This window comes from Plecotus auritus, assembly GCF_963455305.1.
Source record: "Plecotus auritus genome assembly, chromosome: X".
Taxonomy (NCBI): Eukaryota; Metazoa; Chordata; class Mammalia; order Chiroptera; family Vespertilionidae; genus Plecotus; species Plecotus auritus.
In genome coordinates, this window is record NC_137784.1 from 139,977,842 (window position 1) to 140,049,930 (window position 72,089).

General features: G+C 42.7%; 1 protein-coding gene across 1 annotated transcript; it reads right to left on the minus strand.

The window, feature by feature from the left end:
- Positions 1-1,242: 1,242 nt before the first annotated feature.
- JADE3 (jade family PHD finger 3) lies at positions 1,243-49,396 on the minus strand (the record flags this gene model as incomplete). Its single annotated transcript, XM_080652765.1, has 10 exons — positions 1,243-2,156; positions 4,127-4,244; positions 5,770-6,240; positions 9,009-9,125; positions 11,579-11,746; positions 17,361-17,572; positions 20,778-20,968; positions 33,050-33,207; positions 48,484-48,560; positions 49,351-49,396. The coding sequence occupies 10 exons, from the start codon at positions 49,394-49,396 to the stop codon at positions 1,243-1,245; spliced, it is 2,472 nt and encodes an 823-aa protein (XP_080508891.1).
- Between the last annotated feature and the right edge of the window lie 22,693 nt (positions 49,397-72,089).

A 72,089-nucleotide genomic window follows, 5' to 3' on the forward strand; every position in this document is an offset into this window, starting at 1 on the left:
AAGGCTAAGAAGAAAAGAGAGCAGAGAATTATAGTTGGCTTCACATTTTAAAAATTGTAATGTTTTCCCTTTCTTCAGATGGGAAGCAGACATGCTTATCCCTCCCCCAAATGTAATTATTCTCTTTCTCCCAGAAATTAATCAAGGCTGATAGTTTGGGAACACGATATAAGCAACTTCTGAAAAATGGCTCCAGCCTTTTTGTTTAGAAAACGGATTCCGATTCAAAGTTGGTACAAAGCTAAATTATATCCATGTGTTAAACACATGCTTTCAAATTGTTTGACAATAAAAAATCTGTTTCAAAATTAAAGCAGGTAAGAATACTCAACCTCTGTGCGTTTTATTATATTTTAATTATACCTCAATAAAATTTTTATAAACATTAAAGCAGGTATACAAAAACTATCAGCCAAACTTATTTAAGTCAGATTCACTTGAAAACGGTAACACAAAACCCCTGACCTGGTACAAATCCCCCAGAAATGGTCTCACTTTGGGAAAGGCTCTGGGATCTTTCGCACTGAGAGAATCAGAGCACTTTCCTCGGAAGTAGTACTTTTGTAAACACTAGCCACAAGTTAGCTTTTTCTGCTTGTTAGCTGGGTGAGATAGTTACAAGTGTGTCCCCGACAAGGAAGTCTCGGGACAGGCACTGGACACGTAGACGCGTTAGTAGTATTGAACTGGTAAATTAAGGTCCTCTGAAAGGAACTCAACCTTGTGCAGAGCAAAGGAAGAGGGCAGTGGGTTTGACAGTATCTGAGATGTTGGTCCCTGGTCTTTCCCTGAGGGTTTTCAGATGCCAGTCGAGTTAGAAACTTCCTACAGACAGGAGCTCTAGGAGTCCCGTGCTGTAGCTTCAAAGGATAAGTAGTTTTAGTGTCTGATAATCGCGGCCTCTTGCAAACTTATTAACAATGCAAGAATTCTCAATACGTATGCACATCAACATGTTGGTATAACTGGAAAGCCGCCTTGAAGTATTTACTGAATAAATACTCTGGGCCCAGCTGTTCTCAATAGTCTCTACAAAAAAAAACTCTGGGGCAATCTGCAATTCTCATAATGTGCTTATGAAAACTAGACTTGAAACTGGTTCAGAAACAATTAACTGTGGAAACGTTTTTATTCTTTTCACCAAAATGCCTCCCCAACACATGCCAGAATCTTTTTGGTGTATGGGGTTTCTACAACACACAAGGCAAAGGCAGAGACTGAGCTGTTCTCGGAAGTTGTTAATCACCTTTGCGTTGAACTGCGGGAGAGGGGATAGGTCCTCTTTCTTTTACCACGGCGATCCCGTTTAGAGTCACGGGGAGGCCTCTCCCTGCCTGAGCCCTCTCTCTTTACCCTGACTTTCTCTTTATTCCCATCACTTTCTGCTTCTGAATCACTCAGCTCCAAATCTGGGCAATACCCATCGTTTTCCTGATATGGAGCTTTCCCTGCAGAACGCCTGGCAAGCTGCTTGCCCCAGAGCTGCTCCCTGGGGCTAACCTTCTTGGCTGGCTTCCCATAGCACTGGAGGCCTTCTGTGGTCCTCACCCACCTGGTGGTGGACTCCTTAAAGGACCGGCTGAAGTGTTCCACGGTAGGTTTTCTAAAGCTGCCCTGACTGGCCAGGTGGGAGCTGAGCATGGAATCCTGGCCACATGACATTTCACTGGAGCTGTCTTTTGGGGTGCTATCCCCAGACCAGCTGCCCTCCAGGCCATTGGATTTGGCAAACTTGGAGTGAGAATGTTTTTTCCCATTTCCAATTAAGGACTGTCCATGCAGGGCAGCTTGGAGGACCAGAGGTTTCCCCAGTGACTGCCCTTGATAGGACTCCGGAGATGGAGTCATCCAAGCCGGACTAGGATCCTTTGATTCACTCCTAGAAAGGCCCAGACCGGTCAGGAAACAGTGATTGTTGCTCTCTAATGGATGCCTCGGGTGGGATTTCACTCTCATTTCTAGTGATTCCTGAGGCACTTGTGCGCTCCCCATACTGTGAACAGGGGAGTTGCTGCCAGGAGAGAGGGGTCCATGATCAGTCTCTGCGGAGCTGTTTCGGCAGTCTTCCGGGGCTGATCTGGGCATTTTTAACTTTAAGGTAATTCTCGGTGGTGGGTAAAACAATGAGTTTTCTAGTGCACTTGTCAAAGGAAGTCCTGAGATCAAAAAGAAAGATTCATTTTAACAACTGATTCAAATAACGACGTACATGCTGATGGCAGAGTGCATTCACATATGCATTTTCCAAAGGTCGAACAAGCACCTGACTTTGACATGGATGTACATCATGGCATGGCAGCGGGAGGGAGCTGACCTAGAGCTTGGGGCAGGGGCAACTCAGCAACCTCACCTCCGCTCTTGGCGTCTGTAAAATGATCACAAGGACTAGTGTGCTGCCTCCGACATCCCATCTGTGCCCTTCCCATGTCTGAAAAGAATGGCGCTAGCAATGACACACAAACAGGGCCTCCCTATTTGTCTATCTGTACGTGTGTGCCTGTGTGTGGGTACAGCACGGAACTTAGCATGTGCCCTAAACTGAAACATTTCAGATCCCATCCTCCAATCTCCCCTGGCCGTTTTGAAGCAGGTCAGACGTCAACCCTTGGGAACACAGCTCAGGCTTTGGTGGGTGAAGAATACGTGAGTGTAGGTTTTAACATGGCATCAATGGAAATGGTAATGGGTGGGTCCCATGTATTTTATGTCCTGGCGGGAAAGAATCACGACATGCCTGCCAATGGCTTGCAGTAAGTTTAGTCTGGGGAGCGCTGGCAGTCAGTCACCAGGTTATGCAATGTACAGTCATTGAGGACCGGTGTTCCTCTCTCTGATTCTGAGTGCTCTGAAATGCAGAGTACTACCAGACAACCCCTTCTTGCATAGGGACTTGACCTTTGCCTATTACCATCTTAATGTAGCCTCGCAAAAATGTCAGACAGAGAGGACAGCTATTAGGTGCCCCAATGGATAGAATTTGTCCCCTAAGGGTCCATGTTGAACACTTGCAGCCCGCTTCTCTACCAGGGGCTGATGCCACGAGCAGTTATGGGGCTGGCTCCCACCGATCAGAAGCCACATGGTCTAGGGACCAACAGCATGTAGCATGCAGGGGCTCCTCCCTGCTGTCTTTTGGTTCTTCTTGTCTTGTCTGTCATGGTGCTCTCGTGGCTAAGAAGCCCTGTTGCTTCCTGCTACACCATTCTGTTGGGACCCATGATACTAAAAAATACCCCGAGCCCTTGATGCCTACGTAATACCTAATTTCTGGGTGTTTCTCTTGCTCTACGGCTGGCCCTCGGCAGGAGCTGGATTCTGCACACTCTGCTCAGTGACCCCTGCTTGCCCAAGCTCTGCCACCAACTTCTGTGTTACATGAGGTCAGGGAGGCTACACACACGTCACTGAACATGACTCATCATTCCAGCCAAGCTCCCAGGTCTAGGGCACTGTCATGTTCACCAATCTCTCTCATTCATGGGCAGCGTACCCTGCAGGCAGGGATTCTGTCTCGCTGATTATCTTCTAGCTCAGTTTTTAGTCCATTGTAGGTGCTCAACAGCTACAGGGGTTGGCAAAAGTAGGTTTACCGTTGTGAGTATGCGAAACCGAATTTATTCTTATATTATTTATTAATTACTGTATTATTTATTATTAACCTACTTTTGCCTACCCCTGTGTCAGCGAATAAATAAAGAGATAGGGACCCAGATCTCCTAACTTCTAGCTACGGATTTGTTTTAACAGACTATTGTTATGATGGCTAACACTGGAACGAAATGTTTTCTGGAAACTAGGATTAGATACTGTCTTCTTGATTTCTAAATAAATCCAATAATTACAAAATAATGTCATGGCTCCATCTAATCGCTCCGAACATCTGCCTGGGGCCTAGATCACCTGCCTCAGACATGCAACTCCTTGAACCCCACCCTGGGATTTCCTGTCATGAGGCGACAGCTAAACGGGCCATGTTATATCAGGGTTGGACTAGAACAAATGAGATACTGGACAAGAATTTTAAAAGATTTTTTAAGTGAAACAATTGACATACAGTTTAAACTGTTGAACTGGGATGCAACCAGAATCTGTGCATTTTCTAGAATATCTTTGATTTAGACGTTACCTTCGGCCGCTTCCTGGTTAAGCAGCTGGACTTGCAAGCCAAAGATCTGTTCTTGTGCTTTGTTGTATGACAGCTTCAGCTTCTCTCGTCTGGTTATCATGTAGCACAGATTTCGGACCTGAAAGCCCAACCCCCAGCGAGAAGAGATTTTTGTTATGCTATGCAAATCTGACAATTCAAGTTGCTTCGCTAAAATTTAGACAACTAAAGCCAGATGGGCTGGCAGCGAGGGGGGGCGGGGGAGGAGCTGGCGAGGAGAGAAGCCGCAATCCAAAAGCTGCACGAGAGTCACTCCAGAGCAATGCACACAGCACCGACAGTCATGGGATCACGGCTCCCATGTCAAGCAGCAGCACAAGCACAACGTTTCAGAGCCGCCTCCGGAAACCTCCTCTCCCTGCCGTGTCCTGGGCTCCATGTTCATCTGCACACTCGGGTGGGAAGACTGAATGATGATTTCACATTTCAGCCTTCCCTTTAGGTGCCTGGGTAAACAGTGGCAATGCTGGATCCAGTACAATTTCCTAAGGAGCGCTGGGCCAGCGGGAGAGAAGTCTGCTAGGAAACCGGAAGTGACCTTTTGGCTCACAGCTAGAAGGGTGAAATCCTCATTGTGTGATGCGCCCACCTGGACAAAGTACTCAGCCTTTCTGCACCCCAATTTATTCATCAGTAAGTAGGGATAATAATAACACTTTCTTCACAGGCATGTAAGGACTAAATGACTTAATACTTATACACAGTAAGTGCAATATATGTGAGTGAAAATTTAAAGTGAAAATTTAGTTTCCTTCCAAATTCTGGTAGCGGAGAAAAAACCAGGCCATCTCTATAATTATACAGGCCTAGAGGCCCGAGGCAGGAAATTCGTGCAAGAGTGGGCCTTCCTTCCCGCCGCTGCGGGCACCGGCTTCCCTCTGGCACCCGGGGCCCGGGCTTCCCTTGCAGCCCCAGCTTCTTCCAGAAGGATGTCCGGTCTAATTAGCATATTACGCTTTCATTATTATAGATTATAAAATTCTCTAAGGCAAACAACAGAGCCTAGCTTATGTTTGAACCCCTGTAGTACCAATTTAGTAGCTACCCAATATACACACATCACGAGTTAAATGGAATTATGTGGACATGTTTTTGGTTGTCACAGCTGGGTACGGGGGGTTGCTACTAGCATCCAGTGGGCAGAGAGCAGGGATTCTGCCGAGCATCTTACAGTGTCTCCTACAACAAAGGACAGTCTCCTACAACAAAGAATTATCTAGTACAAATGTTAACAGTGCCGAGTTTGAGAAACTCTGATCTAGCGCTTTCCTGACCAAAATTCGTTCTTTCTTAGGAATCTTGCAGTCTTAAGCGTGTCAGTAAAACATAACTGAGCCAATTTAGGCTCAATGGTGAACAAAACGTGAACCAAATGAGAAAGCATTTCAGATTTCACAGAGGATATAAGTTGAGGGCTGTCTAATTCCCTGAATATGCCTGCCAAAATTTAAACAGAGTCCAAGGTTGGGGGCCACAATGAAATCAGAATATCAGGACACAGAAGCCCACACCATAAATGAGGTGACCTTAACAAAACCTGGAAGTGGGACCCCCGCTTCTATGAGGACGGAGGCCTACCCACTAGTCACAGCCGGTCACCTTACCCGCTCCAGGTCCTGCCGTAGATGCATGAACATGCTCATGCGAGTGTGAATACTTTCCGCTTTTGGTTGCGCTAAGCCTTTCTCTTCATCCTCCCTCGGAGGAAACAATGGCTTATTGAAGTTACTCTTCCGCTTCAGTTTCCAGTAGTTGTAGATGAAGTCCACAGTTAGTATGGGCAGCCCCAGCTCTGTGGCCACATCTTGCACCTTGACCAGGTTATAGAATTCCTCCTCCAGCTCCTGCAGTTTCTGCGCCCGCAGGCTGGTCTTCTCGCTCTTGGCCTGGCTCTGCTCTTCAGCCCAGCAGAGCGGGTACTCGGTCTCGCCAAGTTTCTGCCTGCTTTGGCTGTGCTTCAGGCAGAAAGACTTAAATCTCACTTCATCATCCTCGTCGAGGATGGTCTTCATCTCCAGGTTGTGCTCGAAGGCACAGGTGACATGGAAGGCAGTGGTGCAGGTCTTCACTGAGCACTACAGGGAGAGAAGGGGTGTTAAGGCAGAGGGGCTGGGAGGAAAGGGGAAGCCCTGTATCCCTGGGCCTACACTGGGCCCCCATGGGAAGCAAAGGGAAGACAGGGGGAAAGCTGGTCCTAAATTGACCATGACAGAGGCTTTGAATGTACCCCAGGAAATCTGCTGTTATAGAAAACGGCAAAAACAGAGGCAAACAACCAACACCCCCAAATCTCAAACTCCTCTTTAAGGCTTAACGCAGCACCAAGTTTGTCTGAGACGTCTTCCTTGACCCCTGTGAAGAGTCATGCTATACCTAGTCTGTCTCCCACACTACCATATGCTATGCTACTATAATGGTACTTTTGCCTGGCCAGCATGGCTCAGTGGTTGAGCATTTACCTATGAACAAGGAGGTCACGATTCGATTCCCGGTCAGGGCACATGCCTGGGTTGCGGGTGTGGGCTTGATGCCCAGTGTTGGGGCCTGCAGGAGGCAGCCGATCAATGATTCTCTCTTATCGTTGATGTTTCTATCTCTCTCTCCCTCTCTGAAATCAATTAAAGAGTAACATGCTAATTGACCGTACCTTCGTGACTCCCACCAGCCAATCAGGAGTGAGTATGCAAATTAACCCAACAAAGATGGTGGGTTACTTTGCATACACAGGCACCGAGTGGCCAGGGATGGGGCAGGACGCTTGCATTGTCGCCATGGCAACAACGCAGGTGTTCCACACCACCCCAGCTGCTCTGGGCCTCTGGGCAGCATGGGAAGGCAGAAAGGCGGCTCTGGGCCGGAGCGAAAAGGTGGCTCCGGCCAGAGCAAAGGCGGTGCTGGCAGCCAGGGGAACGAAGGCCCATTCTTGCACGAATCTTCATTTGTGCATCGGGCCACTAGTATATTTTATAATGGTACTTCCACACTATACCTATAGTATAATAAACGTCAAATCCCTGGCCATAGCGCTTAAAGACAGAAGCTGTGCCATTCCTTATGCATTGCCATCAACTACTGAACAAGTAGGTGCTCCAAAAATGCGTCTGAGTAAGTGAAAGAAAACCGGAAAACACGTCTGGTTCAACAAAAATGAGCTAATTTGTGGAGGAAGTTAGTGATTTGAACCCCTCAGGTTAGTAATAACTAAACAGAATACATGTGGTTTTTAAATGTCAATGTGCATTAATAATCTCCAAATAATGGTCTACTGTAGGGATATACCACATTTCTTTATTCATTCATGAGATGATGCCTGCCTGGAACACCAAGGGCCTGGTGCACATGTTCTCAGAAATTCTTGCCCTTAATCCCCAATAATCCATGAACAGACAAATGGGTGGCACCAGAGCAATTTTCTCAAAACTTGATCACTAAACTCTAGCTCCAACAGCAGCCACCAGTTCTTCTGAGCGTTGACCTATGAACCAGGAAGGACGTCATGGTTCGATTCCTGGTCAGGACACATGCACAGGCTCTCCTGGGGGAGGGTCTTTAATGCAGCCTGGCACTGACTCAGACTATAAAACTATTTCACACTTCTTTTCTCCTCACACTTCTAGGCCCACCCACATCCTCACTCTCACCTGCCGCTCCTGCTTCCTGCCTGAGGAAGTTAACATAACCAAGAGCACTTCTGCAGACTCCCAGCAGCACATCTACCTACACACTTTGCCTTCAAGGCTGTTACCTGGGAAGAACTACCTGTTCTTGCCTAAAGCCACCACTCCATTATCTCTCAGCAATGGAAAACCTTGCTCCAGCAGTTTTTCCTCTCCACTGGATCACTACCTTTGCATGTATACTGCTATGTTCTATGTTAACAAGTATGCACACACATTTGTTATTTCTTCCATCTCAAAGACCTCCTTCCCTCACTTTTCTGGACTATTCCTAGTGCATTTCTTTGCCCTGACTCACAGCTATGTAGCTTTTGCTCTCACCACTCCACCCAAACTGCTCATCTAGGTTACCAATAGTCACAGTACTAAATTTAGGGGTCAATTTGTAGTCCTCTTCTTACTTTAGCAGCATTTTACACAATGAACTTTTCTTTCTCCTTGAAATGTTTTTTTCTTACCTTAGTCATGCTGCCAGTTACTAATTGTAATAAAAAAACCCATCCTTTAAAACAGCAAAAATAAGGGGAAAATGCAGGTATTGCATTAAGAAAAATAAGTTAATAAATGGATATAAATTCAATGTGCTAGTACAGAAGGACTAACAATTATTAAAACATGAAAAATATTTTATTTTTTTAGTGGGGAGAATTCATGTTACAAACTAATCTATAATACAATATATTTATCCAATAAACTCTAATTGAGCACTGATAACGGGTAGGCACTCTCTTTCATGCTAGGGGAAATTCAAAAAATGATACACAACCTTGGCCCTCAAGGGGCTCACATATGGGGAGCAACCAGGAGAGAACTTAGGAAAACATAAACAGGCAATGTGTTAAGGTAGCAGACCCCGTGGGAATAGTTTTCCTTAAAATTTTATTCCTTTATAGTTGTTAACGTGCTGTAGTTAAAATAAATGTTATCAGTAGGAAAAAAATTGAAAAAAAAAAGCAAGATGAAATAACTAATTCTGCCAGATACAAAAATGAATTTTAAAAATGAAAAGGGCCGTTGGGGTCCACCACTTCCCAGGACAAGACCCAGCATTGCTTGTTGGAGTGGCAGACCCCAGATCTGGAGCAAGTTAACAGGATGCTGTCACGGGGAGGGAGAGCCTGGCGGTTCGGTGTTAGCCTGCTCCACCACTGCTCATAGGGACTTACCTGAATGCACGCTCCTGTCTTCACTTTGCATAAGTAACAGACTAAGGCCCAGCGACTGGGTGGGATGTGGGAGATCTTTGTGATTGGTTCCATCCTTTCGGGACAACCAATGCTGACCTACAAATAAAATACCACCATAAGACAGACACACCCAGGTATTCCCACGGTACCTTTCACAAAGCACAAGTGATGTTACATGAAGCTCAGAACATCAAAACAATGAGGCGAGCCATGTCTCTTGAGGTTATCATGGAACCAAGAATAAATAAAACTTGTCTCTAGTCACTGCTCAGACCTTAAATCATTTCCAGAATGTAAGTGGTTTTTTTTTTTTTTTAATATATTTTATTGATTTTTTACAGAGAGGAAGGGAGAGGGACAGAGAGTTAGAAACATCGATGAGAGAGAAACATCGATCAGCTGCCTCTTGCACGCCCCCTACTGGGGATGTGCCCGCAACCAAGGTACATGCCCTTGACCGGAATCGAACCTGGGACCTTTGAGTCCACAGGCCGATGCTCTATCCACTGAGCCAAACCGGTTTTGGCTGTAAGTGGTTTATATATAGAATGAAAGGGCAGGAGTGAAGGCTTGGTTACCTTAGGGAATCAAAGATGTCTATACTTTACTTAGGAACCAAAGGAAGTTCCTAAGGAAAGGAATATAAATTCACAAAATCCAGCACCTATCCTGTTAGACACGGTGCCACAGGCTTTGCTTTTTTTCCATTCAATCAGCTAAGGATGAAAACCAGAGGCAGCAACAAGCCTTTCAGCTTGGCTTACACAGAAGCACGCCACTGTTGGAAAGCAGCAGTAATGTGTATAACGAAGGGATTGTAGTACAGAAGTAGGAAGGGTAAGGATAATAACATTTGTAGACTGAAGTCTTTAAAATCACGTATCTATCATTAGCTTACTTTACTCCCTCAGCCCAAGTAGCTTCGAAGTGAAATTGGTCTTTGGGAGAGTGCTGAAAATGTTTTAAAAAAGATGGAAAAAAAGGAAAGAAAAATAAGTGAAAAAGATGGAATTCCTCCCCCCTCCATGAAAATCAGAGGCCAAGCAACTTCTGGTAATAAAGTGTTTTCCTTCTTTTTTTTAAAGTTCAAATATGTACATGCGTTTCTAAGGCAGACACAACTTTAAAAAGTGAAAGCCTGTTGAATAAGGATGGTTAAACTGGTACAAACTCTGCCCACATCAAGAAACCAACAGCAGGAAGATCAGAGAGGTCTTTGGCAGCCCCAAAGGCACTAGGAACCATTAAGACAGGGGCCTTCCAAAGCATTAGGGCTGAGTTAATGAAATGTCTGACCAAATACAGCAGGCTAATTGTTAAGCTGATAATTTTAAATGGCCCGAGAATGATGTTATAAATATCCAAATGGCCCTCGGCAGGAAAGAGGTTCCCCACCCCTGCTCTAGGAGAATGTCAATAGGTGAGAAGGCTTCTTTGACTTTTAAAGAACTCTTCCTGAGGGAGCTGCTCTATTAGTTGGGGGATTTGCTGCTGGAAAATAGTCACTCTCAGTCAGAAACCTGAGGGTTCATTTTGTATGTCTTTAAGATGGATGTTCTTAGGAAGAAAAAGGAACCACTAATCAAATATCTTTGAATATACTGACTTCTATAGCCTTAAGAATATTACAATACGTATCTAGAACTTTCAGTTTAGCTCTGTGAGCTCGATTGTTGAATACCTCCGCCTGGAACTGACACAAGAATAAAGCCAGGAAGGTTTTAAAGGAGAATGAACTGCCGATATAGAGTCATCAGCTCCACCATGAACTGAATTCTGCAGTCTATCTTGTCCTACAGTTAAAACTGGCAAGTTTGCTGGCTTGGATAGGGGTTGGGGGAAGAGGATGTGAGTGGGATGTCCAAACGGGTTAATAAAAAGGGCAGCCCTAAGAAGTAAGTTATGTCTAGAAGCCCCTTTTAATCAACTGAGTATGCACACAACCCATCAGGAAATATTAGGAACTAAAAAACAAGATTAAATGAGGGAGGGAGTTCTGAATAAAGAATGTTTTAAGGAAATGTTGAGTCCAAGTTCCCAAAAGAGCTTCAAGAATCAAAGGGCACCCAGCACAATGGTGAAAAGAGCTGTTGCTCACTTAATAGCTTCTAACTGGAAACAACTCAAATGTCTGTGGAAGGGGAATGGATCAAGAAATCACGGCATAGCCGAAACCGGTTTGGCTCAGTGGATAGAGCGTCGGCCTGCGGACTGAAGGGTCCCGGGTTCGATTCCGGTCAAGGGCATGTACCTTGGCTGCGGGCACATCCCCAGTGGGGGGTGTGCAGGAGGCAGCTGATCGATGTTTCTCTCTCATCGATGTTTCTAGCTTTCTATCCCTCTCCCTTCCTCTCTGTAAAAATATCAATAAAATATATTAAAAAAAAAAAAAAGAAATCGCGGCATAGCCATCCAATGGGATACTACTCAGGAATAGACTGGGATGAATGCTGAGGCTACAACACAGTGCTGGGCAGACAGAAAGAGAGCACACTGCATGGTTCTCTATCTCTGGAGCAATGACCTCACGGGCCCGGATGAGTTCTCACCTCTGGAATCCACAGGGCACAGCTGACATGAGCCCATTTAGTCCCGGTCTTGGTGGTCTTCATGGCCCCACCTTTCTTTGGACATAACATACACTGCGCGGGAACGCCCACGACGCAGGAGCGGCACAGCCAGCTGCCTTCGGGCACCTTGAGGATGCCGTAGCAGGCCTGGAGGGAGGAGGAGAAGCGGGGACGTGGTTAGCATCTCCTCACCAGGGTCTGTGTCTGCTCTCTGGCACAGTTGATAAGATCAGCTTGTCTGTGTATGGGAACTGACTTTAAGGACAACAGAATAAGACAAGCTGCTATCTGAGTTTGGGAATTACATATTTCTTTTCTTTTTGCCCCAGTTTTCTAAAGCTTCCTCAGTGATTATTATAGTCAGTCATTTATTTATGGACTAACTCCTACACGCCATGCAGTGTTGTGATCAAGAAAAAAAAAGTATTAAAGATAATTACAGTGAAAGTTCTGAGGAGCAAAAGAGCTGATGTGTAGAGAGCCAACAGTGCCTGGTGCATAAAAACATGCCACAAATTGTAGCAATTATTTGCTTGGGTTGAAGAAAAAGGGCCTTGGGAATAAATCCTGAACTGAATATAATATTAGACTAATCACAATACTCCATAATGAGTTCTGGAAGCTGCTTCAGATCCTGGATGGAATCAAGTCGGACAAATAAATAGATGAATTACTGGGGAGAGGCGGGAGATTAGCTTGGAGATTCTAGATTTCCCTTCCGCTCCCTGCGATCTTGCCCATCCTCCCCCTCTTACTGCTCCACTCTCACCATCAGAGACCAAACCTGGGGCCACCTGGCTTCCCGTGTGGTCTGGCCCAGCCTCCACTACTGACTGCCTCACCATGGCAGCTTCCAATTCTGCGCCCGATCCAGGAGGTTCACCCACAGCTCAGACAGAAGTGAACAATAGTTGCCATTGCGTGCGTCACACTCCCACCAAACTGGCCCTCTTCCAGACTCTCTCTCTCCATATCACCACGCTTCCCACCTTCCAGATCCAAATCCTTGGGCTCATGTTATCCACGTTCCTTCATCTACTGTCCCTGGGGCTTGCTAGGCCGCCCTACCGAGTGACCCCTAGACTCTGACCTTCCTTGCCATCCCCACCATAATTGCGCCATCCAAGTCATCATATCATGCATGTTTAGATTGATTTATTTCTGAATTCTCTTTTTTTTAAAAAAATATATTTTATTGCTTTTTTACAGAGAGGAAGGGAGAGGGATAGAGAGTTAGAAACATCGATGAGAGAGAAACATCCATCAGCTGCCTCTTGCACACCTCCCACTGCAGATCTGCCCGCAACCAAGGTACATGCCCTTGACCGGAATCGAACCCGGGACCCTTCAGTCCACAGGCCGACGCTCTATCCTCTGAGCCATTCCGGTTTCGGCAATTTCTGAATTCTCTTCCTCTCCCTTCACACCTTCAGTCCTTCCTCTATTTGTCTGTCCTATTATTCTTATTAAAACAATGATTTCATACCATTGCATAGCAACAGACCCTCTAGAAATTCCTTCTGCTCTTACCCTCACCCCCTCTAAACCAGAGGTTGGGCAAACTACTCCAGGCCTGTCTTGTAAGGCCAACAAACTGAGAATAGTTTTCATATTTTAAAAGGGATGTTTAAAAAATGTACCAGAAACTGTATGTGGCCCTCAAAGTCTAGAATATTTACGATCTGGCTCTTCCAAGAAAACATTCGCTGGACCCTGCTTTGCAGCCTGCTGCTCCTCGCCTCGCCTCGCCTCTCAGGTCACTTCTTGATCCCCGCCCTCTGCCCTGTAGTGTCCCTCACCAGGTACGTAGTCTGTGTCACGTAGTGTCTTCTCTACTTAGGCTATTATGCTTCATCTCCTCAGTGAGATTTTAAGGTCACTGGAGGTAGGTCCTTTATCGTCAACTTATCTCAAATGCTCTCTCTCTCTCTATGCAAAGCCCGAGCTGGTGGTTCGGTAGAACGAATTAATTTAGCTCAAGAACTGAGGCTGGACTCCAACCCGGCTGCTCTCACCACAGCAGGGCATTTAGGGTTCTTAACTTTTAAATCTTTTCTTTCTCGGAGGCCCGGAAAGATCACCAGGAAAGTAAAGGAAGCTTCTTCCCTGAAGCAGAGCCTCTTCCAGCAGAAGACAGCGCTGGTTCCAGGAACACCTTTATCTGCCGGCCATTCTATTGGGTAGAAAATCATTCACGGAGCCTGTGTACACTTACTCACGGTCACAGGACCACAGAAGCTTCTATTTCACAGCAGCGGTTCTCAACTTTTTCTAGACCACAAATGACGAAAGCTGTGGACTCTCTTGAGAAAATTGCACACGTACATGAACATATGTTTTCCGACATGATTTCAGGGGCATAAACCCTGCCAGACATGATGTACTAGTACATGACAGATATAAAAAACTATGAGCATGTACCTTCAGGCAATTAATTTAGGTCTCAGTCTGAGTATTCAATACCTGGGCTAAGAAGCAGACACTGGAACATATAAAGGGACTTGGAATGATCTCAATTTTCATAGTTTTAATGAAAAAAATTCCAAGTTCCTTGCTAAAATCTGAAGTCTATTGATGCAAATCTCTCTTCTAAAGTACTGACCCTAAGTGTATTATAGGTACAGAGGAACAAACACTTGACATAATATGGTGGCAGTAAAGAGGCAAAATTATGTTTACTAAATATAGATGTTCAAGATTCTGTTGAGTAACCAAAACTTCCAAATCATTTTAAGTCACTTTTCCGTCAACAGAGGGAGCTCTAACCCAAGAAGCTCTTCAGAACTCCAGTGAATCTTCTCCCTATGGAAGAATCTTTTTTATATGAAACTTTATGTGGCGCAACATCCAGCGTCAATACATACCAGCTACACTCTGCTAGGCCGGGTCGGGTGTTACTGTCATCTTTTTCTATGTGATGAAAGGGCATCATTTACAGTCATTACTAGATATGTTTTCAAAACGAACAAAATGCTCTCGAGGAGAATTATTATGCTACATTGCATCGTTCGTCAAAGAACCCAAAAACAATTCCTTAATATTTTATCCCAACTGTGAAGCACAAACTGAAAATATGTAAAGATGGCCTTTGCACTATTCCCTTCAAGCTTACTACAGATCCACAATCATTTATCTGAAAACCCTAAAGTGAGAAAAATTAGGACATGCAGGACTGCTCAGATCTTAGGAAAGTAATAGAGCACATACATGGTACATTACCTAACTCCCCAATGGCACCAGGGGCAGTACCATATAACCAAATACATGAACCTTTCTCTAAAAATATATGGCTACACGAAATAAGTTAAAGACCATGAAAAGCCTCATATTGGGTGACTTCTACTATTGCCCCTACCTAAATTGGTTTTGGTGCCAAACTTAAGCACAAACCTTACGGTTTCAGAGCTTTAAGATTCTGGAAATGCAGAGAAGGGACTGTGAACTTGCATGGTCAGAGTTCATACTTACATGGTAAAGATTTTCTCTCTAAGGGTGTAATATAAATAACAATAACTGGTAGAGTGAAGATAAATTTTAAAATGCAGTATTCAAAGGACACAAGCAAAATGAAGAAAAAGACCCAATTGGTCACAGAATAATTTTGAGTGCCTCCTAACACAGAAGGTTAGATTAGGTGGCCCAGGTAATTAAAATAAAGTCTTAAGCCCTGGTGTTTATCACCCGTTACAGAATCATTTTACACATTTTGTAGCCAGAATGATCTAAAATACGAATCCTATCCTTCAGCGTTGACGGGACAAAACTGAGGCTGCGTAGTTTGTGAGAGAAGGCCCTTCACGTGTCCCTCGTGTCTCTCTCTACCCTCACTCTGTGCTTTCCCTGCCCCACCCGCCACAATGTGCAGTTCTGAACTGCTCAGAGTTGCCTCCAATGTGCTTTGCTCTGTCACTATCCCGTCTGAACACGTCCCCTCTCTGCCTGAACATGTGCTGCTGTTGTATCCGGCATCTCCTTTTGGCCATCAAGATTCAGCTTGGATGCCGGGAAGTTGGCCCTGACTCCCATCCCTCCTATACACTCCCACGGCAGCACAGACTTCTAGCCACAAAACACCTGCCACACTATGCTCGAGGGCATTTTCCCTGTAGTCCCTACACCAGACTCGGATCTTCCTGGGGGTGAAGATCATGTCTGCCTCTTCATCACTGACTGTTTTTTTAAATAATGTTTTTATTGATTTTTCAGAAGGAGAGAGAGAAACATCAATGGAGAGAGAGAAATATTGATCAGTTGCCCCTTTCACGCTTCCTACTGGGGGATCGAGCCCGCAACCCGGGCATGTGCCCTGACCGGGCATCGAACCATAGCCTCCTGGTTCATGGGTCAATGCTCAACCACTGAGCCACACCGGCTGGGCTGATTGTGTCTTCAGTATGCAGCCCAGTCCTGGTACATGGATGGTGCTGCGTACCTATATGCTAGACCAGTGGTCGGCAAACTGCGGAGCCGCTGTTTGCCGCTCTGTTGACTAATGAGTTTGCCGACCACTGGGATAGGGGCTTAATCACAAGGAACAACAGCCTGTAATTATTGGAATCGAGAGTCTAGGTCAGTGGTCGGCAAACTCATTAGTCAACAGAGCGGCAAACCGCGGCTCACGAGCTGCATGTGACTCGCGAGCTGCAGTTTGCCGACCACTGTGCTAGACAAATTAATGAAACACACAAGAATGAAAAATCACTTAGGATAGAGGAGTTCAAGAAAGAATTTGAACTAGATCTTGGAAGATACGTAGATTTCTTTGACAGCTGGAAGTGGGAGAAGGCATTTTAAATTGGGCTGTGGCTGAAACATGGGGACTGGACAGTGTCAGGAATAAGGTGCTCCCCTGAGTCACCTTATTTTGCTGGAGCACAGGGCTTGTAGAGGAAGAAAAGGAAAAAGCTGAAAAGCATGTTAATATCATCATCATCATTAACTGCAAAGGCAGTGTGGTAGAAAGAATGACAAATAACTAGCTGTAAGAGCTTGGGTAAAGTCATTTCCTTCTCCTGGTATCACTTGTGAAATTGAGGAGTGGGACAGTCTTTTACAGCCCTTAGATTCTACGATCTTTAAAAGTGGAGTGGCCCTGACCGGTGTGGCTCAGTGGATAGAGCGTCGGCCTGCGGACGGAAAGGCCCCGGGTTCGATTCCGGTCAAGGGCATGTACCTGGGTTGCGGGTACATCCCCAGTAGGGGGTGTGCAGGAGGCAGCTGATCGATGTTTCTCTCATCGATGTTTCTAACTCTCTGTCCCTCTCCCTTCCTCTCTATAAAATATCAATAACATATATTTAAAAAAAAAAAGTGGAGTGGACCTAGCTTCCTGGGAGTGGCATATCTGGGAGAGGGGGGAGGCCTCTGGGTTCCAGGATAAGGAGTCTGGATTTCCAACTGTAGGAAGTGTAGACCCCCAAGGTTACTGACCATGGGTGTGACCTGGGGATGTAGTAGGGATCTGAAGGCAGAGGAGAGAGTCCATTCCGGGGGGACTGGGAAAGTATCGAACAAGGCAATCTCAATGGCGTGGGCATGAAGCGACATAGTAAAGACCTGGCTTTAAACCCCTGGGGTAAAATTTTAAGTCACCTTGGGACCATAATAAGTATTGCTTCTAAAGGAATTGTTAAGAACGGCGAGGCCAAATTTTCATTTTCCCCCTTAAATGCAAGCTGCTACCCAGACGTGGGTGCCGAGATGATGACTGAGCTCCAGCAAGGCTGGCCGTGGGGAGGTGGTGGCCTCCACTCTCACTGACCTGGTGCACACAGATGTTACACTTATCGCAGAACACCATGTCATTCCCGTCTTCACTGTCTGGAGACCGGCACACATCACAGATCACATCTTCATCATACTCTATGCCTAGCCCTTCCTCTGTCGCAATAGCATGTTTCATATTTTCGTGGCATTGGCGTTCCAGGACTTCTACTGTCTTTTCCATTAGATTTTCATCAACTGGCTCGCAACCTGCACAGAAATACAAGCAATCCATCAACTCGTCAGCCAGCTGTCATTCCCAAATCACCGACTGTGAGCCTGGTACAGGGGTGAGGAGATGTCAAAGAATCATTTATTAGAGCTACTCTAATACTTACCTCTCTTCACATATTAGTGTTTAGCACATGAAGGAGAAATATATTTTCACCGTATTCCTCGTAGGAAATATTACTGACCCTTCTAAATTTTCTATTGAAATCCTAGCCAGTCTCTTCCTAAATCTCTCTGCGTTCTCTCTTATTCCAGTGAGGGAGGACTTTCACTGAGCTTTGTAATTTTGAACACATTAACTTGTAGCGTAAGAAAATAATTAGAATCACATAACTATTTAGATATAAATCAGCACTAGCAAATTAGTCCCAATGAGCACATCTAATGACTAAATAAGGACATTTTCATAAAAAAGGTATTAAGTCATAAAAGAAAATTCTAGGTACTGTACATGTGATTATACTAGAAATAATTCTCAAAATGATCCAAACAGCCCTAGCCGGTTTGGCTCAGTGGATAGAGCGTCGGCCTGCGGACTCAAGGGTCCCAGGTTCGATCCCGGTCAAGGGCATGTACCCTGGTTGCGGGCACATACCCAGTAGGGGGTGTGCAAGAGGCAGCTGATCGATGTTTCTCTTTCATCGATGTTTCTAGCTCTCTGTCCCTCTCCCTTCCTCTCTGTAAAAAAATCAATAAAATATATTAAAAAAAATGATCCAAACAAATTTACCCAAGTATTGTACTTCATCATTTGTAATACAAAATATCCTAAAAACTCTGAAATTCCACATAAACTACCTTTTAATGTTGTAACTACTTATAAAATAAAAACCCTACCCAGGTAGTTCATTTTTTTTGGCCAAGACAAATTACACTTTTATTTTCTAGAGTGGAAGAGTTATAGTGTTTGGTTATAAGAGCACTTGAATTCAAATTCCAACTTGACCTCATACTGGTTATGTAAACTTTGACAAGTTATGTATCCTCTTGAGGGCTTAGTTTTCTTATCTGTAGAATAAAGATTACGCCAAACTCACTGATTTCTTGTGAGGCTGAGATGAGGTAATACTAATACCCTGCTTAGTATAGTGCCTGGTGGTCTGTAGTAAGCACTCAATTTTTAAAATTCCTTAATCTGAGCCCCCAAATGCTTAATTTAATGTTGTTTTCAAAAGTTTGTCTTAAGCTCTTATTAGCCTCACTACATTATCATTCACCCTACAGGAATGCTTGAGATAAGGCCATTCTCCTTTAAAACTCATCCAAGCCTAATTACAGTGTGGTATCCTGGATGGGATGGATCCTGGGACAGAAAAAGGTCGTTAGTAAAAAAAACTGACGGAATCCCAGCAGAGCCTGGAGTTTAGTGAATAGTAATGTACCTGTGTTAGTTTCTCAGCTTTGACAAACGTGCCATGGTAAAGTGAGATGTTAACATTAGGGGAAACGGAAACTGTGTGAGGGGCACACAGGAACTGTATTAAATGCACAACTTTTCTGTAAATCGAAAACTATCCCTAAATAAAAAAGCTTATTTAAACAAACTCATCCAAAGGGAATTAAGTGCAAAATCCCAAAGGGACCTTGTTATAGGGTGATGTCATGGCGAAGGCAGCACTGTAATGGCTGTAATGTACATGGATGTTATGTGGTTCATAAACACCGCACATCGAGCTGTCAATCCAGTTGATTATGCCCTCCACTCTGATTTTCCCTCTGTCTGTCTTTTATTTTCCTCTCTTCATGGTCTCCACCCTAAATTACCCTCCCCTCCTCTCAGAAGGCAGAGTAATAAGAGACATAAAACGAAGAGTTTTAAGAAGCAAGGAGTAAGTATTGGTTACTGGTAGAATAAGTAACACCATTATGCCAAACTGGGTTAATACAATTTTAATTTATTGTTCATATATATTCAGAAGGAAGGAAGGAAGGAAGGAAGGAAGGACGGAAGGAAGGAAGGACGGAAGGAAGGAAGGACGGAAGGAAGGACGGAAGGAAGGAAGGAAGGAAGGAAGGAAGAAAGAAAAAAGGAGGATGGAGGGAAGAAAATGAACAAATGTGATGCAAACAAAAATGAAATCAAATGTATCCTTCGCTGTATCTCACATGGAGGAATGAAAAAGCACCTACAGTTCCGCAGGACCACTTGGACCTTAAACACTGCTTGGATTGAAGACAGGTAAGAAAGGGTAAGAAAGAGTTGTGTGTAAGTATGAAGTGAGTGTCCTTTTAGCCTAGGATTTCCCAGCATTGCTGGTATGGCACAGTATGGTAGACAGCCTCTCTAAAATTATCTTTATGCTTACTCCCAAGTTTTGTTTTTGCTTCATTTTATTTTTGACAATTGCATGAGAACGCCAGAACTCACTGGAGGTAGCTAACGACAGTTTTGGGGATGTTTTGCCTTAGGCCTGTCATTCTTATTCTGAGCAGCAAAATGACAAGATTGTATTAAGGTGCTGTGGTCACATCAAACTGTCAGCTGTGGTGGTGTTCATGCTGAAGCTGGAGCTTCTCTCCATTGGGAGGAGGTGGGAGAGGGGCCACTACCGGAGCCCCGTTCAGTGATTTGAGTGCTTTTCAGGGTTGAGTGAGGGACCAGTCTCAGAATCCTTCTCAACCAGAAATCCAATCACCAGTCAGCCATGATCACTCTCACTCAGAATTGGGAAACAGCCTTGTGAAACCTACATGCCATCCCTGGTCTGCGCTATTCGCCATGAATAAGGGAAGAAAAGGTCCAATTTAGCCAAAACCGGTTTGGCTCGGTGGATAGAGCGTCGGCCTGCGGACTGAAAGGTCCAGGTTCAATTCCGGTCAAGGGCATGTACCTTGGTTGCGGGCACATCCCCAGTAGGAGGTGTGCAGGAGGCAGCTGATGGATGTTTCTCTCTCATCGATGTTTCTAACTCTCTATCCCTCTCCCTTCCTCTCTGTAAAAAATCAATAAAATATATATTTAAAAAAAAAGAAAAGGTCCAATTTAAATGTTATTGCTCGATTTCAATATATTTAAGCATTTCTAGTTATGCCTCATGAAGATAAAAATCAAGGAGAAAATACACAAAAAGGCCAGAAAAGAAAGGAAGCCACAAGATGAAAGCAATTTCAACGGTTCTGACAACTTTAAAAAAAAATCACATGTCGAATCAAGGAACAACTCAGTTGTGAGAAAACAACTTACCCATTTGTGCAAGGTCTTCATTGAGCGACTGGAGCCAGAACATATCCATGTCGTCCAGGTCATATCGGCACACAGACGCCGCCTGCTCCCTGATGTTGACATAGCCAAGCTCCGAGTTCTCTGGCATGGAGCAATGGATATACTTCCGGGGGCGGGTAAACAGAACATCCTTTACCTTATCGGCGATAATCCTAGAAAAGCAAAAGAAAGACACTAATAAAAATCAACAAATGACAGATGGCAGGCACTGACTGATGGGCCCAAAGGGACTCAGGCCATAGAGTGGAGCCCAATGCTCTCCCTTTCTACCCCATGGAGATCTCCTGCTCTGCCCACTGGGAGGAATGGCAGATTCCTTTCTAGAAAGCAAATGGTTCTACAAATTCCGTTTTTGCCATCTCTGAACACTGACTGCGGATGAAATGCTTCATTTATCCTCATGGCTCCCTGGTTCCTAGTACCATTCACTCTGATAAAATGTTGCATTTTGTGTTCTCGGTGCAATGGCCACCAAGTTTATTTACAAGGGGAAACTGAGGAAGTGACATTTGCACGAGGGCACAGCCAGATTCCATACCAAAGATATATTTAAGCTCGTGCTTTTCTGCCATGGAGGCAATACTGGATGGTGGTAAAGAGTGCGGCCTACAGATTCACATAAGCCTGTTTTTTTTTTTTTTTCTGCCACTCACTTATATGGCGATCTTGGGCAACTAATTTCTACACGGTTCAGTTTCCTTAGCTAAAAAATAAGGGTGATAATCATAAATTATGATAAAATAATATCAAACTTTTAGGGCTCTTATGGTGAGTATATGAAATAAAATATATAAAGTGCTTAGTATAGTGTATAGTAAAAAATAAATGTTCAATGTCATTGTTCACCACCCCAAGTCAAGTCTCCTTCCATCATTTATCCCCCCTATATTCTCTTCTACCTCCCCATACTGTTGTCTATGAATTTTTTTATTTCTTTACTTAATCCCTTCACCTTTTCCACCCTTACCCCCTCTGACAGCTGTCAGTCTGCTCTCTGTTTATGAGTCTCAGTCTATTTTGTTCATTAGATTCCACATATGAGAGAAATCATATGGTACTTGTCCTTTTCTGACTGGCTTATTTCAGTTAGCGTAATGCTCTTCAGATGTTATATTATAGAATTGTATACCAGAAACCTAAATAATTTTATTAACTAATGTCACCCCAATAAATTAAATAAAAAACAATGTCATTGTTATTGCTGTTATATTTATTCTCTTCACTATTTGTGTAGATGAGTTAAAGTCAAGAGGCTGTGGACATACACAAACTTAAGGTATTTCTCAGCCATAAATGATAGTGACTAGAAGTCTGAGCCAGGGCTACATGATGGGAGTAAAGATTCCTATTCTTCCATCAACTTCTTCAGTAGCCAGAGCAAATCCATATTTCCCCTTACCCTTTCTAACACTTAAGAGCCCAAGGCAAGTAAATCAAGCAAGGGAACAAATAGAAGTTTCTCATACCAATGACCTATTCTACAACTGATGTCTTAGGTATGCATGAAGCATCAGAAAATATAACCAAGAGGAAATCTGAATGATTATTCTCTGGCAATTTTAAAGAACAGGGTGGGCCATCTAAAACAAAAAAAGAGAAAGAAATAGATATGTATGTCATCATGAAATAATGAAAATTGTTTGTCTGGAGCCAGTTTCTGTATTCTAGAGTTACTATATATGTAGGTAGATTCATAAACATTAATGTATTCATATGAAGACATATAAATATATACAGGCCAAGTCCACTCTGTAAATACAGAGTAAATATTTCCTCCTAAGCATCCTTCCAAAAGCTTATGATTCCAAATAATATATGTTGAATAAAGTTGGTAACTACACACATTTGTATGTGTTAATTTTTCTACCATATAGAGTTCTTAAAGCCAAAGGGAACAAATATTTGAGGAAAAAAGCAGAACCTCAGAATATTAATTGAAGCTAAAAATTTGGAAAGTGCTGTCAGAGGCCTGCTTCCAACTGAAATCAGCCCAACGGGAAAGGACAAGACAAGCCTGTGAACGCTCCAGAGACTGTGAGATTAAATATACTGTGCATTTTTGGCGCATGGCATATGTGCGGTAATTACAGAATTTCTGATTTTTTTTCAAGATCCAGCTTTTTCTAAGAGGCAGAATATTTGATAACTATTCATCTCAATCGTCTCACATTTTACGTGAAATGAGGCAGACTATGTGTTTTAAAGTTAAACTAACATGTTTATTAAGCTTCTGGAAGAAAACGGGAATATCTTTTTAACTTTGGGGTAGGCAACGATACTTTAAATAAGACAAAAGCCACTAACCATAAAGGAAGAAACTGGAAAACCTCTTTTTATCAACTATACAGGGTGAAGCAAATAATACAAGAATAAACTTTGTGTTTTGCGTACTCAAAACTGGAAACCTACTTTTGCCCCATCCTGTATATAACAAACTTCTACAGCTCAATTAGAAAAAGACAGATAGCCCCATTCATTAAAAACTGGGCAAAAAACTTGATTAGATACTTGACAAATAAAGGCTCTCGACCTCATTAGTTATCACAAAACTGCAAGTTGAAATCAATCACTTTTACCTACCAGAATGGCTAGACTTGAAGACTGGCCAAAACCTGACAATACTTTGTGATCGTAAGGAAGTGGAGCAGACAGAACTCTCATACACTCCTGGTGCGAGTGTGAACTGGGACAACACTCTGGTAAACCATTCGGCAGCTGATATAACAGCTGAACATATACATACCCTATGACCTTGCAAACCCATTCCTAGGGATAGACTTCACAAAAAAGGAAACATATGTCTACCAAAAGATGAAGAAAATGTCCACATTAGCATTTTTCATAATAGCCGAAAACTGGGAGCAACCCAAATATCCACCAAGAGCAGAATGGAGAAACAAAATGTGGGATATTCACACAATGGAACATGACACAGAAGTGAAACTTAATGATATATTGCATGCAACAGCATGGATGAATCTCACAAGCACAATGATGACCAATATGAAGTTCAAAAACTGGCAAAATGATCACCTATGTGCGGAGGTCCGTTAGTGGGCAGGAACAGAAGGAGGGCTTCTAGGCTGTTGGTACTGTTCTATTTCTTCATCTAGGTGGCAGTTAAATGAGTGTATTTAATTCACGAAAATTCATTGAGTTATACAGTTATACTTTGGTTACTTTTCTGTGTATATATTATACTTCAATGCAAAATTTATAATAATGATAAATAATGTTATCTCACTCATCTTTTCATATGTGTATTTTCATATGTAACTAATAAGGTCTGACTCTAAGAACTGAGTATATGACAATAAAAAGATTATAGACCAAACCAGTTAACACCAAAGGCAAGGAAATGAGTGGGTAAAAGGTAAAGTTAGTACACAGTCACAAGGAGAAATTCTTGTATTTATAATGATAGAGGGGAAAGTCAATGAGAATTAGTAAAAAAATATTATTTTGGAATTTAAAAAAATGGAACTTTAATATCAAGTACATATAACATTGCTATAGCTGGAAGAAATATCAGGATTATCTCTGGGGGATTTTCTTCTCTGGCTACTATCTACTAGGTACTAGAGGCACGCTTTGAATGGTCACCAAACCACTGACCAAATCAGCAAAAGCTCACAAGCCTAGAGGTCTGAGCAATTTTGTCCGAATGATGTAGCAGGTGCAGTTCTCAATTAGGATGCTTGGGTGTGACTGAACATTTCAGTAACCTTCTTGATAACTGAGCTTTGGTGAACGGACCCACAGCCACACCTGCTGAGCCCCACAGGATGAAGGCCCACCCACCTGCTGCTCCTCAGGACCGGCCAGCTACCTGCCACCTCTGGCCCATATGAACACTGCTATGACACCGAGGAGGTAAGGAAAGGAAGCTGCAATCACTCTAAGCTGACATATGGTCTCTTCTGGTGTCTTACGTATGGTAAGTCCTCAGTGTGGCTTCAGTTGACCTAAGTATTTTGTATTTAGAGACTATGCTTCATTTCCTAATGAGCGAACTGGAGAATCATTTGTCGAACAGCACAGATATCATAATATCATGGTTGTAAAGCCTGGAAATACATGTTTTAAAAGCTAAGTAAACAGGAGCCCCTTGCAGTAATATCTCTAGTAGTTTCCCAAGATGCCCCTGGTTAATCTTGCTGCTCTGGGCTGCCTGCTTCTCTACCAGACTTCATGCCTCATCTATTAAACGGGACAATTAATTACAACCTCTGTGACAGACAGTGTTTTCAAAATCTCACATGCCCTTCTCCAATGTGGTTTTGCCACTTCCGCATCAAGTGGTGAAGTCTGTTCCCTCTCCTGCCCCCTCTGAGTCCGGGAGGGCCTGTGGCTCTTTTCACCAACACAATACGGCCGAAGTGATGCTATGAGAATTGCAAGGCCGGGTCTTAAAAGGGAATACGGTTTTCACCTTGCTTGCTGGAACACGTGTATGTGGAGCCCTGAGCTTGTAAAAAGTCTGCCTATGCTGAGGCTGTCATGGTGTGTGGAAGCCAAACCACATGAAGAGGCCACGTGCCATCTTTCCATCATGCCAACCCAGGTGACGGACATGCTCGTGAATAAGCCTGCAGATGATTCCAGTCCCCAGCTGCTAAGTCACCCTCAAACTTTAAGTCTTCCTAAGATGAGGTCATAGACCAGCTGTGGGCAAACTACGGCCCGCGGGCCGGATCCGGCCCGTTCGGCTGTTCTATCCGGCCCGCGGAGCCGAAAGAGCGGAGGGTTCTCTTGCTCTCCCCTCCGCTCCTTTCCTTTGAATTTATATTAGTTCACACAAACACTCCATCCATGCTTTTGTTCCGGCCCTCCGGTCCAGTTTAAGAACCCATTGTGGCCCTCGAGTCACAAAGTTTGCCCACCCCTGTCATAGACATTGTAGAGCGGAGATAAGCCATCTCTCTGTCCCCTGTCTGAATTCCCAACCCACGGAATCCATGAATATGATAACACAGTTGCTTGATGCTGCTAAGTTTGGGAGCAACAGTGACTGGAAAGACAATTCATACAGCACTAGTACTGGAAAAACTGCCGAAGGACCGCTGTGAACTTGAAGTAAGATAAATGTGTGTATGACAGTGCTCTGTACTCTGCATGGCATTCTCATAATGGAAAGCAAGATGGTAGACTGCTGCTGGAATGAGAAAGGAGCTGTGGGGAGAGGGGGGCAAGGAGAGTGAGGGGAAGAGAGGCAAGATGACGACATACAGCGGTGGGAGGCAGGCTTGTGTTCCTTTTTGACTAGGGGCTGTTCTTCCCTTGACTTACTATATGAAACCTACATTATCTTTTTTAAAAAAATATATATTTTATTGATATTTTACAGAGAGAAAGGGAGAGGGATAGAGAGTTAGAAACATCGATGAGAGAGAAACATAGATCAGCTGCCTCCTGCACACCTCCCACTGGGGATGTGCCCGCAACCAAGGCACATGCCCTTGACCAGAATCGAACCTGGGACCCTTCAGTCCGCAGGCCGACGCTCTATCCACTGAGCCAAACCGGTCAGGGCCCTACATTATCTTTTGAAAGTAAAACAAGAGGATTGTCTTTAATACTGAATATGGGGTATCAGGCAATGAAGAATCAAAGATGACTCTAAGAATTTTAGCTCAAAAGACTAAAAAAGCAGTCTTTCTGAAAGGACGGATCTACCTTCCGTTAAATGTGGAACTAGTTTGGGAAGAAGATCAGTAGTTCAGTTTGGGATATTTAAGTCTGAAATGTCTACTGGACATTGAAGTGGAAATGTTGAACTGGTGGTTATATATTTGAGTTTGGAGTTTTAGTGAAAAAAGTACAGCTGCCCATAGCTCAGTTAGTACAACTTTTACATTCCAGGGAGAAATAGGGGCCTGTCTGAAAAATCTAATAATTCCCTTTTCAGTATCAGTAATGACTCCAAAGTATATGTTGATATATTAAGTGAAAAAAATTGAGAATGTTCCCATTTATTTATATATGCATATGTATGAGTATACCAGTATAAGCATATACTAGTATACTATACAGTTAATGCTTTGTATTCTGATTATTTTTCTTTTGACATTAAGTCAATTATTCATCTACAATTTTAAAAACATACAAACACATATGTGGTAAATACATCAACAGCCACTTGTGTGTCATACAACTTATGATGCATACTTTCTTTCAACCAAACATGAAACACTGTTTTCCTTCTATTGGAACCTTACTGCAATAGAAACTAGTTTAACTATACAAATGAAAACCTAACAGAAACTTCCTGAAGCTTGTCTGTTACTAACTAGCAATGAAATCATCCAGTCTACCTAAAAACATGTAATGGGAGTGAACACCATCTTTATTTGTTGAACTTAGTTTCAAAAGATTCCTCGTGGCTACAGGCTCTATCTCCAGTAGGGGGCCTGCAGTCGATCTATGTCTCTCTCTCATTGATTTTTCTCTCTCTCTATCCCTCTCCTTTCTTCTCTAAAAATCAATAAAAATATATTTTAAAAAAGAAGTCAGGCTCAAAAGGCCACAAATGATTGTACGATTCCATTATATGAGATGTCCAGAATATGCAAATCCATAGAGACAGAAAGTAGGTAAGTAGTTGTTATGGACTAAATTGTGTCCTTCCCAAATTCATATGCTGAAGCCCTAACTGCCAGTGTGACTGAATTTGGACATGGGGCCTATAAGGAGACAAAGGTTAAGTGAGGTTACAAGGGTGGGGACCTAATCTGATAGGGCTGTTGTCCTTATAAGAGGAGGGAAAAAAAGAAGAAGAGATAGCAGATGTATCCATCCATATCCCACCCTTCCCCCTTCCCGTCCCCCCCATCTCTCTCTCTCTCGTTCTCTCTCTCTCTCTCTCTCTCTCTCTGCATGCACACAGGGAAAGGCCATGTGAGGATGCAGAGAGAAGGCAGCTGTCTAGAATCAGGATGAGAGGCTTCAATGGACACCAACCCTGGCGGCAACTTGATCTTGGACTTCTTGCCTCCAAACTGGAATTACATAGTGGTGATAGTTTCATAACTCTGTGAGTATACTGCAAACCACCATACAATTTAAAAGACTGAATTTTATGGTATGTGAATTCTATCTTGACAAAACATTTTTGAAAAATCTCATTTTTGAAAAATCTTTTTTAAAAAATCAAGCAGCACATTTATAAAAGCCCATGGTGGTCATGTGACAAACTTGGAACTTAGCGAAGCCCCCCTACCTACCACTTTTCTATTTTGATTTACAATGTCACTCATTAGTTAGTTGTAATGTATGTTTACTTACACCAAACTTTTTCAATCAAGTGAAAAAAAATCTTTTTACTTTCAGTATAGGAAAGGCAGGTGTTTAAAATGATGGTTCAGGAGAAACCAAGATGGCGGCATAGGTAAACACCTGAACTGCTGCCTCGCACAACAATTACAAAACTACAACTAAAAGATAAACGGACATCATCCAGAACCACAGGAAGGCTGGCTGAGTGGAAATTCTACAACTAGAAGGAAAGAGAAAAGCACACTGAGACTCAGAGAAGCTGCAGGAGGCAGAGGTACAGTGGCGCACGTGTGGAGAAGGCTGGCAACTGAGTGCGCGGCTGGCTTTCTCAAGCGGCAGGGAGACAAAAGCTCCCGACTGCGCTGAACTCCAGTTTTGGGCGATACTCTGGGGACCCAGACTCATTCGGGGAGAAATTGGACTGTCTGGCAGCGGGTGGAACTTGAGGGCAGCTTTCTCTTAGAGGTGCTTGCAGCGATTACCATGGGACACTGAGACACAGGGGTCTATTAGGGCAGGGCTGATGGGAAGCCATTGCTGTCTGCTCCACCCTGAGACTCCGCCCCATCCAAGCTGAGCACAGAGGCTTTTGCAAGTCTTGTCATAAGGGTGTCTCCAGCACAGAAGTTCTCCCAGTGTAGACACAGCTGATCCTCACAGCCAATTGGCCTGGAGTTTAATTCCTCCCAGTGATACCAACAACAATCAAGGTTTAACTACAACAAGACTGTGCACACAGCCCACAAAAGGGTGCAACAAGAATGTCCACCTCAGGTAACTGGGAAGGCTGAGCCACTGGGCCCTAGAGGACACCTACCACACAAAGCCACTCTATCAACTCAGGGAAGCAGCCAAAATGCAGAGACAAAGAAACAGGTCACAAATGCAAGAAATGGAGGAAAGCAAACGACTGGATATAGAGTTCAAAATCACGGTTATAAGGTTTTTCAAGAATTTCCTAGAAAAGGCCGATAAATTTAGCGAGACCCTTGAGGATATTAAAAAGGACCAACTAGAAATTAAACATACACTGACTGAAATAAAAAATATTATACAGAGATCTAACAGCAGACTAGAGGATCGCAAGAATCAAGTCAAAGATTTGAAATAAAAAGAAGCTAAAAACACTCAACTGGAAAAGCAAAAAGAAAAAAGAATCCAAAAATATGAAGATAGTATAAGGAACCTCTGAGACAAGCGTACCAACATCAGAATTATGGGGGTGCCAGAAGAAGAGAGAGAGCAAGATACTGAAAACCTATTTGAAGAAATAATGACCGAAAACTTCCCCCACCTGGTGAAAGAAATAGACTTACAAGTCCAGGAAGCGCACAGAACCCCAAACAAAAGGAATCCAAAGAGGACCACACCAAGACACATCATAATTAAAATGCCAAGAGTAAAAGACAAAGAGAGAATATTAAAAGCAGCAAGAGAAAAACAGTTAGTTACCTACAAGGGAGCACCCATACAACTGTCAGCTGATTTCTCAACAGAAACTATGCAGGCCAGACGGGAGTGGCAAGAAATATTCAAAGTGATGAATAGCAAGAACCTACAACCAAGATTACTCTACCCAGCAAAGCTATCATTCAGAATTGAAGGTCAGATAAAGAGCTTCACAGATAAGAAAAAGCTAAAGGAGTTCATCACCACCAAACCAGTATTATATGAAATGCTGAAAGGTATTCTTTAAGAAGAGGAAGAAGAAGAAAAAGGTAAAGATAAAAATTATGAACAACAAATACATACCTACCAACAAGTGAACCTAAAAATCAAGTGAATTAAAAATCTGAGGAACAGAATAATCTGGTGAATATAATAGAATCAGGGGTATAGAAAGGGAGTGGACTGACAATTCTCGGGGGGAAAGGGGTGTGGGGGGTGCGGGAAGAGACTGGACAAAAATCATACACCTATGGATGAGGACAGTGGGGGTGTGGGGGGGTAAGGGCAGAGGGTGGGGTGGGAACTGGGTGGAGGGGAGCTATGGGGGGGGAAGAAGAGGAACAATTGTAATAATCTGAACAATAAAGATTTATTAAATTAAAAAAATAAAAAATAAATAAAATGATGGTTCAGCCCTTCTTATTTGCTATTATTCCTTAATCTTTCTTGTTTTTATGCCCTTCCCTTCCTATCTCAATCTTTGTTTTTCTCACCATAATATCTTTTGGTTTGTCATGAATTTTCTTTCCTAACATCTACCCATTTTCCAATTTGCTTCCTTTGTCTTATTCTTATTATAATAAAAACTATGTATTGAAAACCTACTATTTGACTAGTAGGGGTTCTGCTGTTAGGTCACATCTTGTTGTCTTTTAAAAATTATATATATAATTGATTTCAGAGAGGAAGGGAGAGGGAGAGAGAAACATCAATGATGAGAGAGAATCATTGATCAGCTGCCTCCTGCATGTCCCCCACTGGGGATCGAGCCCGCAACCCAGGCGGTGCCCTGACCGGTTTGAACCATGACCTCCTGTTCATAGGTTGATGCTCAACCACTGAGCCATGCTGTTGTGTCTTTCTTTATGTGCCGTAAATCACATTTTCTTATCCATCTATATACTCCTTTATTTGTAATTTACAGTTTATATACATATAACGAGTGTGTATAACATTAGTGGGGTCTAAATGACATACATGAAACTGCATACATATATATATATATACACATATATATATACATATATATATACATATATATATATATATTTAATATATTTTATTGATTTTTTTACAGAGAGGAAGGGAGAGGGTTAGAGAGTTAGAAACATCGATGAGAGAGAAACATCGATCAGCTGCCTCCTGCACACCTCCCACTGGGGATGTGCCCGCAACCAAGGTACATGCCCTTGACCGGAATCGAACCTGGGACCTTTTAGTCCACAGGCCGACTCTCTATCCACCGAACCAAACCGGCTAGGGCGAAACTGCATATATTTTAAATGTACAAATAAATAAGCTTTGGCATACACACACATATATACATCTCTGCAACCAACACTACAACCAAGATAATTAATATATCCATCACCTCCAAAAGTTTCCTTGTGCCCTCCTGCTCCACTGTCCCCCTTCCAAAAAACTACTGATTTGCTGTCAGTACAGATTACAAGTGTCCTTGCTTTTGCACAGTGGTCTGGTACTGTAAAAATGACTGTGCAGCTGAAATTGGGAAAAGCAACCTTAATAATCAATGGAGAAAGTTATGATTGTTCAGTGATCCTTAAAATCTTTTTAAAATATGTTTTCATTGATGTCAGAGAGGAAGGGAGAGGGAGAGAGAGATAGAAACATCAATCATGAGAGAGAATCAATGATCGGCTGCCTCCTGCCCGCCCCCTACTGGTCAAGCCCACAACCTGGGCATGTGCCCTTGACCGGAATCGAACCCGAGACCTTTCAGTCCGCAGGCCGACACTCTATTCACTGAGCCAAACTGACTAGGGCGACGCTTAAAATTTTTTTCAAAACAAATGTCTGTTGACAACCAAGGGGTAGGGACTCTGTTACTGCTGGGTGGGGCTGGGAGTTCTGGATCCCCATGGAGCCTCCACTGATACCTCTCTCACTGGAAATGGAAGAAGCACCTTACTACCGCTCCCTATGTGGCCTCCTCCACTGACACCACAGGAAGAGGCGGTACCCTCATTACCACTAGGAAATGAAATTCAAGGATGTGATTTCTGCCCTTTATGAACCTAATATGCACTGGAAATAGATGTACAATGAGATGTATAATTTCTCATAGTATCCAAGAGGTCCCACCAACCCCTTTATCTGTTGCTATCTCTTTCCTTTCCTTCCCTTCCCTCTCTTCCATTGCTCACTCACTCACTCATTCACTCGCTCACTCAAACTTATACCAAGCACTAGTGGCCCTGTGCCCAAATCCAAGCGCAAGTAGCTTGCTGCCACTTGCCTCAGCTGACCACACATAGTTGCTGCCCCGCCCTCCTGTAGCTCTCCACCACTGGTAGCTCGCTGCCCCGCCCTTCTGTAGCTCTCTGTCACTGGTAGCTCGCTGCCCCGCCCTCCTGTAGCTCTCTGTCACTGGTAGCTCGCTGCCCCGCCCTCCTGTAGCTCTCTGTCACTGGTAGCTCGCTGCCCCGCCCTCCTGTAGCTCTCCGTCGCTGGTAGCTCGCTGCCCTGCCCTCCTGTAGCTCTCCACTGCTCATAGCTCTCCGCTGCTCGTAGCTTGCTGCCCTGCCCTCCTGCTGATTGGTCATTATGTGACAGCATCTCAACAATTTACATATTACCCTATTGTAAGTATAGATTTTGTTTCATGCCAGGCTTTCTGCAAAGCACTGGGAACACAGAGACGAGTAAGGAAAAGTGGCTCCCAAAACCAGTCATTACTCTTGAGGAGCTGAACTTACTACTTCCTCTGGCAGAAAGGTCCTCTCCCCTTTCCACAAAACCAAAGTCCTCTTCTACTTCAACTTCCTTCTCAAGTCTTTGCCAATGAAGGTTATGTGCTTACAGTCAACCCAACTGTTACAGCCATCCCCTTTCATTGGTGTTACTGAGAGTTATCACTATAAGGTCCTTCTATAATGAAACAAGTTATCATGGGGTTATGTATTAATAGGGTTATTATGGGGTTATGTAATTAATGCTCTAATAAAGACTAATAAATGCTACTGATTGTTGAGTCAGACCTGGAAATCCTGGTCTCCAAAATCTTATCACATGTCAGGATTGGACATCAAACGGTTTTATCCTATAAATGGGCACATATTTTATCTGTAAATAAATGACCTTGACTTCAACTACTAACCTATCCTAGCCTGGTATACTCTGCCACTGGTCTGAGTGAACTGGTGAGCATGGTATGTGACTTAGTATTATAAATGTGTAATTAGCCACTCAAAGTCTCTCCCCAAGCGGCACACAGATAAACATAAGAACATTCATTCCCTAAGTCAAAGATGCAAGCATGCAAATACCTGAGGGTAGGCTGCGGAAGTGTGTCTGGATTGGCTGGTACCTGGACTCCCTTTTCCCATTCTTCTTTCCATGTATCAGTAAAGAGGTAATAGCTGTCAGGATTGATGTGGTGAGAATCCGACAGCTTCATGGCACTGATGAGGTCCTTCCGGAACACCTGGGAAGACATTGCACACAGATTGAATGAACTAAAAATATTTAATGTTATTTTAAAAAGACCCACCAACTCTATACTTCAGCAATAGAGATATTTCTAACTTCCTAAATGGCCAGATCAACTCCTATTTGGAAGAGGTTTAAAGTATTGACAGGGAAGCCAGTTTACTCTGGATTTAATAAAGAGTAAACAAAGGGTTCCTTTCTGAATTATTTTCTTAGGTTCCTTGAATTTAAATGAACAATACAGGTTACTCTAAATAAAACAGTTTATATAAAACAAACCATCATTAACTCTCTAAAATTAAGCAACAAGTATCCCTCTGATAATTTACAATTTTTTATTTAGCCATTACCTTATTTTTTTATTATTTACTCAGAAATAATGTTAGATTTACAGAAGAGTTACAAAAATAGTGCAAAGTTCCTATACACCTTTCACAGTCTCTTTTAATGTTAACATCATATATAACAAGCATAAAATTACCTAAACAAGAAAATTCACGTTGTTACAATACTATTAATCTACAGACCTTATTAAAATTTTACTAAACCCCTCTCCCCCATGTTCTTCTGTTCCAGAATTCAATCAGGATCCCACATTGCAATTAGTTGTTATGTTTCCTTAGTATCCTCCAATTTGTGACAGTTTCTCAGTCTTTCCTGACCTTGGCTTTTGAAGAATACTGGTTATGTATTTGGTAGAATGTCCCTACAATTTGGGTTTGTGTGATGTTCTCTTGTGATTAGATTGAGGAAACAAAGAGATTCGCTATAGTTCATTTTCTGCACCCTAAGCTCAACTAGGTACTGACAATAAGGGAATGAGGATCCATCTCAACTCTGATGTACTATTATCCTCAGCTGAAAGGGCCCCCAGGTGACTAAGGGGCACAGAGATGTGCTCACCAGCCTGGAAACATGACTTCAGTGGCAGTGGCACCTAAACTTTGTGATTTTGCCTTTTCAACAACAGAAAGAAAAGTATGGCCTGAGTTCTTAAGTATGCCATTAGCCCTGCAACAATGTCAGTGATGAGCCCCAGTTAACATCTAAGCAACAAGGAAATACAATTTCACATAAAAGCAAGCATACACTGGTCCATACCTCACCGACTAATTTCTAATTCTGAAAAAAATGAAACTACTTGCAGGCTGAAGACAAATGTGCCCACGTTTCTAGAAGATCAAAGGAAGAGATGCTATTGAGCAAACATTTTAGCCTTTAATGCTAATAAAGGTTCTCTGAGGAGAAACACTGTCCAGACTGCGTGTAACATGAAAGTAGAGGCACAGAGCATTTCCAATGAAGCAATTAAATCTCAGCTGGTACAGTTCTATTCAAACTGACATTTCACAGAGTATAGGACTGAACTATCACATAATCAGATGATGCCATTTAAATGAATAAGGACTCATTCCATTTGCTACTTTCCAGGGACGACTCTGCAAATACTTATTGGTTTCACTTAGGGAAGAACGTCTACATCTGGCCCTGGAGCCATATATGGCCCCTGAAATCATTTGATCTGGTCCTGCCAAGGCATTAGGGGTGCATTAATTAAATGATTGACGAAATACAGCAGGCTAATTTTTAAGCTGATAATTTTGTATGGCCTGTGAATCTATATATATAAAATGCTAAGTGTCTAATGGTCTGACTGGTTGCTATGACACGCACTGACCACCAGGGGGCAGATGCTCAACACAGGAGCTGCCATGACACACACTGGCCATTTACAAAAAAATGGCACCACGGACCTGGTGCCCACAAAGCAACACTTGGCTTCCCTTAAGTGGGACACAGGCCCCGCCACCACCCTGGAGTGACACCCCACCAAATCACAGCCTACGCTGCCAAGATCCCATGGCGCAAAATGCGGCCCACAGCCCAGCCCAGCCCAGCAATGGTTGCTGTGGGCGCCGGGTAATGATGTCACATAGCAATGCCTTGCTTCCTCTCCCTAGAGACTAGCCTCATTGCAGTTTCTTCAGCCCAGGAACATGGCTTGCTTTATAGCCAAACATTTCACACTTTAACCAAATGTCTGTTGAAGCATTTTCCCGTGCCTCATCTCATTTGATCCTCACAGAAGTCCTGGAGTAGGTAGATAGGAGACTCAGTGCAATCCCACTTTCTTTTCATTAGCCGGAAAAAGGAGATTTAGAAAGTTTAGAAACTTGACCCGACTGAAAAGAAGTAAGAAATGGTGGACCTTGAAAATGACTTCAGGTTTTCTCACTGCACAGAATATAGTCAAACACTGCTGCAGTTAAATATTTTACCCTTTGTTCTCCCTGCGTGATCTACAATAACAATCTGCTTTGTGTTGATATTTACTGCTGTGTTGCTGACAATTACCTGAAAGAGAAGTTGGGGTGCTTCACTGGGCTGGGAAAAGTTTAGCTACATCAGAAAGCAGGTCTAATTAAGGAAGTTTATTTTATATCTATAGAAGGCTAAGTTGACTTGCGCATGGGCAGTACATATAAAGCTTTCGCTGGCACCAATCGCACGCGTGTTTCAATCTGTCATTGTCGATCGTGAATTTGGTTGACACTTCCATTATAGAGAAAGGGCAAATAGTGATACTAAAGTATTTCTTCTAATTAATTTCCTTTCAATGTGCACAAATTCGTGCACCGGGCCACTAGTGATGTTATAAATATCCAAATGACCCTTGGCAGATAAAAAGTTTCCCACTTCTGATTTAGAATTAGTAATATGACCTGAGCAAAGTAGAGAAGGACACCGACCTTAAACATGGGTGGCCAGGTGGCAACAATATGACCTTCTTTACCAAGAATCCTAGCCAATTAAAGTTAATTGGGTGCTCTGCAGGGAGAAAATTAAGTCAACAGAAAACAAAAACTGGTGATTTAATACATAATGCTTTGTATAAGGGGGTAAGAGAAGATCATAGACATAGCCATTTAACATGTTTTGCACAGAGCTCAGTGTTCTGGGTGGCTAGTGGAAGAAAGAGAATCAACCATTTTGCTGAACACTCTAAACCAGTGGTCGGCAAACTGCGGCTCGCGAGCCACATGCGGCTCTTTGGCCCCGTGAGTGTGGCTCTTCCACAAAATACCACGGCCTGGGTGAGTCTATTTTGAAGAAGTGGCGTTAGAAGAAGTTTAAGTTTAAAAAATTTGAATCTCAAAAGAAATTTCAATTGTTGTACTGTTGATATTTGGCTCTGTTGACTAATGAGTTCGCCGACCACTGCTCTAAACCATTCCTATATATTACTAGAGTGCCTTTAATGAGCCAGTGGTTAAGTGGTGGTCACAATTTACACATGTGCTAAACTACAAAAGATTGTAGTGTGGGAAATCCTATCTTAGATCTATAGCCCCAGCCAGTTTGTGGATAGAGCGTTGGTCTACAGACCAAAGGGTCCTGGGTTCCATTCCGGTCAAGGGCATGTACCTCGGTTGCAGGCTCCTCCCTGGCCTGGACCCTGGTCGGGGCTTGAGCAGGAGGCAGCCAATCAATGTGTTTCTCTCACATTGATGTTTCTCTCTGTCTTTCTCTCTCTCTCTCTCTCTCTTCCACTCTCCCTAAAAATCAATGGAAAAATATCCTCGGGTGAGGATTATAAAAAAAAAAAAAGAAAAGAGGGGAAGTATTTTTCAACCTCCTAAAATATTTCGTTATTTAAAAAATATGTTTTTATTGATTTTAGAGAGAGGAAGGGAGAGGGATAGAGAGATAGAAACATCAATGAGAAACAGATTGGCTTCCTCCTGCAAACCCACCAGGGATTGAGCTCACAACTTGGGCATGTGCCATCCAGGAATCAAATCATGACCTGCTGGTTCATGGATCAATGCTCAACCACTGAGCCACACCGGCCAGGCACCATTTCAATATTTTCTATGTGCTATACTTCACAATATAAATCAAATGACTACAAAATCATGCTTTGTGTTTAATAACACCACAGCATCAAATCATATAGCACAAATCATGTCTTCATATTTATATATATAAAAGTCTAATATGCAAAGTGTCCCCTTAGGAGTATGACCTACCGGGAGTTTGATCACTCACTATGACGTGTGCTGACCACCATGGGGCACCGTGGAATGAAGGGAGGCCCTGGCTGGCGGCCGGTGGCCACTAGGGACCCCACCCATGCATGAATTTCGTGCACTGGGCCTCTAGTTTAATAGAACTGCTGATAAAAATCTGTCCTGTATAATGTCCTAAGTACCCTGGAAATATATTGTAGTGGGTTGAATGGTGCACCCCCATCCTCCCCCCAAAAAGATATGTCTACATTCTAATTTCTGGAACCTGTATATGTTACCTTATTTGGAAAAGAGATCTTTGCAGATATACATTTAACGGAATATTGGGGGGGGGGGGAGGGAGCTGTACAAAAATATGGCAGAGGGAGAAGGAGGCAGTGTGATCACAGAGCAGAGATTGCAGTGACTCATTGATCTACAAGTCAATTAACTGCTGACAGTCCCCAGAACCTGGAAGAAGCAAAAATCAGAATCTCTCCTATAATCTCTAGAGGGAGTACAGCCTGGCCAACTTTGGACTTCTGGCCTCCAGAACTGAAAAAGAATTTCTTGTTGTTTTAAGCCTCCCAGTTTGTGATAATGTGTTACAGCAGCCCTAGGAAACTAATACACATATTTACCAAACAGAAGAACAACTTGAAGACTCCAGACAGAGACAGAAAAGCAGAGGCCAATGAAATCTGGCCTTTGTGCATGACTCCAGAAATACCAAACCTCCAAGAACAGGCGCTCTTTGAAGTCTGGGAAACCTGGGACTGTAAGAACACCAATCAACTCAGACCTATTGTTTCTTAAGCAAATGAAGACTAAATCTAATGACTATTATAATTTTTCCTTTCTGCCTGTAGAGGGGAAAAAAACAGACTTATAAGCCTGATTTCAATTTCATAAGCTGACCAGATTAAATAGCATCAGATCCAAGGTTTCTAGAGATGCATCTTTACACAAGGCAGAGTCTGTCTTATCTTACTATAGACGTCAAATATCTCAAGCATGACGCAGAACATAAAATGTTAAAGAGGAGATAGGAATGTGAGCTCAGTACTCAGGCAGATATCTTCAAAGTGATGTGAAATATACAGGGTGGGGCAAAAGTAGACTTACAGTTGCTCATATAAAATAATACAATAAACAATAATATAAGAAGAAATTGCGTTTTGTGTATTCACAACTGTACACTACTTTTGCCCCAACCCTGTATTCGCTAGACTGGCCCTATGAATCTGCTTCTGATTAAGAAAAGGTATTTTTTAGGTTTTTAAGATGAATACAGCCCGGCTGATGTCACTCAGTGGTTGAGTGTTGACCTGTGAACCAGGAGATCATGGTTCGATTCCGGGTAGGGGCACATGCCCAGGTTGTGGGCTCGACCCCCTGAAGGGGGCATGCAGGAGGCAACCTATCAATTATTTTCATCATTGATGTTTCTATCTCTCTCCCTTCCTCTCTCTGAAATCAATAAAAATATATTTAAAAATAGAGACAAATAAAATAGCTATAGTGTATCCTGGTTAGAGGTATGTGGTGTGTGTGTGTGTTTAATGTTTTTATTGATTTCAGAGAGGAAGGGAGAGAGAAACATTAATGATGAGAATCACTGATTGGGTGCCTCCTGCACTCGACTTACTGGGGATTGAGCCTGCAACCCCCGCATGTGCCCTGACAGGGAATCAAACCCTGACCTCCTTAACCACTGAGCAACACCGGCTAGGTGAGGTGTGAGTTTTATATACACATACTGGCGCGCGCACACACACACAATTTGTATATTATTTTCAGAGAGCAACCAAAGGACTTGTATGCATGCATATTAGCATAACCAATGGACACAGACACTGGGGCGGTGGGGGCTTGCCTGGGGTGAGAATGGCGGGGGGGGGGTTCAATGGGGGAAAAAGGAGACATATGTCAAACTTTAGACAATAAAAGAAAATATAAAAGGATAAACCTAAAACTTAAAAAAAAGTTAACTGGCTGGGTAGGGGGAAAATAGGGAAGAGAGGGACAAAAGCTAGATCTCTCTGAATGTATTTTGTTTCATGGTTTGATGTTTGAACCGGGCAGATGTTTTAATGTAGTTAAAAATCAAATTAAAAATCTTTAGCCCTGATTGGTTTGGCTCAGTGGATAGAGCGTCAGCCTGTGGACTCAAGGGTCACAGGTTCGATTCCGGTCGAGGGCATGTACCTTGGTTGCGGGCACATCCCTAGTGGGGAGTGTGCAAGAGGCAGCTGATCGATGTTTCTCTCTCATCGATGTTTCTAGCTCTCTCTCCCTCTCCCTTCCTCTCTGTAAAAAATCAATAAAATATATTTAAAAAAAAAAATCTTTAAAGGACCTGGCTGCGTGACTCATTTGGCTGGAGTGTCATACCATACACCAAAAGGTTGCAGGTTTGATTTCAGGTTAGGGCACATACCTAGGTTGTGAGTTTGATCCCTGGTGGGGGTGTATATGGGAAGTAACCGATCGATGTTTCCCTCTTACACCAATGTTTCTCTCTCCCCACCCCCCGCCTCTCAAATCAATAAGAACATATCCTTGAGTGAGGATTTTTAAAAATCTTTATAGAAAGGAAAATGGGCCCCGCTGGTATGGATCAGTAGTTGAGCATCGACCTATGAACCAGGTCTCAGTTCGATTCCCGGTCAGCGTACATGCCCGGGTTGCGAGCTCAATCCCCAGTGTGGGGTGTGCAGGAGCAGCCGATCCATGATTCTCTATCGTTATTGATGTTTTTATCTCTCTCTCCCTCTCCCTTCCTCTCTGAACTCAATAAAAATATATTTAAAAAAATAAAGGGAAATGGGTCCCAGGACAGATTACCTGAATTTGTCTGTTGGGTTCACCACTTAATAGTTTGGGGCCAGTTATCTAAATTCTCTGTTACTCCTCTGTAAAATGGGGATCACAGGATTGTTATTAAGGATTAAATGGGTGAATTTGAATAAATGGCTTAGCATGGTACTGGGCTCATGGTTACTGCTAAATAAAATCTAGCTGCAGTTATCTGATTATCATCATAGTCTTTGCTTTACTTCTAAAAGCAGAAAAAAATATACAGCTGAGTTCTCCGATCTAGTCCATCAAGTAAATGCTGATGGGGTAAAGGAGATGTGAGTTCACAGCTCAATCAAAACGTGCATGGTTTGGCTCCCAAAGACAGGGATCCCAAGCAAGAGCTCCATCAGGAACTTGAACCAACCTTCTGTAGGCCATGAGGTAATGCAGAATGTTAGGGTCACTGAAGGAGGGACGCACGAGGCCAAAAGGGGTTAAAAATTATGAATTTAGTAGGTCATCTGGATCCCAGATGAGAAAAGGCCCAAATGGCACCAGCACCCAGGGATGGGGTGTCAGAGGTTTTAAAGGACTCTAGGCAGGCTTTTTCTGGGTGGAGAATTCTTGGGATGGGTCCAGATCCTGGGAAGGTCTGGAGGGGAAGAAATAATGGTCTCAGCAAGTGGAATGCGGTCTCAGTGAAAGGGAATGTTGGTTGTGAAGTGGCCTAAAGGTCAGTTCCTAGGGGAGGGGTATCGATTCAATGATTTGATCAAACCTAACACAGAAACTTCACAAAGTAAAACATGGTCATGTGTTGCTAAATTAAAGATTACGAATGAAGGATCTGCATACTGACAGTGACCTAGTCCTAGGTAATGAAGTTGAGAAGTTTTCCGCGTTCTTAATTGTGTGCCTATTTTATATGCACTGGTAGTTTCCCCAAAAGTTCCTGAAACAAAAAGACTTTATACTTACCAGATAACTGCTCATTTATGGTCAAAGAGGGGATTCACAGGCTAACATACAGCCCAGAAACTATGCCAAATCCAACAGTGCATGCACATCTTGGCCTCTCAGATGCTTGCAGAAACAAAGGAGGCCTCACTATGAATTCAATTAGAATATCAATGCTTAACCTGCTAGAGGCACTAAATGAAAATGCCCTTTTACTGCTCTCATTAACATCTCTCAGTGGGCAGTTTCTTAAAGCACAGCTAGTCTGAACATTTCTGTGACTTTTTTTTTTAGAGGAAAAGCCAAACATTTACTTCCTGTATGACACAAAGGGGAACACTGTCTGGTCCTTGTGAACGAATCAGAAAGAGATTGATCAGTTTTGGTGCATAGCCACTTAAATCTGAAACTATACATAAATGACCACAAACAGATGTGTCATCCCCAAAGTGCGCGCGTGCACGCACGCGCGCGCGCACACACACACACACACACAAAACACACACACACAACAGCTGCAAACACGGTAACTATATTTAACTAAAGAGAATTAACTTCAAGCGATTTTCTTAGAATTATACAATCTTAAGGCAAGATTTTCAGGTTATCTAGAAGAATCAATCACTCAGAGCTGAGAAAAACCTAGAAAAGCATACAAGCTTACTCTTATATGGTAACAAAGGTACCCAGTATTGGCAAGGCATTATGTCACCCATTGATTTTTCCAATGAAGCAAAGCATATGCAATTTCTAAGTTTAAAACTTTAAAAATGATGCAAATATATTTTTCATGGAAATGGTTTTCAAGGAGTTTAATTCTCAAGTTTCTTAGAAAAAAATAAACGGGACATTTTTGATAGCTATGGGCTGCCATTAAATGGAACACCAATTGCCATGAAGCAATGTACTTTGGGGTTGCTTGGGTAGGTTTGATTATTCCTCCTACCCCATTCCAAACAGAGCTGTATGCATCCTGGTCATGGAGGAGAGGGAGCAACTGAGTCTGACTTGGAGATCTGGGCAGTTTTCACACGAGAGATGACATGAGGTTTGCTTTGCAAGTTTTTTCCCACCCTTCAATGTCCCTTCTTGTGCAATAAGTGTGCGTTTGCAAGCTTAGTGCTTTTTATCTGCTGCAGGCCAGAAAACAAAATAATCTAGCTCGTTAGAAAAACAGATAAAGTGATGTAAACAGGCTCTACTGGGGGGTATTGCAGTGTTTTCTGCTGAGTTAAAATATATGAGCTTTCACTCTGCTGCTATGAAAGTTTGGGACATAAGAAGTGAGACTCTGAGCTTACAGATGATATGCAGCCAATCCTTTAAGAGGTTCGTATGTTTTATAGACCAGCAAGACTAATAGGTGAAAATATCTTGGCTTCTGAGAAAGAATGGAAGACTTCTTAATAAAGTCAAATTGGTCATATAGTACTATGTGCTTTTTAAAAATATATATATTTTATTGATTTTTTACAGAGAGGAAGGGGAGAGGGACAGAGAGTTAGAAACATCGATGAGAAAGAAACATCAATCAGCTGCCTCCTGCACACTCCCTACTGGGGATGTGCCCGCAACCAAGGTACATGCCCTTGACCGGAATCGAACCCGGGACCCTTCAGTCCGCAGGCAGACGCTCCATCCACTGAGCCAAACTGGTCAGGGCCTATGTGCTTTTTTTTAGGGCAACTAGCTTTTTAAAAACATCTTTAATAGCATGGGCCCCTTTTTAAAAATATATTTTTAATGATTTTTTTTTAGAGAGAGAGGAAAGGAGAGAGAGAGAGAGAGAGAGAGAGAGAGAGAGAGAGAGAGAGAGAGAGAGAGACATCGATCAGCTGCTTCCTGCACACCCCCTACTGGGGATTGAACCCACAAACCGGGCATGTGCCCTGACTAGGAATCGAACCGTAACCTGCTGGTTCATGGGTCAATGCTCAACCACTGAGCCACACCGGCCAGGTAGCATGGGCCCTTTTGAGAATCAAATGACGACTACTAGTCTGAAAAATAATTACAGATAAAAGCATACCCTTAAAAGTCTGCATACAACTTTTAGAAGGCACTGAAGCTCCTGAGCCCTACACGGGATTCACACACTCCTAGGAAACTCTTCTGTACGGGAGAAATCAGGGAAAGGCGTGTACAGGAATTTCCCCAAAGCACTAAACATCAAAGACAATATGTATCTGTTAATGCAGCCAATTAAGGCCCAGAAACAATCATTTATATTGCATTTCAATCACTACCACCCCGCCAATAGGCAAGGTTTCATCTTGGACCTATAGAGGGTCAGAAAGAAGAAACCCATCCTTCCAGGAAAGAGAAGGCAGGGCAGCCATCAAATTAACAATTTTTTTTTTTGGTGAACCCATTCAAGAGAGGAATCATAGGACAAATGGCCAACTCAAAGAGAGACAGGCATGCCTACAGGGCGACAAAGGACAGGAGCATTTGTTTACTTAGGGCAGAAGCCACCGTAGGAACATTAAACTAGGAATTGTGATGAATTGCTGGGGCCAAGTGGGGACACCTGTGAGAGTATGACATTCCTGGGGGCTGTAGCCATAGGAGGTTCCCACCCTTTTGCAAGCTTCTAGACCAGGGGTGGGCAAACTTTTTGACTCGAGGGCCACAATGGGTTCTTAAACTGGACCGGAGGGCCGGAACAAAAGCATGGATGGAGTGTTTGTGTGAACTAATATAAATTCAAAGTAAAGGAGCGGAGGGGAGAGCAAGAGAACCGGATAGAACAGCCGGATCCGGCCCGCGGGCCGTAGTTTGCCCACGGCTGTTCTAGACACCCAACCCGGCTCTCAGAGGCAAGATGGGGGAAACCTAGAGAAACCCACGCCTAGTGGTGTTGTCTGGCCCCGGGCTCCTTTACTGAACAAAAGGCTTCATCTTCAGGAGAAGGCTATCCAGTGAGGGCACTGGTACAAATTCATTAGTGCTGGGGGGGGGAGGAAAAGCACCCAGTCTCAGCCTCCCTGTGTTATCTAAGGGAGAAGCCAGCCTTAATTTACAGGAGGAAGAACCTCAAGGACGTAGACTGAGAACACCAGAGGACACCTGCTGCAGGCAGACAGGGGGAAGGGAAACGGGGTGGGATCCAAAAAGCCCTACCCCTTAAGTCCACCCCCTCGATCTCACCCACAGACTCAGGACCACTATGCCATCCAAAGGCCAGAGAACCCCATCCCTCCCCCATGCTCTATACCACCATGCTAATGCCTCCAGTGATAATAGTGGTTTACAGCTAGGAGAGCTGCATCAGTTAATCTCTCTGAGGACAAGCACAAAGGGAAGGCTCAAAGCCAAGGTCACTAGAGGAATTCAAAGTCTCTGGTACCCACAGCAATAACAAATTTCAAACATCCTCATATACTGCTGATTGGAGTGTAAACTGATGAAACCTATTTGGGCAAAAATCTGGCATTCCCTCATATGGTTAAATAAATTTACTATATAGCCCAGGGGTGGGCAAACTTTTTGACTCGAGGGCCACAATGGGTTCTTAAACTGGCACAATGAGTTCTTAAACTGGACCCGAGGGCCGGAACAAAAGCATGGATGGAGTGTTTGTGTGAACTAATATAAATTCAAAGTAAAGGAGCAGAGAACCGGATAGAACAGCCGTGGGCCATAGTTTGCCCAAGGCTGATATAGCCCATTACCATATTCCACATCTAGGTGTTACTCAAGACAACTGAAAACATAATGTCCACATAAAAACTTGTACATGAATGCTCATGGCAGTATTATTCATAACAGTCTAAAAATGGAGACAATCCAATTGTTCAGCAACTAATGAATAAACAAAATGTGATATATCCATACAATGGAATATCATTCAGTAATAAAAGGATGAAGTACTGATACATGCTAAAACATGGATGAAACCCAAAAATGTTATCCTACCGGGATGAAAGAAGCTAGACACAAAAGGCTATATATTATGATTCCATTTATATGAAATATTCAGAATAGGCAAACCCATAGATAGAAATTAGATTAGTTGGCAGGGGCGGGGAGTAGGCGTTGGGGAATCTCTACCAATGGGTAAGGGTTTCTTTCTGGGGTGATGAAAAGGTTTAAACTTGGATTGTGGCAATGGTTACGTAACTCTGTGAATATATTAACACCTACTGAATTATACACTTTAAATGGATAAATTGTATGATGTGAGAATTATATTAAAAAAAAGATGTTTAAAACGTTTTATTCAAAAAGATTGTTGGGGTGTCCATGGACATTACCTGAGAGGCCTTGCCGTGCACTCCCACCCAGTAATCACAAGGTGCCCCTCCTCCTCAATGTGCTATCAGCAGAGGCTGGGTAGAGAGCCTGACCGTCACTACAGCCCATCAGCAACGTGGTCCCCTTACCACCACCACCATCCCTGCTATCAGGTAGGCAACAAGGAGCACGGAAAGTTAGGAGTAACCCTCCCCCTTTCCCAGAGAGATAACAGAACAAGGATAACAGCCTAGCAATTCTGCAACTGGTGATAAGAGCCAGCACCCCTCTTCCCCACTGGCCTGGTTATTATGGAGGCCTGATGAAACAGGTTTAAATAAGACTTAGTGTCGGATAACGTAACTCCTAAAAAAGTCCAGGACACAATGGAAAGCCACTCATCAAACTAAGAAGTGGGAATGAGAAGAGACAATAGACACTAACAGCAAGATGACACAGATGTTAGAATTATCTGACAAGAATTGTTAAAGCATCCATCATAAAAATGCTTCAGTGAGAAATTACAAACACTGTTGTGACATGAGTAAATTGAAAGTTTCAGCAAAGATATAGAGGAGATAAAGAATAACCAAATGAAAAATTTGCAATGGAATAATTTAATAACTCAAACTCAGGGGAGAGGCTCAATAGAAGAATGGGATTAACAGAAGAAAGAATAAGGGAAGGAGAAAAATTACCCAATCTGATCAACAGAAAGAATACACACTGAAAAAAATCCTGAACAGTCTGAGGGACCTGTGGGGAAAATAACAAAAGAGATAACATTCACGAAATTGAAGTCCCAAGAAAAGGAGGAGAGAGAAGGTGGAACTGAAAAGAATAGTTGAAGAAATAATGGCTGAAAATTTCCCAAACTTTACATAAGATATAAACCTAGACTTAAGAAGCAGATCGAACACCAAACAGGATAAACCAAAACAAATCTACGCCCAAGAACACAACCATCGAACTTTGGAAAACAAAAGACAAAGACAAATCTTGAAAGCAGCTGGAAAAGACATGACTGATTACCGGCAAGGGAGCAACTATTTGAATGACAGCAGACTTCTCAAATGCTGAAAGAAAAGTGTTGTCGAAGCAGAATTCTGTATCAGTAAAAATATCCTTCAGAAATGTAGGTGAAACCTAGACATTCTCAAATAAAAGAAAATTAAAAGAATTTATCACTAGAAGACTTACCCTAAAAGAGTGGCTAAAAGAAATTCTTCAAACAGAAGGTAAATGAACAAAAGGAAAGTTGGAACATCAGGAATAAAATAATAAACTATCATCTTCTTGAGTTTTATAAATAATTTTTGATGGTTGAAGCAAATATTCCAACACTGTCTAATGTAATTCTCAGTGTATGCACAGAAAATATTTAAAACAATTATATAATAAAGGTAGGGGTGTAAATGAACCTAAACGGTGGTAAAGTTTCTATATTGTCCTAGAACAGCCTTGGGCAAACTATGGCCCGTGGCCGGATCCGGCTGTTCTATCCGGTTCTCTTGCTCTCCCCTCCGCTCCTTTACTTTGAATTTATATTAGTTCACACAAACACTCCATCCATGCTTTTGTTCCGGCCCTGCGGTCCAGTTTAAGAACCCATTGTGGCCCTCGAGTCAAAAAGTTTGCCCACCCCTGGCCTATAATATCTGGTTCTCTGTTTTATAACAGCATGTAAAAAATAAATGAAAACATTTGCTCCCAGGTGCTCAATTCCCCTTATGCCTTGCAATAAAAGACTTATTCTCACTGACCTAGAGGCACCAGGTCTTAAGAACCAAAGCTCTTGAGCCACTCTATGTTCTAGGACTGGCTGTCCTAAGTAGGAAAGTAGCAAGGTTTCTTTGTCACCATTCTGTAGGTCAAGGCCTCCTTTGCAGAGATAGGAAATTTATTCTGCTCCTGTTTATGTGCATTTTTTCGTACGTTTTTCTGTATGACACAGACACATAGGAACACACTCTGATATTCTACTGAGCCTAGAAAGATCCCTGGCAAAAGATGAATGTGGAAAGTGACCTCTGAGAAAGGGAGAGAGAGATGCTCACTCTGGCTTACACCCTGAAGCGATGTTCCCCACTCCCCCCTAGGGGGGCAGGTAGAACCTGTGACTTGCTTCTAACCAATAGATTGTAACAAATGGGATGGGATGTCACTCCCATGATCATGTTACGTTACGTAAGACTCAGTCTTGGCAGACTGGAGCAAAACACGTTCCCCTTGCCGGCTTTGCAAAAGTAAGCTGCCATGTTTTGAGAGGATCTATGGAGAGGGCCACGTGGCAAGGAACTCAAAGCAGCCTCCAGGAGTGGAGGGTAGTCCTCTGCCAAAGGCCAGCAAAATAAACCAAAGACCTCAGTCCTCCAGCTACAAGGAGATTAATTCTCCAAACAATCTGAGAGAGCTTGGAAGCAAATTCTTCCCTAGTCAAACCACCAGATGAGAACACAGGCCAGCCAGCACACAGACTACAGCCTTGAGAGACCTTGGAAAGAGAACCTAGGCACACTGTGCCGACTGCTGACCCACAGACACTGAGATAACACATGTGTACTGCTTTAAGCCACCAGTTTTGCGATAATTTGTAATGCAGCCATAGTTAATTAACACACCCTCTTTTCCTTTGCAGCCAAGGAAGTCTACTCGTAGGAGTGAAAATATGCAGGTCATTTTCTCATTGAATTATCACAGAGATAAAGTCTACAGGATCCACTAAACCATTACCAAGTACAGCTCTGGCACTTTCCTGCCCTTGGGGCAGAACATGACCAATCTCACCAGGAGTAACACATTCTTCTTGGGCTGTCGGTGCTCTGAAGGCTGTGAGGACCCATCACAGCCCAGATCTCCAACCTGGTCGGTCCTTCCCTTCTCCATCCACAACTTCCTCATCTATCCCTTCCTGCACTGCCTCCCATCTACCAACTTGGCTTTTCACAATCATAGGCCAGATCTTTGGGTCCTTCCCAATTCCCCAAGTCTAGCTCCCTTTGATTTCTTGGCTAAGGGGAGGCTTTATATTCTAAAGCCAGGCATTTGACTGTAATTGCCAAAATGAGATCACAGTGTGATTGCTGTTTTCCCAAAGGGTAAAAGAAAATGGAATCTTTCTTGAAAAACAAAACAAAAACTCATCAGAAACATGCCTATCCATCGGCACATCATTTACTCCGTTCATCTCCAAGACCTGGGTATTGTCGGTATGTAGACAGAAGGCAGCTATTTGTTAAGTCTAAAAATTGAATATCTGATCTCACCTCAGCAGATTTCTTGTGTTCATTTGGAACTTTTGACTTGTTCCTATACCTCGAGCCAATAAGAGAAGTAGAAGGACCTGCAAAAAATAATTAGAAAAAATACTGAGTCTTATTACCTGCGAATATAACTAAATGCCCTATAACTAAATGTCATCCAAGAGAATATGAAAGATATGATGAAGACACAGTAATCTCATACATAACACTGAAGGAAGTTAAATTACAACCAAAAAAGCCCCATAATGGAGTTTAATGACGTTTATAGGTGACCTCCCAGTGTGCAAAAGCTTCAACAATGCTAATGCTGAGGAGCTTTGATTTGGTATAATCATACATTATAACATTTTGGAGTAACGTGATTCATGTTCCACCTGGAGAAAAAGTATCTGCAAAAGCAACTGGAAAAACTGAAAATGTAGAACAAGTAATGCATATATCCTTCAGCACTTCCCCAAATGCTATTGTTAATAAGGTTGTTGCCTTTTACAAATGATGACTCATCCAGTCAAACATTTAGTACCTGAGCTATAATTAGAATTGTAGGGCCTATAATTTATGCTCTGGTACTTTTCTTCCTTTCTAGAAAAGCATTGTTAAATCATTATTAGATTTGGCATTTCTTTAGGTTAGTGAAAGGTAAGAAACAAATGCTATATGCCATACAAAACCAATTTTTCCCACCTAACTTATCAATTTCTAATGAAATTTAAATGAATAAACAAATGGTACCCCAAGCTTTCTTTCCTAAAAACATTATTTTTTTTTAACCACTGAAGGAAGGATGAAACAGGTAGTCCTCAACTCAAAGAAGAAATCCTTAAGGAGTATAGATACAGGGGTTACCAGCTGTTGGCTGGTTCTACTCACTGCCATCTGAACTGTCACTGGTGCTGAAAGTTCTACGACGCTTCATTTTGTAGCATCCTGGGAAAGAGAACAACACTGAATGAAACAGTCAACACACACACACACACACACACACACACCCCAAAAGACAATCAACACTGTCCTCCAGATCCCAAGCAGCAGCAGCAGGCCAATCATATAAATCAAATGCTTTTTGTCAAGAATATTCTCAAATGATCTAAGGCAGTGGTCGGCAAACTCATTAGTCAACTAAGCCAAATATCAACAGTACAACGATTGAAATTCCTTTTAAGAGCCACATTTTTTAAACTTAAACTTCTTCTAACGCCACTTCTTCAAAATAGACTCGCCCAGGCCGTGGTATTTTGTGGAAGAGCCACACTCAAGGGGCCAAAGAGCCGCATGTGGCTCGCGAGCCGCAGTTTGCCAACCACGAATCTAGAGTGATGAGAGAAGAATGCCACCAAATTCTCTAATACAGTATGTGTCAAAGACTGGGTGAGGACAGATATTAGCTTTAGGAGGAAGTCCATGCAGCAGAGGATGAATAACATAGGATTGGCCAGAGTTTCAGATGTGGCCACATGACCAATGTCCACCCAAATAGAGGGGGCAGGCATGGGGCCCTCACAAGCCAGGAGAAGCAGAAAGGGAAAAAGCGGTAGCAAAGGCAGAACTGTCAAGAGCCAAGGTTGAAAGGCATGAGACATGATTGGCTGAAGAACAAGTGAGGTATGTCCCATCTTGAAGAGCACAACCACACTGTTCTTCTGCCTGCCTTTTCTCCCTCTTTCTCCCTTATCCCCAAAACAACTAGCCAAGTTTAAAATTACATCTACTTATGTACTGCAAGGAATGTTATAGAAAGCTCCTATATTGTTAAAACACATGATGCGTTTGACTAAAACTTCAATTGGGACAAGTGTCTTTCCTTGTGTGTGTAGCCAATGGCAGATAAAAAAGTGGCCACATCTTTCTAGAAACACTCCAGCACTAGAATGTAGGAAAAAAGGAGGACACAGATACATCAAGTCACAAAGGGAGTGCTCAAAATATAAACTAGAAAAGATAGTGATATAGTCAGTAACTGACATTCTATTATGTGCCACAGTATACAAAATGCTACTAGGCCAATTATGATTCCACAAGGGATAATGGTCATGGCTACTGCCTTGGAGCCACTCACGATCTACTAAGGAAATAGATTGCTCACAAGGCCACTGTAAGCAATTAGGAGTAACGGAAACAAAACTGTCTGTTATAAAGCTAATAAGAGTTCCACTCCTGGCATGACAATGACAAGAGCTACATGGACCCACTCCTCAGTGAAACCGGTGAAAATTATGTTAAAAACAAACAAAAACCCCCACCCATTTAAAATCTAAGCTCATACAGCAAATGAAGAAGCATTTATTAAAGGAAACTTACAAAAACTCAGTAAGTAAGAGTCTATAGTATTTGGGCCTAGACCCATTCCCTTTATCCTCCATCCCAGCACAGATGTCAGTCACACCAGACTGGTACATCTAAGAACACAGAGTTCCCTTTGCCCCAGCTCCCAGCTGCAAGGCTTTCTTCCTGGGAGGGACAGGACATCAGCATTTCTCATCCTGTCACCAGCTACCTGTTGCTGAGGCTAAGTTCCAGAAAAGTGTGGCTGAGAGGTGAGGGCTCTCTTCTTCCAGGTGGCCCCCGCTCCTGGGATGGAGGCTATGCCTTGGGTATGGTGGAATAAGGGGTCTGTCTACGTTAGTAGAGGCAAACCTAGGAGGCTTGGGGATGCCACTCAGAGGGAAATACGTAATTGTCCCCAACCCCCTGTACTAGAGCTGTGGCTCAGAGATTTTGCCCAGTGGGAGAAGCAGGTCATAGAATAGAGGGCTCCAAATCTTCCCCCAGCGGTAATTACTTCATTTGTAACAGAGTGTGGAAAAGTTGTTCATTCCTACGTTGGCTAGCATGCTGGACAGAATCAGGGAAATACAGAGCTGGAAGGAACCCTTCTGAGTTCTGAAGAAATCTCAAACACTGATCTTGGGAACTATCCCTTCAAAGGAGCCCTAATTTGAATGGATCAGTTTGTGGAGCAATTTAAGCCCCTGGGCATTATTAAAAACAACAGAGCAATCAGCCAGCAATTAGTAAAAACTTAATAGCTGGGTGTGGTCAGGGAAAGAGACAAAAAAAAGCCCTGCCAAAAAATACTATCATTCCAGGATAACTGTGGGCATACCAAAGGCTGTACTCTTAAGAAGCAAGACTTCACACTGCAGGGCAAAAGGGAGGAGTAAATAGACTTCAATAAAAATAATCCAGATAGTCACTAAAGAAGGAAATAATAATAAAAAGCCCAGGGGGGTGGTGCCAGTATCCAGAGTTACTACATTATATTATCTAAAATGTCCAGTTTCCAACAAAAAATATGAGATATGAAAATAGGAAAGTATGACCTATACACTAGCCAAAAAGCAAGTGACAGAAAATGCTTGTGAGAGCAAACACATGTCAGATTTAATAGGCAAAGACTTCAAATTAATCATATAAATACGTTCAGAGAACTAAAAAAAAAAAAAAAAAACATGATTAAAGAAATAAAGGAGGAAAAACAGAAATAAAGGAGGTAACAATATCAGCCCAGCTGGCATGACTCAGTGGTTGAGCGTTGACCTATGAATCAGGAGGTCATGTTCAATTCCCCATCAGGGCACATGCCTGGGTTGGGGGCTCAATCCCCAGTATGGGGCATGGAGGAGGCAGCCGATTAATGATTATCTCTCATTCATTGATTTTTTTTTTATCTCTCTCTCCCTCTCCCTTCCTCTCTGAAATAATAAAAATATATTTATTTTTAAAGGAATATCAATAAAGAGATAGAAAGTATTTAAAAAAACCAAATGGTAACTCTGACACTGAAAAGTAAAATAACTGAAATAAAAAAAAATCACTAAAGGGGTTCAACAGTAGATCTGAACTGGAAGAAGAAAGAATTAGTGAACTTGAAATACATCAGTATAGATAATGCAAGCAAAAGAACAGAGAGGAAAAAGATGAAGAAAGATAAAACTTCACAGAAATGTGGGACACCAATTAAGTGCACCAACATATATGTAACAGAAGGAAATGAGAAAAAGCAGAAAAAATAATGGCTGAAAGATTCCCAAATTTACTGAAAAACATTGATTTGCATTTCCAGGAAGCTTGGGGGCTCTGGCATTGGAGCTGGGAGGGCAGCCACCCGTTTCCTGTGCTGAGTCATTCCCTCACACTGCAGAGGACATCTTTCTCCAGTGAACATTTGCTATCCAGGCAGTTTTTCCCTGGGGTGGGGGGGAAGGCAGTTGCCCCACCCTGTTGGAAGACCTCTCACCCCACCCTGTGGTCCATAGCTTGAGGCTAATCAAAATTGAGTGTCAATGGGACTGCGGGCAGAGGCGGGTCTCTGGAGGCTTTGAGTCTTTGCCTGATCTAATCTGGGGCCCAGGGCTAGGAAAAGCAGACCCTGGTGCACATCTTGGTCCTTTCCAAAGGCACCCAGCCCCAGAAAGAGGAGCCACAAGCTGTGGATTGCTTCTAGCTCCAGACAGGGTATTCAGAGCCAGTCACAAAGTGTCTGACACTGTCCTGCACTAGAGACTTGGATTCATAGCAGATCAACCTAACACACAGACTCAAAACCCAAATAAGCATCCAAAATGGGGAGATAAAAAACAAGCCCCAAATGAAAGAACAAGAGAATCCTCCAAAAGAAGAGCTAAATGAAGTGGAGATAAGAAATTTATCAGAGCCTGGCAGGCGTGGCTCAGTGGTTGAGCATCAACCTATGAACCAGGAGGTCACAGTTCAATTCTGGGTCAGGGCACATGCCCGGGTTGTGGGCTCAATCCCCAGTGGGGGGTGTGCTGGAGGCAGCCAATCAATGATTCTCTCTCATCATTGATGTTTCTATCTATCTCTCCCTCTCCATTCCTCTCTGAAATCAATAAAAAGATTTTTAAAAAAAGAAATTTATCAGACACAGAGTTCAAAATAATGATGGCAAAGATGCTCAATGGCTGGAATGTTGCCTCTTCTAAGCCCAGCATCCTCTACATGACCTTCCAGGCCTATAGTATTCTGGCTCCAATCTGTCATGCCTCATCAGTTGTTGCTCTTTTGCCTCCTGCACATGCTCTGCCCTATGTGATTCCATGAACACATCATCTTGTTTCATACTTGCCAACCTTGGCACGGGCTCTTCTGTCTACAGTTCCCTTCCTATTTACCTTGGCCAGCCCATTCCCCTCCCCAATCTGGTCCTACCGATTTGTGGGATCTCCTCAATGTAGCTCCCTAGATGCCCCTCTCACACAATCATTCACTCTTTCACTTTCTACCCAAATCTGACTGTGTAAAAAGTAACCGACTTGCACTATAAACATTCTTTACATGGTCAGCCCTGCCACTAGACGACAAACTTCTTGAAGGCTGGGACTATGTCACATTCATCTCTTACACCTCCAGGTCTTACTACAGTGTCCTGCACAGAATAAATAATAGACGCTGTGGTGCACCACCTGCCTCTTTTACCCAGTAAGCATATGACCCATCTCCCCTGTTAGATGCTAATGGCTCACAGCTGGCCCTCTCCTTAAGGCATAAGCGCTGGAGTCCTGCCAGGGAGGTTACACTCTGCCTATCTCCTTCCCAGGGACAGCCAGCACCCAATAATTGTTCTACAGCCCTCCAAGCCAAACAGGCTAAGGCTAGACTTGCCTAAGACCGTATCCTTACTTTAGCTCCTTCTTCTTCCTTACCCTTTTGTCCTCACTCCCTGACAGGTTTCTCCTCGGAGCACTCCCTCAATGTGTCATGTAGGTTCAAATACTGTCTCAGGTTCTGCTTCTAGGCACCCCTCCTTAAGACGACATGTTAATCTTCAGAAAGTGGCCCCTTTTCAAAGCAGAATACAAGTTTTCATTATGTAAAACTATAAATAAGTACAGTGTAATCTGGGAGTAACTTCATGATGTGCCTTGATGACTTACATTTGGATGTACAATACTATTCGGCTGTTTATTTTCTAGTTCTCTGTTCAGGGTATAGACATTATAGGGGCATTCTTTTCTTCCTTACCTCCCAAAATGAGTTTTGGCAGAAATGAAATGTGCATCAGACCTCACTTTGCACCCTTGGTGGCAGTTTTCAGATCTCATTCCCACTATAAATCTCAATCAAAATGATTAACAGCAGGCTGATTGATTTTAACATTGATTGTAAGCCAGGCAAAATACATATGCATAAAGTAGATGCCTTCCTTGGGTGAAACTCTTACTCTCTTTTTTAAAAATATATTTTTATTGATTTCAGAGAGGAAGGGAGAGGGGGAGAGAGACAGAAACATCAATGACGAGAGGGAATCATCGATTGCCTCCTGCACGCCCCCCACTGGAAATTGAGCCCGCAACCCGAGCATGTGCCCATAACCGGAATCAAACCCTGGACCCTTCAGTCCACAGGCCAACACTCTATCCACTGAGCCACACCGGCTAGGGCTGAAACTCTCTTTTAAAGGAGCACTGCATGGAATTCAACCCAATGGGATTATTTGGGATCTAAGTCTGTGCTTTGGTGGCTACTTGACTCTCCAGTAATATTCCCACAGAAGAGCAGGCAGACAAGGAAAAGTGATGAACTCCAACACAGCCCTGTTCTTTCCTTCTGCATGCCCATGAGACATACTTCTGAAATGCATCGTCAGTGCAAGAGCCCCCGTTCACTGCTCTCTACAGGGCTATGCAGCGGCTTACAAATAATTTAAGGCTCTACTTTAAACATATTTATACCCTTTGACCCAGGAGTTCTACTTCCAATATTCATCTTTGAAAATAAACCCAAAACACAGAAAATAACTTATGACCAAAAATGCCCATTATAACTCCATAATAAAAATAACAAATAAAACTTAGCTATCGAACGAAAGAGAAATAATTGAAGTATATTAATATTATAGTATTTCATTCAATCATTTAAACAGGGTATACAGGAAAACATTTACGTTAAAACGTTAAGTGGATAAAACAGTATAAATATTGATTTTATAGCGACATCACATCTTTGAAATAAAATATATAGAAAATAGATGAAGGCCATAAACCAATTTACTAACATCAGTTACATTAGTAACATTGAAGTGATGGATTTCTGGGGGATAAAAACATTCTCAATTTTTTTCCCATCCTCCACATTTTTACAGTACACATATAGAACATTTATAATTAGAAAAAAATACTTGTACGATTTTGAGGTATCTGTCCTCCTCACCACCCACAAATGATGCAGCTGACCTGAAAAACTGAAACTATAAAAGTAGCAGTCACTGTCATTCAAGATGGGCATTCATCAGAGCAAAAAAAAAAAAAAAAAAAAAAAAAAAAAAAAAAAATAATAATAATAATAGTAATAATCAGAAAAGCACAATACAATCAGCTATAGATAGGCCAAAAAGTACAAAATCTGCAGTTTGGAAAAGACAAATATCTAAAGCAGTGGTTCCCAATTGAAGGCAACTTTGTCCCCCAGGAGACACGTGGCAATATCTGGAGACATTTTTGGTTCTCACGAATGGGAAGGGAGGTGTTACTGGCATCTAGGGGGTAGAGGCCAAGAAGGCTGGTTAAACATCCTACAAGGCACAGGACAGTCCCTTACTAAGCACAGACTTATCTGGCCCAAAATGTGAATACTGCCAAGGTTGAGAAACCTTGCTCTAAAAGAATGAAGCAGAAAATTGATAAGAATCGAGAGTACAGAAATGACTGCCTTCAGTTTATTCACCCAATGCAAGGTAAAGTAACAAAGGCGCACTCCCCAAAACCCAAAGGCAATTTTATCAGAGAGAAAGCAGGACTTTGAGCAATGCTTGGGGAACTTAGAGAACTCATCAGCTCAAGGAGTGGAACAGAATGAAAATGTAAACAGGTTCGGGAAGGACTGAGATAAAATCTGGGAGGCTAAATCCATGATGGTATTTGGAAGTAATCCTTAAGGACAGAAGTACCTTGAAGTCCAGCTCCCTTAGGATTTCAGGAAAACATCCTTCAGAGCCATTAACAGAGACAGATGTCCACTGGTCAGACCAGAGCAGCATACTTACATTCTTAAAGGTCAATTCCTGCCGTGTGGGCAAAAATCCTCCCAGAAATCATGGATACCATACATGTGTTTCTTGAGCTGATTGCCTCTGCGTTGGGGTACACAACACTAACCCTCTCTACACTGAGACCATTTCAGTCCACTATCTATGCTTTAATTCAGAATTCACCCCTCTCTGCCAAACAGTTCAATGTGCTTCAATATTATAGAACCAAAACTTCCCTTCAAGCCTGTTGGCCTCGAATATCTTTCATCTCTACCACATGTCAGCAGGCCAGTGACTACAGCCATAAGTAGCTACCTAGAGGCTGAGTAAACCAAAAATAATCAGAAGAAAAAGAATGTATCATACATATTTTACTGCTTTTCCTCACCCCTAACCGATTATTTGTCTTTACAAAAGAAGAGCTACCAGAACTTGGGGTAGATATACTTGTCTGTTCTTCCTAAAAGAACACCTTCATCTCGGTCATTTTAAAGTTGTTTTTTTTATAATTAAGATACATTATGTGACTCATCAGTCCCCTGAGGAGATAAGTATGGAGGTCAAGTCTTTTCCAAAAGTCCTCCAGGAGCATTTAAGAAAAAGAAGAAAATAAGAATTTACCTAGGTCGGTTCCTGACACTCTGACCAGTATTTCTATGTTGTCCACAGTTATGCCTGTTGCCAAGAAACGGGCTTAGCCCCTTTAATATACAGACTTGTTAAATTATTTGGGAGTTTCAAACCCTCTGATGAGCCATCATCTTACATGAGAAGGCCAGACTGGGAAATGAATTTAAATCAGGGTTTAGCAAACTTTTTCTGTGAAAGACCAGATAGCAAATACTTTAGCCCTGTTGGCCATACCATCTCTGTTGCAATTACTCCTATCTGCTGCTGTAGCATGAAAACAGCCATAAGCAGTACATAAACAAATGAGCATGGCTATGTGCCAATAAAACTTTATTGTACTGGAATTTGAATTTCATCAAATTTTTTACATGTCACGAAATATTACTTTTCATTTATCAACCATTTAAAAAGGTAAAAACCATTCTTAGCTTGAAGACCATACAAAAATAGGTGGCAGGCTAGATTTGGCTCACAGGCCATAGCTTGTGAACCTCTGGTCTAAACTGTAAGAAACCTTTCTTTTTTTAAAAAAAAATGTTTTTATTGATTTCAGAGAGGAAGGGAGCGGAAGAGGGAGATAGAAACATCAGTGATGAGAGAGAATCATTGATTGGGTTCCTCCTGTGAGCCCCACACTGGGGACTGAGCCCACAACCTGGGATTGTGCCCTCACTGGGAATCGAACCGTGACCTCCAGGTTCAAAGTCAATGCTTAACCACTGAGCCATGCTGGCCGGGCAAGAAACCTTTCTTTTAATGGAAGAAACGATATTGCAAATTGGAAGCACACAATTGAATTATCACTCTCCGAATACTACCCCTTCCTTCCTAATCTCTCAGCCCACTGTTTGACTCATACAGACCTCACTGGAAGGTTTCAGCCTGGGTGGTCTATTCTGTAATGTTTTCTGGACAGATTCTAATGGCCTTAGTCCCCTCTAAATTAAAATCTGTTCTATGCCTTTAAGGAAAAAGACCCCAGTTCCAACAACTTTAAAAAATTTAGCAGTATATAAGTGAAATAAGTCAGTCAGAGAAAGACAAGCACCATATGATCTTACTTACATATAGAATCTAAAGGACAAAATAAATGAACAAACAAAATTGAAATAGTCACAGAGAACAGAATGGTGGTTGCTAAAAGGGAGGGGAGTTGGGGGACTGGGTGAAAGAGGTGAAGGGATTAAGAAGTACAGATTGGTAGTTACAAAGCAGTCATGGGGATATAAAGTACAGCAGAGTGAATAATTTTGTAATAACTATGCAGATGCCAGGCGGGTACTAGAAATATCAGGAGTAACACTTTGACCACTATGCTGTACACCTGAAACCAACACAAAATAATGTTGAAAGTAAACTGTAATCGAAAAGAAAAAAATAAAGTACATATATTGAAACTAAAAAAGCATTAAAAATTAGTAGTGCATTTTCTTTTTAATTTATTTACATATATTCAACAATTTCAACTATCCAGATAAATAAGTAGGCTTGGCATGTTAATAAAAAGAGACATTTTACAAAACATAAATCCTTTTAAGATAAAATACCATTTGCAAGTAAGACCTCTTAAGGATAAAGTAAATCAACAAGAATAACTTTTACTGTGTTTTTTTCCCAACGGAAATGAATTTACCTGCTGCTGTGAGTTGCTTCCACCGTGAGATACTCACTCACATGCCTACCTGACTTAAAATAATCATCAGAATTTATTAAGAGAAAAAATAACCTTCACCCCAGGTTTTAGTAACAACAACAGGCATGGAAGCCTCACATATAAGGCCAGAGAAACAGAAACAATCCCAAACTTACTGAGCAAATTCAAATCCATCGCACACCAACTGTTAGTGCCGTGTTCACAGAGGGAAGGCACTGAACTGGCTACCAGAACTGAGAAATCAAGCCCTTCCTTGCGTTCCCTCCCACAGAGCTAGGGCCACAGGACCAGGTGCACGAGACACGTTGTCACTATGGCTTGGGTGATCACAGCCTAAAACTGGTAACCGATGATGTGTTGCAAACCAATCGAGGGGGGTTTCAGAGTTAATACCAAAATCAATCAAGGTGGTGAGGATGTGAACTGGAGGGGGGTGGCTCCAGTCTGAGCACTGCCCATGGCAAAGCAACAGTCAAGACTTCATGGAAGCGAACGTACAAAGGGAAAGAGTCAGTGCTGACTTGGAGGACAACAGAAAGCGAGAGGAAAGGAAATGGCTACAAAATTTCCCCCAGAAAAATGAAAGGGGGTAGGCCATAAATGCCAATACAGGTTAAAGCCCAGGAAAATGTACCTAGCCGCCCCAGCAGAGGCTCTCAACCCCTATTCCCCATTGCAATCACCGAGGGAGCTTGTAAAAACCCCAGTGCTCAAACTGCACTCATTACCAATTAAGTCAGAATCTCTCTTTTCAAAGAACCGGCTTTCTGATTCATTGTTTTTCTCTGTTGTTTTTGTTTTCAATTACATGCACTTCTTTTTTCTTTATTTCTTTCCTCCAGCTTGCTTTGAGTTTTACTTTTTTTCTCCACTTTCTTAAGGGAAAAGCCTAGATTATTCATTTGAGACCTTTCATTTATTCCTCATTTAAGCATGCAGTGCTTTAAATTTCCCACTCAGGCTCAGCCAGTGTGGCACAGTGGTTGAGCATTGACCTATGAACCAGGAGGTCATGGTTCAAGTCCCAGTTAGGGCATATGCCCAAGAGCGGGCTCGATCCCCAGTTGGAGGTGTGCAGGAGGCAGCCGGTTAATAATTCTCTGCTCTCTGAAATAAGTAAAAAAAAAAAAAATATATATATATATATATATATTTTTAAATATATTTTATTGATATTTTACAGAGAGGAAGGGAGAAGGATAGAGAGCTAGAAACATCGATGAGAGAGAAACATCGATCAGCTGCCTCCTGCACACTCCCCTACTGGGGATGTGCCCGCAACCAGGGTACATGCCCTTGACCGGAATCGAACCCGGGACCCTTCAGTCCGCGGGCCGACGCTCTATCCACTGAGCCAAACCGGTTAGGGCAGTAAAAATATATTTTTAAACACTGCCCATTCAGCACTGACTTAGCTACATCCTACAAGTTTTGATATGCTGTATTTTTATTTTCATACAGGTCAATGCATTTTTTTTTTTTTTTTTTTTTTTAAATATATTTTATTGATTTTTTACAGAGAGGAAGGGAGAGGGAGAGAGAGTTAGAAACATCGATGAGAGAGAAACATCAATCAGCTGCCTCCTGCACGCCCCTATTGGGGATATGCCTGCAACCAAGGTACATGCCCTTGACGGGAATCGAACCCGGGACCCTTGAGTCCACAGGCCGACGCTCTATCCACTGAGCCAAACCTGTCAGGGCATCAATGCATTTTTTAAAACTGATTTTAAAGAGGAAGGGAGAGGGGGGAGAGAGAGGGAAAGAGAGAGGGAGGGAGGGAGAGAGGGAGGGAAAGAGAGAGAGGGAGGGAGAGAGAGGGAGAGAGAGGGAGACAGAGGGGGAGAGAGAGAGAGAGAGAGAGAGAGAGAGAGAGAGAGAGAGAGAGAGAGAGAGAGAGAGAGAAACATCATTGTGAGAGAGATACATTGATAGGTTGCCTACCGCATGCGCCGCACCCTGACCAGGGATGGAACTACAATCTAGGTATGTGCTCCTGACCAGGAATCAAACCCGAGACATTCTGGTACACAGGACGAGGCTCCAACCAACTGACCCACACTGGCCAGGACTCAATGTATTTTTTTATTTCCCTTGAGACTTCCTCCTTGATCCATGGATCAATGAGAAGTGTGTTGTTTAGTTTCCAAGTGTTTGGAGACTTTCCTGTAGTCTGATTTTGATTTCTAATTTGATTTCATTATGATCAGATAATATGATTTGCATGATTTCAATTCTTTATATTTGTTGAGGCTTGTTTTATGACCTGGGATATAGTCTCTCTTGGTTAACGTTACATGTGTACTTGAAAAGTAAATATATTATGATGTTGTCAAGTGAAGCTTTCTATGTCAATTAGATCAGTTGAGTGGTGGTGGAATTTCTTCCATATCCTTGCTAATTTTCTATCTACTGGTTCTATCAACTATTAAGAAAGGAGCATTAAAGTTCACAACTATAATTGTGGATTTGTCTGTTTCTCAATTCAGTTGAGTTTTACTTCAGGTACTTTGAAGCTCTGTTATTGATGTATACACATTGAAGATTGGTGTGTCATCTGTATGGACTGACCCTGTGAATCATGATGTAGTGCTTGTCTCTGTCCCTGATAATTTTCTTTGCTCTGATGTCTAACTTATCTGATATTAGTGTAGCCACTACAACTTTCCTTTGATATTTGCATGGCATATCTTTTCCCACCCATTTACTTTCAAGTTACCTATATCATTACATTTAACCGGCCTAGAGTGAAATGTGTCTACTATATCTTATCTGGAACAGGAAGTGTGGTCTGTACTATTTCTGCAATCCTCGCTGAAGTTACACATATTATCTCAAAAGTTATTACTTTAAAACAAAAAATTATTTCAAAAATAACTAGCTGTTAAAAAAGTAAGCAAATGATGCGAAGGGCATTTAATTCATGTTCCGAACGTATCTGGAAAGTGTCAAATTGAGAAAGAAAAAAGATCAACCCGTGGACTTGTGAGATGTTTGTTCACTTGCTGCATTCTCCCAGATCAAGGAAACAAACAGGCTAAGAAATAAGTGAAACTTACAGGCCAAGGGATAATTGGAAGGCTGACCCCCTATCTGGGGGCCATTAGAAGGGAAGTCAGCTGGTAACAAGAATGTATCTATTTTTCCTTAGAAGATAAATATTACCAAACCTAGTGCTCCTGTTTTTTCTTGGAGGGTGGAGAGCTGCTTTTTCGTATACCTGTATTTTCTGGTTTCCCTGTCTGAATTATGGTTCTTTTACTATGCATTAGCATTTTCCAAAGGTTAACATAGAGAATTTTAAATGTATAACTTGAGAAATAAAACTAATTAATTAGCTATACCACTTGTCAGTTCTGTAAAAATAAATGATGGTGAGAGAGTTGGAAAGTACTGACTAAAATGTGGCTTTCTGAGAATTAGTTGAGCTCAGTCACTTACGCTGTTCACGCCCCAGTACCCCAGGGAAGCCAGGTTTGGATACAGACTAGTCATTTGAGACAAAAACAGCAAAGGGTTACACCTGAATTGTTTGTAATGCTAACTGAAGGGATCACTAGAAGTTCCGAGATGAGGACTAGAGAGCATAGATGGAAAGTAATTATCTCCTCTTGGCACGAGGAAAGCAAAATTCTACATTAATGGAAAGCATCCCTCTGGGAATAGGAGTCACAGAGTAAAGGAAACAGATTTTTCTTCTGTATCCATTTCTCCTATCATCTCACTGCTATCTTAATTATTCCAAGAAACAGTGCTTCACAAAAGTGATGGGCAGATAAAAATAAAACTCAAAAAAACAAAAAAAAACAAACCTGAATTAAAGACTCGCTGTTTTGTGTGGAAAGTGGCTACCTTGTCAAAAATACCTGTGAGCCCAAACCATGGGTTGTCATAGCAATGAAACTTTCCTGGACACTAAGCCTCAATATATATTTTTTTAAATCTTAGAACCTGCAGTTTAAATTCAGCCTTCAAGATCAAAGGCGCATAAATTAACTTGGCCCATTGATTTGATGAATCTATGGAGAGCTGCCAGGCAAGGCAGGTCAGCTCCACAGAATAACTCATTCGTTTATAATGCTTAAAACCGGGGACAAACTGTTGAGAACTGAACAGAGACTAAAACACCCAAAGACACTCACCAGTGTGTCTTTCTACACAATTGACCAGAACACATCTAACCTCTACCTGACAGTGATAGGAGCTCATTAGCTAACAAGGCAATCTGTTCCAATTCTCAGACAGCTCTACATGGAGAAATACTTTTCTTTTTTAAAACTCTTTTTGTGCCATTTTTATTTTCCTTTATTTTCTTTCTCTTCCTTTAACAAATTTTCAATTGATATTAGAGAGAGAAGGGGGGGGAGAGGGAGTGGAAGAGGGAGGAAGGGACAGAGAGGGGGAGAGAGATAGGGAGAGAGAGAGAGAGGAAGAGGAAGACACACACAGAGAAACATTGATGTGAGAGAGAAACATCAATCAGTTGCCTCTTGCATGCACCCCGACCGGGGATTGAACCTGTAACTTGGGTATGTGCCCTGCCTGGGAATCGAACCCACCACCTTCATGGTGTACAGCACGACAGTTGCTCCGGCCAACTGAGTCACACCGGCCAGGGCTCTTCCTTCCTTTTTTTAAGACTGACATGCATTTTCTTCCTCTAATTCATTCTTTTTTAAAATTAAAAAAAAAATTTAATTACAGTTTATATTCAATACTATTTTGTATTAGTTTCAAGTGTACAGCTTGCTGGTTAGACAATCATATACTTTACAAGGTGTTCCCCCAATATTTCCAGTACCCACTTGGCACCACACACAGATGCCCAGATGGTGCGGCTCAGTGGTTGAGCGTCGGTCTATGAACCAGGAAGTCACGGCTTGAGTCCTGGTCAGGGCACACTCCCCAGTGGGGGGCATGCAAGAGGCAGCTGATCAATCTCTCTCATCATTGATGTTTCTCTCTCCCTCTCCCTTCCTCTCTGGAATCAATAAAAATATATTTTTTAAAAATAATAAAGTCAATCTAAAATGATTCTCATTTGGGGTGAATTTATTTACTGCTTGTTAATCTGGACAACTGTCACCATTTTGGAATTTTTGTTTGCAGACTAACCTTGGAAAAAATTCATTTTCTTCCTTCTCCATTTACCCTCTGCCCATTGAGAGCTGCTTCCTCCTAGGAGTGTCAGTCCCATCCCACCGACAGGGAGAAAAGTTCAGACTTCGACAACAGGCCAACAGCACATTTGTCTCTGGCCCTGAGACTCTTCCTTTGCTCTCCTGCTTGCAGCTCTGAATAGGAGTAATATCTTTTCCTGTCTCTGTCCATGGGCAATCCCTGGCTTTACAGTTAGGGGTCATGGCCCCCACTTACTGAGGATTTGATCCTCATTACCTACAGAAATATAATTCCTAGTCATCCCTACCCTTTTTTTGGATGTAGATTCCAGCATGTCAGTAACTGGAGGCCTGTGACTAAAAATCTCCACTTACTATTGGATCCGTTTCTGGTCCAGAGGTTTATTTTTTTCTTGATCACAGATATGTCTAATTTTCAATTTTATCAATTATCACTGTGTTTAGAAAGAAGATGTAAGTTTAAAGTATGAAATCAGAGCCATCTTGACTAGAAGCCCTTTGGTTTCAATTTTACAAGTACTACATAGTATTTTAAAGCAGGCATCATTGGCTTTGGTATAGTTCATGAGCTAAGAATGGCTTTTCTATTTTTAAATGGTTGAAAAAAAGCCAGAGTAATATTTTGTGACATGTAAAATTATATACAATTCTTATTTCAGTGTCCACGGTTTTATTAGAAGATAGCCGCGCCTATTAATTGATGCTGTTCTAGGTATCAGCGGCTGTGGAACAAACCGTTATAAACCATAGTGGCATAAACCAACTGCCATTTTATCATCTCACAAATTCTTCGGGTCAGGAATTCAGATAAAGCACGGCTAGGGATGGCTTTTTCTACTCCAAGACGTCTGGGCCCTCAGCTGGGAAGAACAGCTGGAATTATCTGGAGGCTTCTTCATTTATCTGGCACCTCTGACAGGGATGGCTGGGCTTAGCTGAGACTATCTCTGGAACGCACGCATGAGGCCTCTTTAGCACAGGCGGCCTCCGGGCGGTCAGACTTCTTACATGGCAGCTCCGGGCCCCCAAGCATGACTGTTCCCGTGAACAGCGCAGAAGCTGCGCTGCATTTGAGGACGAAGCCTCGGAAGTCACGTATTCAATTTTTTGGTTGAGGCAGTCAACAGGCCCATCCAGATTTAACGGGCAGGAGACACAGGCCCTACCTCCGCATGGGAGTAGTGTAAAAGGATCTGCAGCTACATTCTAAACCTCCTTTTATATTCTTCCCATCATTTAGTAGCAAGGATCTGGAACGAACGACTGACTTAAAATGTGAGGTGCATTCATTATCAGAGTATCCAAGTCCCCCCCCAAAATTCAGCTTCACAAGAGGACTGCCATCAAGGCCCTGACTGATGAACAATTTTAATACTTTCCTATTTGTTTCCGATCAGTGTTTAACTTGATTCGTCTTTAACTCTGAATACATGAGTCTTTAAATGTTAAAGGATTAACGGAAGCCTTTAAGAAGAATAATCTTAAATATGTTTTTAAAAATTCTCACCCAAGGATATTTTTCCATTGACTTTAGAGAGAGTGGGAGGGAGAGAGGGAGGGAGGGAGGGATGGAGGGAGGGATATATATATATTGCCTCCCACATGCACTCTGACCCAGGCCGGGGATCCAACCTGCAACCGAGGTACATGCCCTTGACTGAGAATTGAACCCGTGATCCTTCGGCCTATGGGCCAACACTCTAACCACTGAGAAACCCGGCTAGGGCAAGAAGAATAATCTTTATTTATTTATTTTTTTTTATTATTATTTTTTTTTATATTTTATTGATTTTTTACAGAGAGGAAGGGAGAGGGACAGAGAGCCAGAAACATCGGATGAGAGAGAAACATCGATCAGCTGCCTCCTGCACACCCCCTACTGGGGATGTGCCCGCAACCAAGGTACATGCCCCTGACCGGAATCGAACCCGGGACCCTTCAGTCCGCAGGCCGACGCTCTATCCACTGAGCCAAACCGGTCAGGGCGAGTAATCTTTATTTGTGTGCCCTTTCAAGGTGACTTGGGGACTTCCTCCCACTCCTTGAACCCTGACTTGCTCTGCGACTTGCTTAGGGTAACAGAACGTAGCAGAGGGGATGTTGTATTCACGCAGGTCTGGGCCTAGGCCTCAAGAAGCCTTGCTGCTTCTATTCAGTCTCAGGAACCTGCTCAGCTACGAGGAACACAAGCCTGGGCTAGTCTGCTGCAGGATGAGAGCGACAGCCTAGTGCTCCTGCCCCCTGCCATGGCCCCAGCTGACAGCCAGCCATTCCAGAAGCAGGGCTCCCTGCTGACCTGTAGCTGCCCGTGGCCATAAGGGAGACTAGCTAGAACAGTAGCGCCATCAAGCTGAACCTAAGCTCAAATGGTCAACTCGCAGAATAATGGACTAAATAATGACTACTTTGAGCCACTACCTTTAGAAGTGGCTAGGTATATAACAACAGTTAACTGATAGAATTCAGAAGGCAGGTTTTTTTTTTTAACTATAGAATGAAAATTTCATCCCACACCCCAGTCCTACTATACTGAATCACATTAGAGACTGAATTATTCTCCAAAGCTGGCACTACTGCTGGGCTCCACCAAGAGGGCACTCTAGCTAATGACAAGATCAGAGGGTCAAACACTTGTTCCCAGAGAAGAAAACTGTAATAGCAGCTCTACAGATAGCAAATGGCACTCCACCTGCAAGGTTCTCAGCCTGCCTGATGAGAACGCAGCTATAGCTACCTCCTCAGCCGAGAGGTGAGTGGCGCCTGCAATCAGAAGTGAAGTAGCTGCCCCGGCTAGTGGTTCCAGCATCAGCCCGTGTACCAAAGGGTCTCGGGCTCGATTCTGGTCAAGGGCATGTAACTGGGTTGCAGGTTTGACAGGATGCATGCAGGAGGTAACCAATCGATGTGTCTCTCACATCTTTCTTTCTTTCTCTCTTTCTCTATCCCCCTTCCACTCGCTCTAAAAACCAATAGAAAAATATCCTCAGGTGAGCATGAAAAAAAAAAAAGAAGTTAGCTAGTTAATTAGAATATTAGAGTAACACATCCCACATCCCTAAAACCTCACCTGAAGAGAATTAATTAGCACTGCTATTAGAATCCCTATTCTTTTTAGTTATAATCCCCATTCTCTTCATTTACACCAGTGTTACCCTTCAGGGCACTCCAGTAAAGGCAGGGTAGATATCAACTCAAAAGATTAATTATAAACCTCTTTCAAAGGTTTTATCGATGAAGTAGTTAACAAAGACATATACCGGAACTCACATAATCAATTATAAGCAATATATATTCAAAAGAATTGAAGTCAGGATCTTGAAAAGATATGTGCTCTCACATTCACTATATTCACAACAGTAAGATATGGAAACAACTCAAATGTCCATTGACAGATGAACGAATAAAACATGATACACACACACACACACACACACACACACACCATGGAATATTATTCAGCCCTTAAAAAGGTAATCCTGCCATTTGCAACAACATGGATGAACTTTGAGAACATTATGCTAAATGAAAAGGCCAGTCACAGAAGGGCAAATACTACAAGATTACACTCACACTGACTGGCCAGATTATTATGATCTCTGAACGCATAATAATCTGGCCATTCAGTGTATATCCTATATAATAAAAGGCTAATATGCAAATGGTCCCCTCGACCAGGAGTTCGACCAGCAGGCAGGCCGGCCAACCGCCCATGCCCCCCCAGCTCCCGGCCAGGCTGGCCGGACCCCACCCATGCACGAATTCATGCACCAGGCCTCTAATATATATAATAATCTGGCCACTCAGTGTATATGAGGTGTCTAAAGTAGTCAAACTCATAGAAGCAGAGAGAAGAATGGTTGGTGGCTGCCAGGGACTAGAGAGGGGAATGGGCAATTGTCATTCAATAAGTATAACATTTCAGGTATGCAAGATGAGTAAGTTCTAGAGATCTGCTATACAACATACTTATACCTACTAATGATACTGGATTTTACACTTAAAAATGTAAGCGGGTAGATCTCATGTTAAGTGTTCTTATCACACAAAAACAGGCACAAGGAAACTTCTGGAGGTGATGGATATGTCTATTACCTTGATTGTGGTGATGGTTTCACAGGCATATGCGTATGTCCAAACTCATAAGATTGTATACACTGAATATGTGTGGTTTTTGTATACCAGTTACACCCTGAGTTGCTAAAAATACACTAGTTTGATAAGTGATGGATATATCATAAATTATTATTAAAAAAGCCTTTCTAAGAATTAATGATATCCTTCCATCTCTGATAAAGTTAAGCCCAATACAATAATAAACTGAGAATATTTTCAAAGTATTTGTACGATAAAACTAATTTATATTAGGCTAAACCCGTGGTCGGCAAACTGCGGCTCGCGAGCCACATGCGGCTCTTTGGCCCCTTGAGTGTGGCTCATCCTCAAAATACCACGGCCTGGGCGAGTATATTTTGAAGAAGTGGCATTAGAAGAAGTTTAAGTTTAAAAAATTTGGCTCTCAAAAGAAATTTCTTTTTTTTTAAAAATATATTTTCATTGATTTTTTTTTACAGAGAGGAAGGTAGAGGGATAGAGAGTTAGAAACATCAATGAGAGAGAAACATCGATCAGCTGCCTCCTGCACTCCCCGCCATTGGGGAATCGAACCTGTGACCCTTCAGTCTGCAGGCTGACGCTCTATCCACTGAGCCAAACCGGTTAGGGTCAAAAGAAATTTCAATCGTTGTACTGTTGATATTTGGCTCTGTTGGCTAATGAGTTTGCCGACCACTGGGCTAAACCATATGAAATTGCCATTGTTGCAGGTCAAGATATCAGAGTATCAGCAATTTCATATGGTTCTACCTAATACTGCAGGATTTTGCTGTCAAAATCCTTTGCTTCTTTCCCTTTGTCTCCAAAGCCCACACATACTCTGGAGAACCTAATTCCTATACACTTTTGAGGACTTATAATAAACAAAGGAAGACATGAAGCCTTGCCTCTACATACATTATTTCTTAGTTCAAAACACCTAGTTTCCTTTAGGAGTTGTATTCCACTCACTAGACTCAAGGTAATTGTCCTGTGAGTCCCCCGTGGGGTATTAGGTCTCTCTACCCACATCTCAAATTTCTAGGTCAGATCTGAGCACCTTCTGCCCATGTTACATTTGCATACTGCAAATAGGCCATCACACCCAGGATTCCTCAATGTTGTTTAATGCAAGAGAAGGTGTCTGATCATTATTATCAGCATAAGCCTGGTGTTTTGTGTTTTTTTTTTTTGGGGGGGGGGGGTGCTTGATTTTATTCTCACGTCCTCTGCTTGTCCTGCCCCAGAGCTGCAGCCAACTGGCTAGACCAGTGGTCGGCAAACTCATTCGTCAACAGAGCCAAATATCAACAGTACAACGATTGAAATTTCTTTGGAGAGCCACATTTTTTAAACTTAAAGTTCTTCTAACGCCACTTCTTCAAAATAGACTCGCCCAGGCCGTGGTATTTTGTGGAAGAGCCACACTCAAGGGGCCAAAGAGCCGCATGTGGCTCGCGAGCCGCAGTTTGCCCACCACTGGGCTAGACCATCATCTCTGGGTCTCTTGCTGGCCAGAGCAGAAGCCTCACTGGCAGGATTTATAGCCCCGCGTGTGTGGCTGGAGTGCTGAGGCTGCACCAAGACCCGATGAGGAGGCGCAGGTGCGGCAACTAACTGGCACACTCCCAGGCCCCAGTCAACACCACGTGCTCAGAACAGAGGGGCAATTTTAATCCTTCTGAGACACCATTTCAGGCATCAGCCAATACACAGACATGTAATCAATGCAATGCTTCTGTGTGCCTGTGTGGGTCTGGAACTGGTAAGGTTTCTGCACTGAAATGTTTAGAATCACCTGAGCCAAGTATAAATGTCATCTCTTTTTATGGTAAATGTTATTTCATGAGAAACTCTTGAGTACACGATTTCAGCTTCAATGGTCAGAAGATCCTGCGCTTTCAAGTTTACTGTTAGCAATGCAAAACGGTGACAGCAACTCTGCCATCCCACCTCTGCTCCCCCGGCGCCGGACGCTTTACTCTTTCAAAGGTTTTTAACGTAAGGCCTTCCGTTCAGTGTGTCCTAACCGATTTTTCCTTTCCTCTAAGATGATTGAATGGTCTAATTAAGTTTTCCCTTCAGAAATATCACAATGGTAGCAGACTGTGGAAACAGGAATATTTCACTTTCACCAAATGAAAAACCATAAAAATTAAAAGTGCCAGGATTACCCCTAAGCTATTAATATGCAGTGTTTGAAAGATCAGCAATCCATAAGAGACTGGTAAAAAGTACTATTTACTGTTTTTCCTGTGTTCTGAATTCAGAACCCCACATTCTTACTTTGACAGTTGACATCATCACCACGTTAAAAAAAATTAGAGGGGCCCTGGACCATGTGACTTAGTGGTTGGAGTCTCAGCCCAAGTACCTGGGTTGCAGGTTCAATCCCTGGTCCTGGTCAGGGCATGTGCGGGAGACAACCAATTGATGTGTCTCTCTCACCTCTCCTCTTCTCTCTCTGTCTGTCTCTCTCTCTTTCTGTCTCCCTCCCTCCTCCGCCCCAGTCTCTCTGAGAATGGGAAAAATACCCATGGGAATAAAATGGGGAAATATCAATGGGAAAAATACCCTGCCCTGGCCAGTGTGTTCAGTGGTTAGAGCAGCATCCCATGCACCAAAGGGTTGCTGGCTCAATCCCGGGCCCTGGTGGGTGGTGGGGTGAGTGCAGGAGGCAACCAATCAATGTTGTGTTTCTCTCGCAGCTCTCTCTCCTCTCTCCTCTCTCTCTCTCTCTCTCTCTCTCTCTCTCTCTCTCTCTCCCCCCTTTCCTTCCGCCCTCCTTCCCATTCTCTCTCAATGGAAAAAAATATCCTCAGATGAGAATAACAACAAAAAATTCAGAGGGTTCTACTGCAGATGGTGTAAGTGACCTGCATTTTTGCATGACCTGTCTCAGAAGTAAAGCTGAGAAGGAACTGAGTCTCACATGTTCATTCTTAAAGAACCCATGGGAAAACTCAATAAAGATTTGATGAAGGAACTTGGACTGGAATTTGGAAAATCTGGGTGTTAGATCAAATTTCTAGTCTTTTACCACACTATTTTAGTATAGTAGCTTTGTAGTACGTTTTAATCTGGTAAAGCAAACTCTCCCCACAAATTTTCCTGATGATTTTTTTCTGATTGTGCTACTCCTTAGTGTAAAACCCTTCAATTGCTCCCCAGTGCTCACAGATTCTCTTGTGGGCCCCTGCAGGACTGTAGCTTAGTAGAGTGCAGAGTACAGTTTAGGGCCAAAGCTGACTGCTCAAAAAGAGGGGAGAATCAGTGCCCACCAGAGTCCCTTTCTCTGCCCTGGTTCTTCACCAGGTTCACACTCTCCTTTGAATAAGTGTTGAACAGCCCTGACCGGTTTGGCTCAGTGGATAGAGCATCGGCCTGCGGACTGAAGGGTCCCAGGTTCGATTCCAGTCAAGGGCATGTACCTTGGTTGCGGGCACATCCCCAGTGGGGGGTGTGCAGGAGGCAGCTGATGGATGTTTCTCTCTAATCGATGTTTCTAACTCTCTATCCCTCTCCCTTCCTCTCTGTAAAAAAATCAATAAAATATATTTTAAAAAAAGTGTTGAACAAATATTTAACAACTAGAGGCCTGGTACATGAATTTGTGCACAGGTGGGGTCCAGCAGGCCCACCCCAATTGGGGCAGATAGGGCCAGGCTGGCTGGGGGGAGGGGCTATGGGTGGTTGGTGGGCTGGCTCCGCCCACAATCAGGGTGTGTGTGTGTGCTGGTCAGGGGTGGGGCCAGCTGTGGGGAGGGGCCATGGGTGGTTGGTGGGCCAGTCATGGTTGAAGGGACAATTTGCATATTAGCCTTTTATTATATAGGAAGGATTGTTATGCAAGGGTGCTGTGTCAGAGGTCCCCAAGACCACCCCAAGTTCTGTGATTCTCTAGGACTCGCATACTGGCAACTCATGACTATGATTTATTACAGTAAAAAGACACAAAGCAGAATCAGCAAAGGGAAAAGGCACACAGGGCGAAACACAGGGAGACCAGGCATAAGCTTCCAGGAGACTTCTCCCAGTGGAGTTACACTGGTTGCGCTTAATTTCCCTAGCAACCAGTTATGACAACACATGTGAAATGTGGTCT